This window comes from Poecile atricapillus, chromosome Z (genome assembly GCF_030490865.1).
Source record: "Poecile atricapillus isolate bPoeAtr1 chromosome Z, bPoeAtr1.hap1, whole genome shotgun sequence".
Classification (NCBI taxonomy): Eukaryota; Metazoa; Chordata; class Aves; order Passeriformes; family Paridae; genus Poecile; species Poecile atricapillus.
The window spans coordinates 14,178,578-14,249,930 of NC_081289.1; the positions used below are offsets into that span (position 1 = coordinate 14,178,578).

At 45.4% G+C, this 71,353-nt stretch overlaps 1 protein-coding gene and 1 long non-coding RNA gene across 3 annotated transcripts; both read left to right on the plus strand.

Annotated features, from left to right (window-relative positions):
- Nucleotides 1-12,872: 12,872 nt before the first annotated feature.
- Nucleotides 12,873-21,811, plus strand: LOC131573710 (potassium voltage-gated channel subfamily A member 6-like). Of its 2 annotated transcripts, XM_058827913.1 has the most exons (2): nt 12,873-14,310; nt 21,792-21,811. In XM_058827913.1, the coding sequence occupies exons 1-2, from the start codon at nt 12,924-12,926 to the stop codon at nt 21,809-21,811; spliced, it is 1,407 nt and encodes a 468-aa protein (XP_058683896.1). In that variant the 5' UTR covers nt 12,873-12,923. The 2 variants fall into 2 exon arrangements, with proteins under 2 accessions (XP_058683896.1, XP_058683895.1); XM_058827912.1 differs by lacking the exon at nt 21,792-21,811 and having other exon boundaries at nt 12,873-14,797.
- Nucleotides 21,812-29,165: 7,354 nt separating this feature from the next.
- Nucleotides 29,166-39,452, plus strand: LOC131573711 (uncharacterized). Its single transcript, XR_009276230.1, has 2 exons — nt 29,166-29,303; nt 37,017-39,452. It is a non-coding gene; the product is annotated as an uncharacterized LOC131573711 (long non-coding RNA).
- The last annotated feature ends 31,901 nt before the right edge of the window (nt 39,453-71,353 follow it).

Here is a 71,353-nt window from a genome sequence, read left to right on the forward strand (position 1 = left end):
GTTCAGCACTTGCTCTGCTCACTGCTGGTGAGTTGCTTCTGCCTGATGCTGAGCAGGAGTCCTCTGTGATATGGGAAAAGCCTTGCATCTTCCCCTGAAGGCAGGACCTTGTGTCTAATATCTCATTTCTCCACTCGCCCTGTTTTCATTAACCGATGACAGTGATTTTTTGTAGGTTTGTAATTGTTTGTCATTCTCCCTTCCTGACAACCAGATGCAGGTTGGGGATCTTCAGGAAGAGAATGGGACACTTGGCGTGGGGAAAGAGTAGAGTTGACCAGTGATATGCATTTTTGGGATAAGTTTTCCTCTGAAACAAGTCTACTTTGAAGATACAAACCTCTTTCTGTATCTGTAATAACCAGCTGAGATGTGCTCTGTGTGACACGAGAGGGATGCCACACTGCCACACCTCGATATGGGCCTATTAAAGCACTGGACTGAGCAGAGATAATTCCAAAATAACCTCAGCCCTGCCACTAAGGGGTTTTGTGTCCTTGGGCACTCAGCTTGTGCCTCTTCCCCATCTACAAAACAGGGCCCATCACTAAGGTTGGCCTGTTCCAAAGCCATACCCTTTTTAGAGAAAGATTTAGGGTTTTGTAGTTTGTCTGGAGAAAACCCCTAATTAATGGAGGGTGCTGAGCATCCCTGCACCAAAAATAAAGCTGCTCATCTTCTAAAGCCTTGATTTAAATCTCACTGAAATGTTCTCTGTGAGTAAATTATAGAACAAATTTACCTTGGTCTCTGGAGCGAACCAGTCCTAATTTCTCTTGAAATAAATATTTGAAACTTCACAGCGAAAAGCAGATGTTAAATTCATGTTATTCTGCGGTGCCTCTGAACTGTTTGCTTGAAGGCAAGCCCCTTTCCTTTCTTCCTGTGCATTGGCCATTTTTTCTCTAGTATCTGAAACCACTAAAGCAGGAAAGATATCCATGAGGGGGAAAAAAAAAGTAATACAACAGTTTTTAAAGGTGCATTTTCAGATGCATCATGCAAAAACTCCCCTAAAAGATTCAATAACATTGTCATGTATGAATTTACAAGGACATTCAATGTCTGTATTTCTTCAGACAGGGGAAAATTCTGTAAATAAGCATAGCCCTGCAGCCAAACATGCATGCAAACATGCCCAAATAAACCTAAAGATTTGTACAAAGTCTACACTTACTTGGCTTTAATAACTACCCACATATCTGGGCAGAGTAAACTTGAATTTGCCAAAAATTCTAAAGGTGAGTCAAGAAGTTTGGGTGGAAGGCACTACTGAAACTTGTAATCATTCTGTTCAAGGAGACCCTTAAAAAGTTGGGACTTGCAGACACCAAACTTTCCGCACTGAATGTGACAGAGAAAGAAAAGGATTCTGTTCTGAGAAAGAACCTACCCACTTAATTTGTGCCCAAACTACCCTGGAATGAAAGGATTCTTTCATCTGAACCGTTCAGGCTCAATGCACCTTTTGTTTTACATGAAGTCTGAGGCATTCACCTCCTGTCACTTTGCTGGTGAAGTGTTTTACCTCCTTTGTGATGCAATTAGAAGATCTTTGTATTGGGCAGAATGTTTCCTTCTCATGTCAGTTAGTTGCGAAAGATTTGTGCACCTTGTTCCTTTGAAAAGTGGATTAATGATTCAGAAGTGCATTAACTTCCATGTCCATATGTCCATAGTCAGGCACCTCAGGGAGTGTGATCTTTACTAGTTTGGAAAATTAACTTCCTCTTTCCAAGCTGTACCAAAACCACACAAACATAGCAGTTTCTTCTGGAAATAGAAAAACGAGCTCACACATAAATTCAAGTTTCTCTGGAAGCAGCATTCTTTGAGTCTGAGGTAAGATTTTAAACTTGAGATCAAGTGTAGTGCCTCTGTAATATGCACAGAAGGAAAAAAAGGAGGTGGAGATATTGGTTTGCTTCCTAAGAAATTAATATGAGATGATTTGGCATTGTGTAGTGCTTAGAACTCATTATGGAATTCCTTCATGCAAGTAATGGCAATCACTTGGGAATAGCAGAGAGAAATCCATTTTGTGATGATAATTTTTCATTCCTCACCCAATTATCTGAATTGCAATGTCAGTCTATGCCTCTGACTTTATGCGCAGTCCACCCACTGAGAAGATTATGGAGCACACAAATTCTGTCCCTCAGAAGTATTTAGGGTTTTTTTTTCTCTTGACACAAATTCTGCCTGTTTTAATACCCTTCAAAGGAGCAGCTCTGTAGCTCAAATAACTATCAAGTTTATATTTTAAATTTAAACCTGTGTCTGTTAGAAGGTCCTTGTCCATTCATTTTCTCTTCTGATCCAGGACAAAATTCTGCATACATTTGCCATACTGGAAGCGAGAAGTCATCCACAGTGTCCTGTGGGTCCCTTGGACCTCAATTACCCTGATGAGATCCTGATGACTGCCAGCAAATGTCTGCATGGTTACCCAGGGATAATCAATAACACTTTGGGCTCAGAAACAGTGATTGTTTACTGGATGCTCTTTCACTTGTCTATCTGCGAATTAGAAATTGGGTATCACACAAACCTCCTTTTGAACAATGAGGATGGTAGTCCTTTTTTACTTGCAAAGATTTGGGAATTACACTTTAACCAAGGCTGTCTGAGAATCTTCTGTCAGGACAATTCTCTGATGGAAAATGCATATTATTAGGCATTATCATCAGCTGAGATTTAATGTGAAGAAAGCCTTTTATTTCTCGTTCTCTAGGATGAATAGAGGGAGTGATCCTTGCCTCTCTGCTCAGAGAAAACTTCAGGAGCAGCTGCCAGGTGGGGATGAACAGCAGCCACCTTTCTGTCTGTTCCCCTCAGCAGCATCCTTGGAAGCCAGGCACTGGGAAAGGGCAAAGCAGAAAGACACAGGAGGCTGTTGCTCAGTCTTATGGTTTTTATAAACAACCACTGTTGAATCTTCTTTCTCCTTAGAAGCAGGGAGGGAAAATGGGGGAAGAAGGAAATGCATAGATAAGGAACCAAACCCTTAATGACAAACACTTAGAATTTCCACAGGTGTATTTCTGGTACAGTGAACAGATAAAAAGTGGAAGACAGGCACATGGTGTTGGTTTAGGTTATCATTCCTTGGCAGTCAGAGGCCAGGTGAATTCATCTGACATGAGGCAGGAGTGGACATAGAATCACAGAATGGTTTGGGTTGGAAAAGGATCTTACAGATCATCCAGTTCCACCCCATGCCATGGGCAGGGACACCTTCCACTATCCCAGGTTGCTCAGAGCCCCATCCAACCTGGCCTGGAACACTTCCAGGGATGTGGCATCCACAGCTTCTCTGGGCAACCTGTGCCAGGGCTTCACCACCCTCACAGAGAAGAATTTCTTCCTAATACCCAATCCAAACCTTCTCTGTTTAAATCAATTCCGCTTTGTCCTGTACATCTCCTTGTAAAAAGTCTCTCCACATCTTTTTTGTGGGCATCCTTCAGGTGCTGGAGGGCTGAGCAACTTGATGTTGCTTTGTTGTCACAGCTGGATCCAGCTGCAATCTCCCCATAATTCAGAGATAAACAGCAGCTGTGACATGTCCTCAGAGCAGGAGAAGCATGGCCACAGAAACCTCTGAATCTGTCACTGCAAGCTGGATAGGCTTACATGTAATTGAAGGAATGCTGGAAGCAAATCCATTAAGTGGGTTTTCAGTAGCACTGATGTCCTTCCAAAAATACAGGCAGAGGAATGACTCTCAGGTCAGCGTTGCCTCTACACGGAGGCTGGAGTTCCTTTTTCAGAACGTGCTCTTGCATTACCTTTGCAGAAACATCTGCCGAAAGGGCCCACTGGCATGGAAACCAGCCTGATTCTTCCAGTGTTCCTGGGGGATGTGTTTGGGAGAGAGCACTGATTGATTGCAGAGAAAGAAATTTGTGCAAGAGCCTGGCTTGGCAAACATTTTTCTTGCGTAACTTCCCTTGTACGTTTATTGGGAGCACACAGGGAGTGTTTTATTTGGCTGCAATGTCTCCACAGTGCATCAGGTGCTGCAAAGAGCTCAGCATTTCCAGAATTATTGGAATAATCTCAGCATTTGCAGAATTATTGGTCATTTTGGGCTTACAAAAATAGATGTGATCTTTAAGGCTCCATTCCAATAGCTGGCTCTGATGACAGCTCAGAATGCCTCACAAAATGAAGTGCAGTTAATGCTATTTCTGTCCTGAGCTGATCTATGGGGATTTTTTAAATTATTATTTTCAAATATTAATAGCAATGTCTCCACAAATGATCTGAAGTTCAGAAATCCACACTTCCTGATCATTTAGTCAATCCATTCTTCAAGGTAGCTGCTAGTTATGCTTAAATTGTTGAAAGAGCACTTCTCAGTGGGGTAAAAAACTGCAGGATTGGGTTCACTGTCCTTAGGTGAAATGGCTCCCTTGGGAAAAATCCTAGAGAAGCTGCTCCTGAGAACCTACTGGGAAATAAGAGGGGTTCTGTTTGCTTTTTAAAAGTCCAGAATACTTAATTTATTTTTAGTTGTCTGGCAGTGAATCTGGCTGCTTTAGGGATGCTTAAGCACTTCCTAAATTCAGCTCAGGTTTTTCCTCCAACACCAAGATGCTCGCAATAGTTTTGATTCCACAGATCTGTCAGCTCAGTTATATTTGCTTAATTGACAGTCTGATAAAGCCTTGTTTGCAAATATCTTGGTTCCAAGGGTTTGACTGGCCTCACACATGCAGAGATATGTAACAGGAAAAGGTTAGGAGATGATATATGTTGTAAAGAAAGCTTTCCCTAAAAATCCAGGGCTACTCAAAGCAGAGTTCTAAAAAGGGTTAGTATATGATGATGTGTACAAACAGGAACTGAAATTTCTGGGTTTTCAGGGCTGTGGAACAGCTACATGATAGTAGCTTTATGGCTGACATGCAAAAACAGCTTCCATGAGAAATTTAAGGCTCCTCTTCATCTTTTAACAAATAATTTAGGTATTCTCCCACAGAGGATTATTGACTTCAGTGAGAGCAAAATCAGAACAGAATTCCAGTCTGAACTGAAGCAACTGGAGTTTGAAACCTTGCTATGGGAAAGGCATTATGCATTTTTCATAGAAAGCAATAAAATATTAATTCCTTTTAGTGAATTAGATGAGCACTATAAAAAAAAATATTAGAACCGGGGCAAAAGAATTGCATTATTCAACCACATCCTCTTCATTACATTGTTATTAAAGAGATGTTCGAGATATTTTGAGAGGAAAAAGGCTTTTATAGTACTGGTTATTAGAGTAAAAAGTTAAAATTTTGTCAGTCTTGGGAAAGAGAACTGAGGCTGAGGGAGACGTTCCCACTCCTTTCTTTCTAAAGTGAGCATCAACATCATAATTAAGGAATTTTGTTTGACCCTTGTGCTGGAACAGCATTTTACAGAAGTGTTCATCAGAAAAGCCCTCAGCAGTGTGAGAGCCTGGCTCCACTGACATCCCAAGCTCCCTCCCAGTGATCCCAAAAGAGGTCAGAGGGATTCCACCAGCTGAGGAAAACTGTTCCCATGCTTGTCCCTCCAACAGTACCTAAGTTACTATAAAAGGCTTCTCCCGAGTCCAAGATTGTGTAATATTTATTCCTTACAGTCATGGTCCATTGGGTGCTGACATCTTCACAGTAAGCCTTGACCTGGTAATGCTATAAAAAGTTAATTTTATGGATTTCTTGTTAAACTCCAAAGGGTGGTTTAGGAAGATTTGTTTTACAGGCAGACTGTGCCTGTTCAGGGTGGATTTTAAAAAAAGCAAAAACAAAAGCAAACAAAAAAACCAAAACAAACAAAACAAAACAAAAAACCAAAGTGGTGGTGCTGCTGCTGTTCCTCCTCCCAAGGGCTGAGGCCTGGTTTGGCAGCTATTAGGAAACTCTTGGATATAAGTGGATAAGACAGATCTAATAGGAGAGATGTCATGGAAAGAGTGTGATTCACTGCTTTGGGCTGTGCATAGAGCTCAGATCCTTGGTTTAATCTGGTGTTAGGTGCCAGCTACACGTCCATAGTTTGACACCGGCACTAGGACAGAGCGCTTTTTTCCTTGGCTCCTGGTGATCCTGAAACTTTCTTCCCCTTTTGAGGAGCCTTTCCTGCATGCCTCAGGTTGATCAGATCCCAGTGATAATTTTATATTGGTGCTGTAGATTATGTTCTGCAAGCAGCAGCTGGAGCTTGGAGAAAACCCTTTCCTTGGAAATCCTTGCTCTCAAAGAGGTTTTACAGCAAAGTTCTCCCAGATCTGCTTTCAAGATTAACACAGAAGGCTTTAAAATGCATCTAGTGCTTAAAACTGTGACTCTGCCAAGCTCCAAATCTCAAAAAAGCTTAAAATTAGAGGTCTCATAAAAATTTGCAGTATAGCTCTCTTCCATTGCAGTTTAACACATTGTTCAGATTCCACTAAGTTGTAGCACAGGACGTAGCCAAGGAAGTGCAGTGGCTTTTGTTTCCTAGATAATGGACATTTAAGGATGAGACCCCAGTGTATTCCTGATAAAATAAGGGAGGCAACATTGCAGGGAAAACTGAAGAAAGAAACCCCAAAAAGCAGTGAGCGCCTCAGATTTTTCTTGTCCTTTTTCTCTACCTTCCCTACCTCACTGAGCAATGGGGTCATTTATGTATTAGCTTTCATTTTTTTTGCCTGTTTATTTATGGAGCCAGTTCCTCTTGCCCTGAAATCTGATTCAGACTGAAAGAATCAGAAATTGTTGCTCTCCAGTGGTTTCCAGTAAGTCCAGGACCAGACACAGATGATTCTTGCATGGGTGATTTCTGTCAGGTATTTTTTATCCTCATCTTATCTGTGACTCTTATGGTTTTTATTCAGCTTTTCTTCAATGTCCCATTGCTTTTCATCAATTTTTGTGGAGGGGAAGAGATGACTTTTGTTACAGAGCTGATCTTACATCTGGTTTTTATTGCTGTCTATTTGAAGACTGACTTCATGTTCCAGTGGTCAAGAAGAGGGGAAGTTATTATAGCCTTTATAGCCAAGAAGGTGGGAAGTTTGTGTGAATGGATTTAGTCTGATACTGAGCTTCGTACATCAGGTTGAGCTTTAATTGGATTTGGTGTCTATTTGATTTATATTCAGTAATAATAATCCCAAAATACTAAGTTCAATATTATATTTGAGGAGTCTGGTAAAGCCTTCTCGGCCCTAGCTGGAAGGTTTCTTGTTGATCTTAAGACTGCTTGAATGAGATTTTTTTCATGTTGCTTGTCTACCTCTGAGCTAATTTTCTTGTTTGTTTTTATTTGGAAAGCCTCTGCTAAAACAAACCAGGGGGGAAAAAAAAGGATTTGGATGTCTCTGAAACAAAGTTGGTGGAAAATCTTTTGCTCTGCCTGTCAGAAGTTATTATACTCATTTTGCTACAAAGCTCTCCTACTTTTTGAGCAGAGCCAGAAAATTTGGCAGGGAGGCTATTCTGACGTTGTGGTGCTTTCTGCCACCCTTGAAGAAATTTGCTCAATGCATTTTTTTAACATGCATTTCTTCAGAGACTTGTCAGAGCTTTACTATGGAAATCTCTGAGGATTTCTTTGCTCTGGAAAGACCAGTTGTTCCCATATCAGTGGGAGGGACTGTTCTGGCTGGCCAAGACCTGCTGCTCCTGGCAGGGAGGGATGGGATAACAGGTGGCAGGCTGAGAGCTGTGTCTCCAGGGATTTCCATGCCTGCAGGCAGGATGCTGGGAAGTGGGAGGCCACAGAAGTCGAAGAATGGGATGAAGGGAGAGGCAGCCTGAGGTGAGAGAAAGAACACAGTGCTACCCAGCTGTGTCCTCACAGGTGGGGACATGACACTTTTTTAGCCAGATGACCTCTGGAAGTCTCATCACTTCCATTCCAGGGGTGAACAGAAATCCCTGTGAAGGGCAATTCGAATTTACAGGAAGGCCAAACCCTTTCCCTCCCCTTTGTGGCTGGGACTGTTGGCAGGCAGAAGGGCAGGATGTTCCCAGTGTCTTTCTGGGAAGGGGCATCTGAAAAAACACCCAACGTATTTACATGGGAAATACTTAAGGGATTTAAAAATAAAGGTTTAAAAGTTACTCATCTGTAGATAGGATTTTGGGGGAAAACCCAAGACAAACACAGTATTAAAGGCAATTTAGGTCGACGGAAGTACTTGAAAGCTAAGAAATGTTTGTGTGAAAGTTTCTGCTGCAACCTGTTTCATCTTCCTGTCCTCCATTTATCCCAGTATTGTGACAAAATCTTCAGTTATACCATTATATGTTTTTGCCAGTACAAGAGCCTGTCCTCATTCAACACACAGAAAGGACAGTGTTCCAGGAACGGTCCAGGATGATCCAGGGAATGGGACTGTCACCTTCACTTCATGGAAATGCAATTCTTCCTCCTTCAGTCAGCAATGGCACAAGCACCCTTTTCAAAGGCTGAGACAGAGAGTGCTCAAGGCCTGGCTGCGTGGGGCTCTGAGCAGCCTGGGCGAGGGGAAGATGTCCCCTCTGCCCATGGGAGGGGTTTGGAATAGGATGATCTTTAAGATCCCTTCCAACCCTGGCCATTCTATGATTCTAGGACAGGGATAGATGATTTTCCATCAGGGAATATTCAGGGTTACTTCTGTTTTGAGAAAACTGGGACTTTTTAATCCAGACACCCCAACCCTCATCACCTTGCTGTGGTCTGGTACTTTGAGATCTGCAGTTATACAAATTGAGAATTCTTTTTGCATTTTCTTCCCTCTTGGAGTGTAAAACAAATAGTATAGCCAAGGTTTCATTGCCCATATGCAGTGAAATCGCTGCTCTTTCCTATCCTAAGTGAGTCTGGCATTCTTTGAGATGCAGAGCAATGTTGCAAACCCAGGACTTCACTTGGACTAGAATAAAGAGGCTGAAGGCACTCAGGGATCTGACCATAAACATTTGATGGCACAGCAGTTGATTCTCTGATGCCTGGAAGTATGTTAATAAATATCCTTCATGTTTCTCCTGCTTTCTGGTGAGAGAACAAACCAGGAGAGCTCCTGTTTCCGAGTGGTATGCCTAACAGCTCCAGGGCTCAAGCTAATTCTGCTTCCCTCCCCTGTTCAGCACTCTCATTTATAGATTTACGGCTCTGAGTAAGAAGGGAAGTATGAAGTTGGCTGTAATTGGTACTGTGCATAAGTGTAAATTACCATTTCAAATGGGGATGCTCTGCCAGCTATTGCATTTTTTTTTCCCTGTCCATTGCTCTTTTTAGACAGTGGGGATTTGTTTGATGTGTGGAATATTTTGGCTCCTGGGAAATGAATCCTACCCCAGGGCTTCCAGCCCGTGGGAGGTTCTGTTGTGCCTCCCAGGCTGCACATTAAGGTGTTGCTGGATGATTTTAGAGGTGCACTGATCACCAAAATATACAGCAGGTATGGAAGGTATTCTTCTTGTTTCTTCATTTGATGAGGTGAGTGTTACCAATGTCACATGAGCAAAGAATGTCAAGCTGTTCTGCTGAAGTCCCAGTGGTCAGCCAGCATCCCCAGCACTTACTGGGCAGCCTTCAGCCCCAAAAGCAGTTTCAGAAAAGGGATATGAAAAATATTTTGCTACTGGGCTGCAAGCAAGTGAAGAAACTGTAGTAGGGTTATAGGCATGAGAAGCTACATAATTGGGAAAAGTACCTGAATGTGGAAAGCAGAAGATAGAGGTAGCACAGGAGCTGTGGAGGAGGGAATTGGAAAATTCAGGAGATGATAGGGTAACTGGGAAATGCAGGAAGACAAGAAAGTGGTTAAGAAGTTTTGCATGCCCTAGCCTCAAACCTGGATTGCCACTTGGGATACCTTAGTTTTGGAGCAAGGGTCTCCGAGTTTGGCTTTCCTGAGAAAATGCTACATGGACACAACTTTTTGGCAGCTGCAGCACTGATCACATCAAATCCTGCAAAAGGGAGCTAAAGGAAATCCAAAATTACACAAAATGTTACCCAAAATGCTGAGCCACGTTTGGAGGTGCATCCAAGGGAATGGTTGAAACTGAACTCCTGTGCTGCAGATTGACAGTGCCTGCACAGACCAAGCCTGGAAAGACAATGTCCCTCCAGTTTTTGCAGCAGGATGAGATCCCAGAACTGGGTGTCCTGTGCTAGTCAGAATGATTTTCCCCATGAATTCCAAAGGGATTTTTGTGCACCTTGGCATTAATGACTAATACAGCCTGCAGGAGGATGTTGTCATCATAAACTCTTGAACCACAGTGAGGTGCAAGACCTGAGCTTGGAGATGTGATCACAGCCACTGCCTCAAAGAGGAGCTTAGTGGCACCCTGAGGTGGCACTGGCCTCGTGGTGTTGGTTTCAGAGCCAGCACCCAAATCTCTCTCTAGGGAGTGTTAGGGTGCATCAGTGTGGCTTTTGGGAACACTGTTCTCGTCCCTCCTGTCATCTCTGGATCTCCCTTGCCTCCAGCTCTGCAAACTGTGTGCCATCAGGAGCTCCTGGCCCAGCAGGATCTGCACGAAGGCTGAATTGTGGCAGCTGGCATTGCCTCTTAATATAGAAGTGCGGGGTGTGGCTGCACAGGCACCGCGCTGCAGGCTGCGCGCTGAAAAGAGTTGTGCTGCGCACCGCAAGGGCTTCTGGCTTTAATACCGAGCCTGAGGGGATCCATGAGTGCATCAAAGGAAGGACAGAGGCTTCTGAAGGGCTGTCAGGAGCCAGCCCAGGCGGTGCAGAGCAGCCTGAGCGCCTGCTCGGAGCTGGGCTGTGGCAGGGGGGTGGGAAGGGATGGGATGCAGGGAGGGAGCACCTCGGCTGTCTGCAGCACTGCTCGCCCAGGTAACGGGAAGCCCAGAGCTGTGCAGTATGGAATGCCTGTGTGGGCTGGAAAATGGTCCTGCAAGCCGTGCTGGAGCTGCATGCTCTCTTTGCTCTGTTGACTGAAGCTTGCTCCTTCAAAACCAGCACAGGCTGAGCTCTGTCATGTAGACGTGCCCTGTGTGTCTTCTTAGAAACCTTGGGAGCTTTCCCATCCCTCCCAAAAGCTGTTTTGAAAGGACTTCTAAACAGTTAACTCTGCGAATGAATAAATCATAATTATGATTCGAATCATCCCGGGAATGAATAATTCATTGTAATAATTGAAAAAGAAATTTCCACAAGAAGCATTTTAGTATTACAAAGGCAAACATCGCTTTTTTTTTTTTTTTTTTAATAATAGGTATATTCTCCAGCGAAGTCTTTTTCATCTGGCTGCCATACCCCAATTATGTATAATATGAAACAAAAATATGCTTCCTCGTGTGACAGCCGTCTCCCCATAAATGAAAAAAAAATATGCTTTCTTTTGCAACAGCCGTCTTCAATGCTAATGAGTAGAAGGGAAAGGGGATTAAGTGACATTTAAATCATATTCACCTCCTTCCTGAGAACAGAGCCAAAGAAAGCAGGCACAGTCAGCTGGTCAAAATGTCCAGAGCCTGAACCAGGAATTGCCAGCTAGTTAGGAGGGACGGGTAATAAGGGGAATGTTTTCCTCTAGATCCATGCTGCTAAGAAATGGTGTAGGCTAAGCACATGGCTTGCAGCCAGCAAAGGCATCAGATGCTGCGATGATAAAAGCTTGGTTAATAACATTTAGAACCGACAAAGGGTTTTCAAGGGAGAGACAGACTTTTGCCTGGGAAGGATGGAAGCAGAGTCACCTGTTAGCCCCATTTTCGGGTTGTTTCAGGAGAAAGTACAGTGCCGTGAGTTTCTCTGAGCTTTCAAATGCCGAGCTTGACAGGGACGGAGCAAGCCACAGGTTTCTAAAAGCCAAAAGAGGTGGTAGTCTATTTGCTTGTGAAATGCAGATTCTGATTTTGGGAAGACTTAGTGCTGACTGTGTGGTGGTGGACAAAAAAAAAAAAAAAAAAAAAAAAAAAGAGCAAGCTCACGTGTTTGGTATGTGGGAAAAGAGGCAAACTCAATCCGCCCCAAATGAGGAGAGAAAGGAGAGAAACTGCATTTACCTGTGTCTTTCCCCTTCAAACAGGTTGTACTGTTTACCGCGACAGGTTGTCTCCATCTGCGGATGGTCCAATGCCACCGTCGTGCTTGCATCATGGCAGTGACATTTATAAATGGAGATCCGCGAGCCACAGGCATGGACTGACTGGCTCAAGGTCAACTCCAGCCTGCGGCGGGGACGGGAACAACACCGGGGTCAGCCCGATCCCACGGCTGAGCTCTGAGCCCTGCCCGGAGCCGGCGGTGTTGGACAGCCCCCAGCAGGGGTTTGCCTGAAGGGACAGGGCAGGATTCCAGGGCGGAGAGGTGGGCTAAAGAAGGGCGGCGGCGGTGCCGCCCTTCAGACCAGCTGTTGCGAAGCTCCTGACCGGAGAGCTGATCCGCCAGCGCCTTCCCCTCGGGGGTCTTCCCCCAAAAGTCGGCGCCCTTGGGCTGGGGCTGCTGCGTCCTGCGCGCCTGGGGGAGAGGTGGGGCGAGCATCCCCCGTCGGCGGGTGCGCGCATCCGTCTGGAGCTGAGCGTGTCAGCGCTGCCGCGGCGTGCGTGTCTGTGTCTCTCTGTCTCCGTGCGGGTGCTTGCGTGTGTCCCTCTCCCCGTGTGTGACACTGTGCTTGTGTGCTCGTACAGCTCCCTCTCCCGCTCTCTCTGTCGCGTGTCTCTGTGTCTGTGTGCCTCTGTGTGTGCGCGGGGAGCGCAGCGCGGAGCCGGGCGCGGCAGCAGCGGCAGCAGCAGGAGCAGCGCGGAGCCCCGAGCCCCGCGGCCGGAGGAGGAGCCGCTCCGGGAGCCCCGCGGAGCCGCCGGGCGAGCGCGGCCGCACCGAGGCGCAACAGGCGGATGGCGGCGGGCGGCGGGCGCTGAAGGCGAGCGGGGCGAGGCCGAGGGGCAGGGAAGGGCAGGCGAGGAAGGGCAGCGCAGGGCAGAGCGGGCGGGATGCGGGCGGAGGAGCCGCTGGCGCTGGCGGCCCCGCGGGCGGGCGGCGAGGCGGAGGCGGAGGCGCCGGGCGAGGAGCGGACCGGCGGCAGCTGCTGCAGCAGCGAGCGCCTGGTGATCAACATCTCGGGGCTGCGCTTCGAGACGCAGCTGCGGACCCTCTCCATCTTCCCCGACACGCTGCTGGGCGACCCCAGCCGCCGGGTGCGCTACTTCGACCCGCTCCGCAATGAGTACTTCTTCGACCGCAACCGGCCCAGCTTCGACGCCATCCTCTACTATTACCAGTCCGGGGGGCGGCTGCGACGGCCGGTCCATGTGCCCCTCGACATCTTCCTAGAGGAGATCCGCTTCTACCAGCTGGGCCAGGAGGCTATCGAGACCTTCCGGGAGGACGAGGGCTTCATCCAAGAGGAGGAGAAGCCCCTGCCCCAGCACCACTTTCAGCGCCAGGTCTGGCTGCTCTTTGAGTACCCCGAGAGCTCCGGGCCAGCCCGGGCCATCGCCATCGTCTCCGTGCTGGTCATCCTCATCTCCATCGTCATCTTCTGCCTAGAGACCCTGCCCGAGTTCCGCCAGGAGCCCAAGGCCCCCCAGCCTGGCTTTGGGGAGGCTGCGCCGCTCGGGGATGAGGCGCTGCTCCTGCCGCCGCTGCCACCGCCGAGCGGGACCCCCCCACCCCTGCGTCCCGCCGCCGGCTCCGGCCCGTTTTTCACAGACCCCTTCTTCCTCATCGAGACCCTGTGCATCATCTGGTTCTCCTTCGAGCTCCTTGTGCGCTTCTTTGCCTGCCCTAGCAAACCCGAATTCTCCCGCAACATCATGAACATCATCGACATCGTGGCCATCATCCCCTACTTCATCACCCTGGGCACCGAGCTGGCCCAGCAGCAGCAGCAAAAGCAGCAGCCTGGGAGCAGCAGCAACAATGGGGGCCAGCAGCAAGCCATGTCCCTGGCCATCCTCAGAGTCATCCGCCTGGTCAGAGTCTTCAGGATCTTCAAGCTATCCAGGCACTCCAAGGGGCTGCAGATCTTAGGGAAGACTCTCCAGGCCAGCATGAGGGAGCTGGGCCTCCTCATCTTCTTCCTCTTCATTGGGGTGATCCTCTTCTCCAGTGCTGTCTACTTTGCAGAGACTGATGACCCTGACTCACTGTTCACAAGTATCCCTGATGCGTTCTGGTGGGCGGTGGTGTCCATGACCACCGTAGGCTATGGGGACATGTATCCCATGACCATTGGTGGCAAGATTGTGGGCTCCTTGTGTGCCATTGCTGGTGTGCTGACAATTGCCCTGCCTGTACCTGTCATTGTGTCCAACTTCAACTACTTCTACCACCGAGAGACTGACCATGAAGAGCAGTGCCAGTACACCCATGTCACCTGTGGCCAGCAACAGTCACCCTTCTCTGAGCCCAAGAAGGGGGACAGTAATCAGACCCTCAGCAAATCTGAATTCCTGGAAGCAGAAGACCTGGAGTCCGTGAAATATTCCAACTTCATTCCTCCCAATAACCAGGGATATAAAGAGAAGAAAATGCTGACAGAGGTGTGATGGGTTTTGTTGTCCTGGGTCCAGACACGGAGCTGCAAGCTGCTTTTACAGTTTGTCTTCCTACAAGCAGCTGGATCTATTCAGCATTTACATGCCAGACTGTGAATTGTGATACCGTAAACAGAATGATTGCGATAATGGGCTCTTCTGGCCTGATTTGCTGTTTCTCATTACTGTGTGCAGCCAGAAATGTTTTTGCTTTATTCTGTGGAGTGCTAGCTGTCATCCCCACTCCCTTGTGCATTTCTCTCTCTGCTTTTGATGACTGCTTTAGTCCATCGTTTGCTCCGAAACCAAGTCTTGTTGCTCCACTAGCAGAGAAGCCCTTGCCACTACTTCAGCAGAAGCATTCAGCAGCCTAAACAGTTAAAGGGGCTACAAACGTCTGGCTCGAGCTGTGCTTTCAGTCCTTGTGCCAGCGCAGTGCCCTTGGCTGTGGGATCAGTCCTGCCTGCCATGCCATTGCCTTTGAATAATGGAAACGCTGCAGCCAGGATCACAGGGAGCTCTGCAGCTGTAGGGGAAAGCCAGCAAGAAGATGCCTGCCTTCTTTTCAACCCTTGGCATGCTAAAAGATCCTCCTGGTTTGTGTTTAAAAAAAAAAAAAGGGTGCATAAATCGAAAAGCTCTTTGCTACTTGTGACCATACATCATGCATCAAAAACAAGCTTAAAGCAGTCAACAGGCTGGGTGAAGATTCTCTGGGTGTTTTGAGCTTATCTCAGCCTTATTTATGCCAGTGCCCTGATGTTAATTGGCTTTTATAGTACCAACTCAATCTTCATAGTGGTAAGTGCCTTCTGATGCAAGGCGTGTTCGAGTAAATTCATTTGTTATCTGCAGAGTTCATCTTCACACAATAGCGTTTAATGAGATGTGCTTTGTGCTTCAGACACCCAGCTCTGTATTCAGGCATGTGAGAGCAGTTGACTCCGCTGCTTTTTTTAATTGAGCATTTGTGTAGCTGAGGGAAGTTTGCATGTTGGCTTTTTGTTGATGTGGCAGGAAAATCCTGACCACAGACAGCTCTGCACCTGTGCTGTGTGAGGATCGCGCTGGTTTAGCAAGTCACAGGCATAAAATGCCCCAGGGTGAGCATGCCAACATTTGAAACTGAGACTGGCAGGGATACAAACTTCCCTAAGCTGTCTGCACAAAGCCAGCAGCATCCTCCAGACCCTTTGAATGAGGGGAGAAACGGCAAGCCCTGAAGAGATGCTTTTGCTGTATTGCTGGCCTAGCCAGTTCCTGGTATTTCATGGATAGGAGGGACAGCAGTGTTTTTGCACTTGGTTTTATGAGAGCAATTTGTGCCAGCCATGCAAAATATGCATAGTTGGGCCCTCACTGCCAGGTTTGCCAAGGGACCAGAGATTTCTGTCTTCAAATACATGTATTGCTTCCCAGATAATTTCATTAGTTTCAGTCAGCTCTTCCTTACACCTAACTTTAAAAATGTTTCAAGCTCTGCCAGCAGGTGAGAAAGGGAAATGGATGCTTTCAGATTCCACTGGCAGATTTTCCTGCAAGGAAAAGTCCTTCTTATTTTAATTCTGAGTGTTTATTCTGCATTCATACATCTGCATGTGTATGAAAGCAAAGGCAGCCATTAATGCCTTGCATCACACTGTATGAAATGCATATTGGAATGTACTACATATTGCATGGGATATGTGTGATACATAAACCAGACATAAAGCCAAGGTGCAAAAATACAGAGAATAGATTTTGTACATATATTGTGCTTTTCAGCCATAAGACTAAGAATGCTAAATGCATATCATAGAATCAGAAAATGACCTGGGTTGGAAGGGATCTTAAAGGTCATCCCTTCCCAAAGAGGGACACCTTCCACTAGACCAGGTTGCTCAGAGCCTCATCCTTTAATGTAGTCAAAACTGGCTATAGAACTGTTTGTGAGGTGGGATCTGTTTGCATCTTCATTACCCTGCCTATTTTCAGTTGTCTTGAGATATGGCTCCATGCCTAGAGTGCTTTTATTGTGCCCTCTCTCCCTCCTGACCCTGCTCATATTGTAGAAGTTGTTTGTGCAAATCCTGACTACTCCATTTCTCCACGTTGCCTTCTCAATTATGTTTAGTGTGCAGGGATCTCTCTTTGGGTCAGCACACAATTACTATATTAAAACCTCTGCTCTCTCTTTCTGAACTCAGCAGGGAAATGCCACTTGTCTCAGTCTGGGAGAAACAAGTTTGTTACAGTGAGGGCTCATAGCTCAGAGGGGTTTTCCTGAATAAAGCCTAATTTCTCTTTGCTTCATGGGACTGAGGCAAAGGTTTGTGAAGGTCTGAGACTTGGGGACTAATTCTGCATCCCTTGATGTGTGTAATCAGCTGGTGGGTAAATTGTCTGGGTGAATAAGTGGGACTGAGGGGCATGGTGGCATGTCTCTTGATTTTGTGTAAAACTTGTCCAGTTCTTGGTGTGTCTTAGTTGTGTTTCGAGGTCACCTTAATGAAATCTTTTCTGTGAGGCCAAGAGAGGGACTCTTCTTCAAATTTTGTTTTGCTAGAAACTAGCTAGAAACTAGTAAAAGAAGCTGCTATTTAACAGGGATGTTTTGAGGCTGCTGCCCTCTCCCAGCAGAATGCCCATGTTTGGGGATATTTTATGCCTGAGTCTATCAGCTGATAAAAGTTCCCCCAAAGTAAGATATAAAAAATTCAGGTTGAACACAAGTTCAGGAGGAGTTATGAGACATGCTGAGCCTACGTCAGAAAATTCCTGTGCTCATTTCTCCCCCTGGGCCTGGCCCTGTTGGCCCTGCCAGGCAGGAGCCCTCCCTGCCCTGAACAGGTTTTCTGTGCCCAGAACCAGCACAACAGACAGCTGGGCACCGAGACTCCAGCAAGAAAAAAAGATGTGAGGCAGATCACTGATGAAACAATCCCAGCGTGTCTGCCGTAGATTCTCTTGGAAAGAGGTGTCCTGCCCTTGGGTGCGAACCAGAAGTGAGTTTCCAGGTGGAATCCAGCAGTGAGTTTCTAGTGGGTTTTGGAATCTCCTGCCCGCAGATTGCACGGGAGGTGCAAAGGAATTCTGTGGTGAACAAGGCAGCTCTGTGCAGTTTTGTGAGCCACATTTGTCAGTTCCGTAAAGAAAGTGCACATGAAAATGTGTAAAGCAAGGGTGGTGTTTTCTCCCTGTGCTTTCTGTGTTGGCTCTAAGAGAAATACAGAACACCAGCAGAAGCATGGAACTGTAACCTCGGGAATCATTTGGGAATGATACTGAAGAAATCCTTCTCTAAGCATCTTCTGAAAAGCAGTGAAATCCCAGAGTCATCAGTAATGCCACATGTTACAGAACTTGTGGAATTTGACGTTTTTTAAGGAGGCTTCTGTTTGGTTTTTCACATGACTGAAATGACACAGTGGCACCCGTGCCATTGACTCTACCAGAGGTCTCATGCCACGGAATCACAGAGATGTTTTCAAAAACCTTATTTCAAATTCTCAGCCCTTAGCACTGCCCCCAGCTGCTCAAAATGCAAATCTGTTTCCTTCTGAAGGTAGAGCACATCCCCGTGAAGCCAAGTAGGCACCTCCAGGGACTTGTTTCCATAACAACCTCCCGGACTGTTTCTCTCTGTGCTGTGACTGTGGCTACAAGCCAAAGCACTCGATGGATATTTTGTGTTCAGATATCAGCACCTTATCTTTACAGATGTTTCTTTGCCTATCGGAGCTGATCCCATCACCTTGTATCGTGTACAACTGCCCTGTCCAACTTCAGGTGGGCAGTCTCCAGCCTTTGAAAGAAGGGAGTGCAAACCTGGAGATGGGAAGAGATTTTATTTGTGTGTCCTTGCAGACACAGAGCTGGAGAGTGTGTGAAGGACAATCTGAGCACTCAGCCAGGAAACCAAGGGGCAACCAGCCTGTGAATGTAGAGTCATCTGGGTGCCTGGTGACAAGGAATACAAGAATACAAGCTAAAGCATTACATTAAAGACCCAGAAATTCCTCTTGCAGTAATCTCACTAGAAAATAGTTTCACAGTGGAAGAGACTATTGCTCCTTCCAGATCCTGTGGCTGGTTTGTGATTGTTGGTTCTCCTGATAATTTTCCCATGGCATTTGCACCAAAGCAGGACAGGGCAAAAATCATCTCCTTGGAGGTGGGGAAGGAAGGAAAGAAAGAATTTTACTGAGGACACAATTTTTTTTATCTGCACAAATGACTGGAAGCATGAAAAGCGTGAAGACCCGTTCTGTGATGTTTTGCTGGTGGATTCCTGCTCTTACCTCCAAGATTAAATTCCTGTTCCGTTCCTTCTAGGAAAATGTTGGAATTTTGGATTTTTGAGTAATTTTTGATTTGGGCCTTTTGATCCAGCTTTCGTGGATAAAAATTTACTGCTACAGCAGCTGTGTGGGTGAAGGTGACTGCACTTGGTCTTCTCCCCTGGGTCCTCTCACTCAAAGGTTCCCTATGAGATAAAGAAGAACGAGTGTAAAGAAGATTCAGAGCAGCAAGAAACAGGGTAAGAACTGAAGTGTCTTCCATATGGTGATGGAAAGATCAGCATCAACCCTAAAAGCAAAGGAACAAACAGCTCCAGCATCTGCTGCTATAGCAGAAATAGGTAAGGTTTCTTTTTGTTCTGGGAAATTAATGACCAAGAGTTTCATGAAATTAATGAGGAAGGATTTCCTAATTAAGATTTGCAGCCTAAAGGGAGAATTTGGTTCTAGGTGAAGAAAGAAAGATAATTATAAACTACAGAAATGTAGTATGAGCCAGATCCTCACCATCTGCTAATTCAAGCTGGCAAAACTCCTTTAAGTACAACTACCTTGGATTATATCAGGCTCCAACTTCAATCTTCTTCATCAAATCCAAGCATATGTACTGTTTGTTCAACTGCTTCTTTTTCTTTGCTCTTTTTTTGAGGTCCTGCTTACATCAGGGAAACATCTGCAGATTGCAGCAGGAGTCAACCACAGCTTTCCCAAAAGCTCTCATCTGACTCAAGTCCAAGTAAGTCCTACCAAACTCGGCAGAGCTAAGCTTAACTTGACATTTATATTGACAGAAATTAAGAGCAGCAGCATTTTATGCATTTATTTCTCAGTGGTGGAAAGATGTGGACAGATTCATGGGGAATTGGAAGATACTGCCCTCCATGGCAGCCCTGTGAGCACAAGATAGTTGTTTGTGCTGCTGTAACCAAAAGCACAGCCTTGAGCCCTTCGTTCCTGCTCTTTGAAGCTTACACTGGAGACAGATCCCCCTCTGAAGACATTTGCAGCCGTGTTATCAGCAGGTTCACAGGAGAAAGCCTGAATTGCAGGCACCTGCTTTAGGCATAAGGAGGGGAGCAGGTGTTGGCAGGATGAAAAGACTTAATCCCCTGATGAAAGGAACCAGGGGATGCTGGGTGTCCTTAGCTGCCACCAAGGACGGTGGCTGAGGAAACTGCCTGCCAGTTTCAAGGCGCTCTTCTTGTCCAGCCTGGAGTCCTGCATAATACAAGACCCTACCCAGGGAGATAAATCCAGAAAAACCTTTTTGGGGAAAGCAGACAAGGACTGTGCTAATTAACAGTGCAGCATATGCTATCAGTTCATGTTAATTCCATGTCCTTTTGCCTCTTTGGGTGAGTTTTCCCTTGCTCCAGGGAAGTCTGGGGCTTGTTGGCTGGCACAAGGCATTTGAATATCATAACATGGCATTACATTTTGGAAAACTCATAGCTGAGTTCAGTGTGGGTTTTATGGTCCTACAACACTGACTGATCAACCCTCACTACTGGAAATATCCAGATTGTCAGTAGTGCCAATTAATAAGAGGGGCCCCAAGAAAACAATTGAGCTTTGCTGTGTAAGACTTCTTAGTGAAAGGAAAGATAGGATTTGCAGGAGGGAAAGTGCTCATCAATTTCTGTGGTAACCATAAATACTGAAGCTGTGTTGACTATTCATTGGAGACAAGAATTAGGGGAAACTTTTGTCTTCACACAAAATATAATTGAAAATTCAGCAAGTCCTTCTTTGGCTTAGTTTTCACTAAATTAATATAAAGATGTTTATTCAGAGGTGTAAAATTTTGGAATACCCTTTGTCCAAAAGTGGCATAAGTGACAAGTTTATTGATTTAATTACAAAATCTAGCCATTGCTTGTTTGACAAAATGTGGGGCCTCTATTCTGCTCCTTAGGATTGTGGATGGTATGACTCTTGATTTAAATGAGGTGAGAGAAGAATCAGGCCCAAAGAAGAGGGCTGTAAGTGCACATGACTAGGCTCTCTTCAGGGTGTTGTAGGTGCACATTGGTCCATTCACCTAAAAGGTTGCGTACAACTTTACACCAACAAAAGGTTTAGCTTTTAGAGTACATATCAGTTTGTTCTCCTACATTCTCTGGAGGGAAATTAAATGGTATTTTACAAGAAAACTGGAACATTACTTCTTGCTGCTTCTTGATGCATCTGTTGTTTTCAATTAGCTTGATGGCATCCATTTTCAGAAAGCAGATGCTGCCCTCTTTTACACTGGTGCAATTCAGGAATAACTCCACTGACGTCAGTGAAGTGACTCCAAATTTATCCCCGGCGAAAGCAGAATTGGACCACAGTCTCTTTGTCTGCTCTGGAGCTCTGGGGAAGATATGCCACTGCCACACCATAAGGTGAGGGCAAGTGCCTGTCTGCTGTGCTGTGCTTGGCATTTTTGTGTCCTTGACACCCCCAATCACCTGCCTCGCTGGAGCAGGAGCCAGGCTGGCCTGGGGCTTTCATGGACACCAAATTCCTCATGCTGAATGGAGAACTTGCTGGCTCTGGATTCCTGACCACACTCCATCTTAGCTTCCCCTTGCCCTGGATATGTTTCTCCCAAGGAGAGAGAGTTTTTTAAGTTGAAGAAATGTAGTTGCAATTCTTAAGTAATAGAAGAACAGAAGGGTGGCAGAGTAGATGTGGAGACAACCTCTGTGCCTCCTACATTTTATTTGCTGTTAGGGCAATGTGAAAACCATCACAGTCCTGGTAGGTTGGCTTTACATCTGCTGGTTACAAAGTCTCCATTTACAGAGAGTACTAGGTTCCGGAAAAATGGGGTTTTCCTGCTAACTTCTGATCTCAGTCCTGCCTTCCCTGAAACTGGACAGAAAACTTTGTGTAAAATCATCAGTTTGCTGTAATGGAAAATACCACTGGAGATGGGACAGATGAGGGTGAATTGAAGGAATGGTGGAATCATGGAATGGCCAGGGTTAGAAGAGACCTTAAAGACCATCTCATTCCACCCCCCTGCCATGGACAGGGACACCTTGATTGCTCAGAGCCCCATCCATCTCATCTTGAATATCTCCAGGGATGGGCAGCCACAGCTTCTCTGGGAAACCTATTCCAAGGCCTCAGTAGCCTCACAGGGAACAATTTCTTCCCAGTATCCAATCTAACCCTGCTCTCTGTCACTGTGAAGCCATTCCCCCTTGTCCTGTCACTCCAGGCCCCTGTCAAGAGTCTCTCTCCATCTTTCCTGTGCGTTCCCTTCAGGCACTGCAAGGCCACAATGAGGTCACCCCAAAGCCTTCTCTTCCCCAGGCTGAACAATCCCAATTGTTCCCTCAGCCTTTCCTCCCAGCAGAGCTGCTCCATCCCTCTGATTGCCTTGGTGTCCCTGCTCTGGCCTGGCTGCAGCAGCTCCCTGTCCTTCATTCAGCCAGAGTGCCAGTGTCAGTAACTGAGCCACCAGAATATCGCAGTCATAAAAAATCGACGTGCAAGTCTTGGAGAATCTCAGGACAAGCACATTCAGTAACACCTGGGAAATGTTAACTCTGCAAGGCCTCATCTGGAATGCTGTGTTCACTGTTGGTGACCTAAATTTGGTCAGGCAGGATGCACAGGAGAACAGCAAGAATGATCAGGTGGATGCAAAGTGCTTTGCCAGTGGAAGATAGAAGAGCCTGACTTTTCTAGGCCAGCAAAAGACTGACAAGACCTGTAGTTAGGAAAGTACTGGGGGCAAAATAACCAAAAGAAAAGAAAAATATGAAAAATTGTAAAATCTTCCCACTTTCCTTGTGTCTCCAGATTGTTTGCCGTACCACATGTTTAACTACAAAACATGAAATCCTGGTGATTTTGTTATCAAATACTTGAAGTTTGTGGGTAGAAGGGAGAGCTAGGAGAGGAACTGTGCGTCTTGGGAGGTTTTTTTCTCAGTGGGACTGTGGAGAAGGAAGTCCTAGACGTGGGGTAGAATGGTGAGGAGAATTCCATATCCCTCAAGGAGCTGGTCTGGAGGCAGAGAGCAAATTCACACCCTTTAAAAAACCCACCAAACTCTGTTCACTGCTATTCCCCTCAACCTGAAATGGCTGCTCACCTTGTCGACTCCTTTCTCCCAATCCAGAACTCTCCAGCTCTTTGCTGACCTTCCTCCTTCCTGGAATCTGTGGTCATTCCTCACTCCCATGAGCTCCCTGGAATCACTGGAATGGTGCATTGCATCTAATGTTGGGGAAAGCCTTGAACCAGCTCTGCTGCAGCTCAGTTGGATTATCTGATTTGAGCAACCAGCTCTGGTGGAAGGTGTTCCTGCCCCTCTGGCAGGAGGGTTGGAATGAGGTGATTTTTAAGATCCTTTTCAACCCAAACTAGTCTGTGATTCTATGCTTTGTTGCAGAAATAAGCAGTGATGCATGGTCTTCAAGAACTACTGCTCACAGAATCATGAAAGACAGAAAATACCTCCAAGATCATCAAGTCCAGCCCTCAGTGGAATATCACAATGCCCAATAAACCATATAATGAAGTGCTATATCCACTCATTCTTTGAATAGTTCCAGGTCTGGTGACTCCAGCACTTCCTTGGGCAGTCTATGCTAATGCTTAACTGCTCTTTCAGTAATTTTTTTTCCTAATATCCAACATGAACCTTCCCTGATGTGATTTCAGGCCCTTTCCTGTTGTCCTGTGCCTTGTTCCCTTGGAGAAGAGGCTGACCCCGACCTGGCCACACCCTCCTGTCAGGGAGTTGTGGGGAGCAGCATTGTTGGGTAGGAGGTCAGAGCAGTTGATCCCAGTGGCCACTCTGGACTGAAGATATGAGCAGAATAATTTCCTGTTGCATGCACTGTTCTGACATACACAGAATGAAACTTCACATTTCCTCTCTTACCTCTTTCAAATTATTTCCTCTTACAGAGGTGAAGATCCTCTTAAGCTCAGGAGGCAGAAAACATATTGACTGAGGTGGGAGCTTAATCCATTCAGCCAGCTCTGTGTCACAGAAGTGCCAGGAAGCAGCTGTCCTTAGACTTTGTCCCTGAGCTTTCCTGCTTGTTGATGCTCTTTGTTCACTTCAGTGAGGAAACCACTGTCTTGCTATTTCCATCTCTATGTTGGCCAACCAGTTCTGCTCTTTAGCTTTTCTCCTGTGAGTAGAAAGATGGTGAAGGGCCTGGAGGTGAAGCCACATGAGAAATGGCTGATGTCACTTGGTCTGTTCAGCTGGAGAAGAGCAGACAGAGGCCAGAGTTCACAGCAGCTCTGCAGCTTCCTCACATGGAGGAGGGGCAGGCCCTGGTCTCTGCTCTATGTGACCAGGGACAGGACATAGGGAGCATCTGGAGCTGTCAGGGGAGGGTTAGTGTGGATATCAGGAAAAGGTTCTTCCCCCAGAGGGTGCTGGGGCACTGAACAGGCTCCCCAGGAATGGTCACAGCCCCAAGGCTGCCAGAGCTCCAGGGGTGTTTGGACAACGCTCTCAGGCACAGTGTGGGATTGTTGGGGTGTTTGTGCAGGGCCAGGAGCTGGACTCAATGATCCTTGTAGGCCCCTTCCAATTGATTCTGTGATTCAAAGAAGAAAAAAAGCAAAGCTAAGCAATGGAAATGTTATAAATATCCTTGTACATTACAAAAGCCTGTGATTGTGGACACCAGTTGTGCTCTATCAGTGGTATTGGCAGGATGGTGCACACAAATCTGATGGCCCTAAGATGTCTTAAGAACCTGTTTCAAGCACTTGGCATCATTTGAGTTATGGCAACAAGCCACATTCGAAAGGAGTTGTAAGAAATACAGAGTAAGCCAAAGAGTTTGATTTGAACCATGAACATAGTGTTGCATTTTTTTCTGATCTCAGTTTTCTCACAGAATTCTAGAATAGCCCAAGCTGGAAGGGACCATTAGCAGTATGTAGTTCTCAGGCTCTGTATTATTCTCATATTTTAGCATGTCAGAAATAGCACTGTCTGGCACATTCCTTTGAGAGCTGTAGACTAAGGCCTTTCATGCTTATGACAAAGCAATTGATCTTTGTAGTCTGTCCTTGGAAATTTGAAGTTTTGGAGAGTATTCACTGCTGCATTAGTCTGGTATTTGACAATCTGCTACAGTTTTCAGCAGTGAACTAAATAAATCTTGGATATATTTCCCTTAAGAGGTGCCTCTTCCTCAAAATCAGCAATATTTGTGAGAGAAGTTTCATTTCAGTTCATTTTGGTGCTCTTTACAAAAGGCATGTTTGGAAAATTTTGTAATGTGTAAGATGCCTTCCTTAATATTCTAAATATTTTTTGCCTTTTTTTTTTTTTTAAGAAAATGCACGTAAACAAGGTAAAATACAAAATTTTACCCTGTTTTTCTTGGTTTTGTTTTTTGTTTGGAGTATTTTGTTTATGTTTTCTAACTTTGATCTGGAATGAAATAGGGGGTTGTGGGGTTTTTTTTTTTGTTTTGTAAGGGAGGGGATTATCCTTGGTTTAGGGGAGTTTATTTTTAATAAACTTTTTTTTTAAGCAATGTAGTGGTAGGCATTGATTATTCCTGTTCATTACCAGTGTCAGCTCCAATACTTCCTTGAATTCAGTTAGGTGATACTCAAATGCTCCAGAAGAGATGCAATGACAGCCCAAACCTCATGGATATTACAGCATATATTCCCAGTGACAGAAGTGATGTTCCAGTGCTTTGGCTATTGCTGAGCCAAGCCAGTTGTTCTTTTCTGCAGCTGCAACACCTGCCCAGGTGAGAAAGTGGGTTTTTTTTATGAGACCAAGTTGCTTTTCCAGTGCTGTCTGACTTGTTAGAACATGTCATTCTGAATTATGAACTCCTCCTGTTCCCACTCAGCTGATCAGCTTTTAGGATCTTTTTACTCTGAGATTATGTAATAACAAAACCAACAACAAAAAAAACCCCACAAAAACAAAAACCCAAAAAACCACCAAAAAAACTCACCCCCAAAAAACTACAAAAAACTTGTTACTGAAATCTTCTGGGTGAATTGAGAATGGAAGGAAAAGGTGCTATCTGCAGAGGACTGTAGTTCCCCCCTTACTTTTTTTTTTCTTGGCTCTTTAAAAACCAAACCTGTGCAGATCAGTGAGCTGCCACTAACACTTAGCTAAGGGTATTTCAGAGAAGATGAGTTGGGAGGTCCTTGCATAGTAACCACTAATCAGCATCCCCATAGAAGATGTCTGAATACATATTGATCAAGCCAGCTGCAGCTGGGAGGGGTTCTGGAGGCTGATGCAGCTTTCCTTTCCATCCTCCATCCCCAATCATGAAAACTGTGTAGAAAAACCACCCACTGGTACTTCTGGCCCTGGCATTTCTGCTTGTTGTAATTGCATCTGTCGTGGTTTTAAACCAGTAACTAAAAAAAATTACTTATTTCTTGCTGTGAGATATGGATTAGAACAAGAGCAAAACAGGCTTAAAAGGAATAAAGACAGTTTATTAACAACTTACAAGAACACCAGAATAAACTTCTAGAAAACCCCTTTATCTCTCACTACTTGTCCATTTCTTTGTACACATGATAACATAGAGACAAAAAAACTTTAGAACTTTGGTGGTCAAAACCAGTCCCAATTCTTGCTAGAGTCTTTTCACCAGTCTTTGTAGAGAAACAGAAGTCTCTTTCTGCTAATTTATGGAGTTTCTCACAAGAAAACTATTTTTGTTATAGTTTTCTATTTCTCTAATGCCAGCTGCCCAGAAATTTGTCATTAGAGTTCACTCCTCCCATTTCACATCACTCCGAGGTGTGTATGGGCCATGAGTCTAGGGATGCCATTTCAAGGATGAGTTATTCAAAGGCAGAAGTCCTCTTCATCTGTCTCTGTGAGCCTTCCTGGAAAACAGCTTTCCCCTTGCCCCCGCAAGGCTTCAAAATCTTCACTCTACTCATTTCCAGCAACCCACAGTATCACAACCACTCTCTCTTTTTCTCAAAAGTCCACACTTTGAACACTCTATTCCTCCCATACTCTAGTCATGAATTAAAGGAGTCTTTTTAAACTACTATTGTCCATCTCCATAGCTTTAACAGAAAGATATTTCAGCTGTAAGCATCTCCCTATTCTCTCTCTCTTATTTAAAACTTAACTCTTTTCTTCACTGTTTCTGGTAGTTCTATCCTATCTTCTTTATGTTGATTGTCTCTCTCGTTCTCTGTCTTTTCTGAGAAAAATGAGTAATCTGGTCGTTTATCCAGGTAGTAAAAGAATTAAAAGCTTTAGAAAAGCTGCAAAAGTTCATGGTGTCAGGTTTCAGTCCAGCAGCAGAAACTGAAAACCAAACCAGGCTGCCAGTTCTGCTTTCCTTTCCTCCCCCCCCGCCCCTCCCTCTCGTCCTCTGCGGCCTTCTTCGGCCGAAAGGGGGGGGGGAATGGAGGAGGCTACCACAGAGCCTTGTTACCTTCTCAGAAGCCGGAAACCAAAGAGCGTAAGAGACCTCTGACTGTACATCTTAGGGGGTGTTTACAAGTTGAATTCACTTTTTAATGGTCAGAACTGCTGTCAATTCTTAGAAATGACTGATAATTGGTCAGAAGGAAAAACTCCCATCAGCCACCAGCAGCTTCAACTTCTTTAACTCTCAAAGCTGTCTTAAAGGTAAAGCTACCCCATGGCATTATCAAAAGGCTGTGTGGGGTTTTTTGATAGTTAAGAGACTACTTAGGAAGGAAGGTGATTAAATGCTGGGCTTGGAGTGAAGGGGGTAGTTACCCGAACTGTCACATAACCTTTGGATGTCCCTCATATCTCAGCTCCTCAGCAATAAGATAGGACAGTATAAAGCCATTGGTTTCCATTCTTTTCCCCAAACCTTTTAGACAGGGAGATCTTTCTGAGTATTCTTCATCTCCTCCCTGACACCTGGATAATGTCATGCAGAGCTGGGGACCTCTCCTCCCTCAGGACATGGTGCTGTGCCACTGTCACAGCAGCAGTAACAAACAAATGGGCAGTGAGGATGAAAAAAAAAAAAAACACAGGAAAATGCTTGTCCCTGTGCACAGGACTTACAGAATACCCAAATGCTGACAAGTCTTGCTGTTACTTGGCTCTGTGCTGGGCGTGGCTGATCTGATCCATGTTTTCCAGACTCAGGCACAAAACACTCAGAACAGGCCTCTCGTTTGTGACTCTTCCTTCCCTTGCAGGCTGCCTGATAATTAAAAGTGTTAAATAATTAGATAATTAAAATATTTCTATCTGACCAAGCCAAGAGCTGACTCTACTGCAAAGTAAATTGAAAGCTCCTGGAATGCTGGCTCCATGGAGATAAGAGGCTGACATAACTTTCTACAGCTAGTCCAGAAGAAGGGAATTGAAGCAAGTTCTCCTCTTCGGTCCCCGAGTTCCCCTCAGGGATCAAGGTGTTAAAACAGCAGAAGAAAAATAAGCTGGAGGTGGAAGGAGTTCGCCATCTTTTTCAGAGATTTGTGTCAACTCTCCAAGCATGAAGGACTGGTACGGAGCAGTCAAATCTGCACTTTGAATCTGGCAAGATTGGGGTTCTTTTGGTGCAGATTTTCACTGGCATTGTTAGGAACTAATCCTCCTAAGCGATTTGGTAGTTTTTCTTCCTTTATGGTATTTCAGAGGGATATGAGGATACATAGAACAGCAATTACAGATCTTCATGTTTTATATTTAGTCATATATTGATGATTCAGAACAAGCATATGTAAAAAGGCCCAGATGAATCCTCTTGCAAATTCCTTCCTGCCCTTCAGCGCATTTAGGTACATGGGTCTTACAAAAACCTTATCTTTTTGGAGAGGGAATCTTGCCATTTCTTTGTGTCTACCATGATGCATGAAGTATTTTTTTTTTGATGGCTGAAATGTTTTAACAGCTCTGCTGATACATAGACTTGGATGCAGGAAAATGGAGTCAAATTCTCAGCTGGTGTTCATACATCAGCACATTTTTCTTCTGATGCCAACTAGGCAGTGTGGTACAGGGTGCTTTAGAAGCCTTCTTTTTTATCGTTTAGGGGTTTTTTTGGGTCTATTTACCATATCACTGGGAAGGAATACTTGTTTATCTTGAAAATTCAATGTTTTGAAGTGTAACTAAATTTTCCATTTGAATGTATTTTGTGTTCTGACTGTTGGATGTGCCACAGCACCACGCCAGTCTGTGGACAGACTGATGCTCACAGACACATTCTAGGTTGGGATCTGGGATGGATCTGAAATTTCATTTTTTCTGTACCTCAATTCCTCTGACTCTGAAAGAGAAATAACATTTTTATTTCCTCAGCATCCAGTTGGGCGTTTATCAGTGGTAAAGTTCTAGGTACACACATTTGTCTTCAGATAATGCAAATGGCCATTTTTTTCCTGCAGGGAATCACAAGCAGATGGTGTGAGGCAGGCCATGGGCAGGGACACTTTCCACTAGACCAGGATTTTCAGAGCCCCATCCAGCCTGGCCTTGGACACTTCCAGGGATGAGGATTGAACCTAGATGTGAAGCTGGGGCAGCTGCTTACTCTGAGATCTTCAAGGAACTTCACTGATCTGTTCCTGTTTTCACATGGTTGTAACTTTTGTAAAGGGTATTGTTATTTTCACAGCTGGGAACAGGATAAATGGGATGTTGACTCTCTTTACTTGCTTCAGTTATGTTGCTGCTGTCAATAATTTTTTTTTTTTTTTTTTTTAAATCAAGAAATTCCTCCCTCTGAGGGTGGTGAGGCCCTGGCACAGGTTGCCGAGAGAATCTGTGGCTGCCCCATCCCTGGAAGTGTTCCAGGCCAGGTTGGATGGGGCTCTGAGCAAGCTGGGATAGTGGAAGGTGTCCCTGCCCATGGCAGGGTTTCATACCAAATGATCTTTAGGATCCCTTCCAATCCAGGCCATTCTGTGATTTTCTGAATATTTCCATGTGCCCCTACATCCCTTCCCATGCTTTCTGTCCATAATTGGAAACCTCCTTCCTGTGTCTTCAGGTGACTATAGTGGGAGTATAAATACTTAACTAAGCAGCCAGGCCCTCAGGAGATACCATAAATTCACACTTCCAGAACTTTGATAGAAGGTGGCATTTAAAAAAATGCTTAAATGCACCATGGCCATTTGGAACTTTTCCTAGTGACTTTAGTGGAACAGAGTTGGAGCAATAGCAAGTCTATTTGAAAATCTTACATTTTGCTCCAAGCAGCAGCTCAGGGAGTGATGCTGCCCCTCTGCCCAGCCCTGTGAGGCACATCTGGAGAGCTGTGTCCAGCCCTGGGCTCCTCAGCACAGGAGGGACAGGGAGCTCCTGGAGCGGGGCCAGCAGAGGCTGTGGAGATGATTTAGGGCCTGGAGCATCTCTGACAAGGAAAGGCTGAGGGAGCTGGGGCTGTCCAGCCTTGAGAGGAGCCCCAGCTGAGAGGGGCCCTCAGCCCTGGGTGTCCCTGTGAGCAGGGAGGGCTCAGAGCAGGGCCCAGGCTCTGCTCCAGGGGGCCCAGCAATGGCACCAGAGGAACGGGCAGGGACTGATCCCAGGAAGTTCCACCTGGACATGAGGCAGAACTTCTGTCCTGGGCAGTGACTGGGTCTGCTTCACAGGAGACATGAACTTGCTGCTTGAATTCCTATTGTATTCCCATTTTGATCACAGAGGATACCTAGAGACCCTTGGGATGAGGGGAGAGGTAAGGATGACTATGGCCACTGCCACAGTCATGGCAGGAATTTCCTTGTCCCTAAGTCCCTTTCCCATATTTCTCAGCAGCAGCTGCCATCCTGGCTTGCCAGGTGGAAGCAGAGCAGGCAGCAGGACCATGGCTCTTTTGCTGTCCCCAGCAGGCTGTTGTCCTTAGCAACTGCTGTCTTTGCCTCTGCTGCAGAGAGATATTCAGAACTTGTGGCTCAGTGTAAAAAGTGGGGGAAGAAGAAAGAGAAAGATATGTTCAGGGTTTGTTTTGGTGGGATTTTGTGTGCTGGTTCCCTTGGGATATTTCAAAAAGGCATTTAAAACAACAGTGAAGAGAAGAGAGATGGGGCTTTAATGAGGGCTAGCAATGAGGCTAAAGCTGATAAGGAAGGTTGAATTCAAATTGAGTAAAACTCTGGTTGCTTCATCTTCTCAGCCACTTTAAACTGAAATCATTGACCTTTGTGGTCCTTTCCAAAAATTTTAATAAGGACAAGCGGATCTTGTTGAATTTTAATTTAAAGTCATTGACTCTGCAGTTCTCCCAGAATAGTGCTCTTGAAGGGATACTTTGTGAGCCAAGGGAAAAATCTAAACCCTGTGTCATAGGCTCCTCCAGCACTGATGAGAAAGCTTTGAAATCTGCACAGCCCAAATTTTAACATCTGTGGTTTGGCTGCATCTTTGACCCATAAATGGGAAAGGGCTGGGAAACTGTGTGGGTGCTGTACCAGTTGAACAAGAGCTTATGTGCCAGGTGTGTCTGTGCATGTGAAGGTGTGGTGGACGTCAGTGCTGGAAAGCTGTAGGCTCTCCAGACTGCAAGGTTTTTGCAGCAGTCTTAAGAAAAATGCAAATGGTGGTGTGGTAAATAGCAAGATTGCAAAGTGAATTTGGTTTTGTACAGCACTTTGAAATTTGTTGGAAGAAATAACTGGTCATAGAATCAGAGAGTAATTAAGGTTGGGAAAGACCCCCAAGATCATCATGTCCAGCTATCTGATCCCCACCTTGTCATGGCACTGAGTGCCACATCCAGTCATTCCCTGGACACCTCCACCCCCTCCCTGGACAGCCTTTTCCAATGCTTGACCACTCTTTCCATGAAGAAATTCCTCCTGATGTCCAACCTGAGCCTCCCCTAGCACAGCTTGAGGCCATTTCCCCTTATCCTCTCCCTCGTTCCCTGGGAGCAGAGCCCCAGCTGTCCCCTCCTGTCAGGGAGTTGTGCAGAGCCAGAAGGTTCCCCCTGAGCCTTCTTTTCTCCAGGCTGAGCACCCCCAGCTCCCTCAGCTGTTCCTCACAAGACTGGCTCTTCAGACCCTTCCTTGTTATTAATTAATCTCAGGGTTTACTGAATACAATTCCACAGCAGCATAAAAAAGTAGTTTTTCTGGAGCTACCAGTGGACCCTTTTCTGGGGGGAAGCTCACTATGTTTATTCCAGCAAAATGCCCACAGAAAGAAAAGAGATCTTTCTGGGAAAAGATGTACACCGGCATGAGAGATTCAATGGAATTCTACTGAATTCCGACAAGCCTGAAAATTCAAAGGAAATTTGAATTGCAGTGGGAATAAGCCTGAGTTTGGTGAAAATACTGACTGTTGCTGTCAGGAAGTGGTCCCGAGAGCCCGGGAGGTGTTTGAGGGGTGTCGCAGTGCCATCCTGTGGGCCAGAGAGGTATGAGACTAGGGACACCTGCACGGGTGCCAGGTGGCTGCTCCCTCACTCCCCACCAGCAAGATAGGGGAGAGAATGGGAAGGGTAAAACCTGGAAAATCCCTGGCTTGGGCTAAAGGCGGTTTTATAGGGAAAGGAAGAGCAGTGCACACAAGCAAAGCAAAACAAGGAATTAATTCCCTGCTTGCCATGGACAGGCAGGTGCTCAGCCATCCCCAGGAGAGCCGGGCTCCATCACACTGAAGGGTGACATGGGAAGACAGATGCCATCACCCTGAACGTCCTTCTCTTTCCATCCTCTTCCTCCCACATTATAAACTGATGGTGATGCCGTAAGGTCTGGAATGTCCCTTTGGTCACTTGGTCACCTGTCCCAGCTGTGTCTCCTGCCATGCACCCCCAGCCTCCTTGCCAGCATGGCAGTAGGAAAACTAATTGGGTCTGTGTCAGCACAACCAAACCCATCCCTGTATTATCAACCCCATGTTCACTACAGACCCGAAATACAGCCCTGTCAAGGAAATTAACTCTACCCCAGGCAAAACCAGCCCATGAAGGTTCCGCTCACATAGGCATCACTGTCCGCCTCAGCATTTATTAATCCATTTCCTTTTATGTAGAGAAATTCAAGATTTTCTGTGTTTTTTTGTCTGAAAGAGCTGCTTTGGTGGCAGCTGAGGTCAAGCACTTAACCTTGGGTTGGATTTAGGGAATGGATGCATTTTCTGCAGCAAGTCAGTGTAGTCTTTGCACAATGTCATGAAACCAAATAATGTCTTTTTAATGTCAGAATTAAACACAACATGTGCTGGAAAGTCAGGATTCCTCAAGGGAGTCCCAGATGACTTCCAGGGAGAGAAGTGTGAGCTGCATATGGCCAGTGCTGTGTGGGGTTAAACTGGGGGTTTAATTTGAGGAAGGAGGGTGCAGTCTTGGGAATTTCCTTGAATATTTTGATTCACTCAGCCATGCTAAAACAACCGATCTCATGTGAGGCTGTGCTGGATCTTTCCACTTTCCATGCCAGATGATTTGTGTCCTTTGCTACAGAAAAACACTGGAAGGAGTTCATCCTCTCATTAGGAACAGACCTGCTCACTTCACAATCCCACTGCTCTTTTCTGCTTCTCTGCTTTAAGATGGGCACTATAAATACATTGGATCTGATCTGTTAAATCACCTCTCCCTTATCTCTGCACAGTGTGATAGCCTGGCTGCCACAGGGCTCTGTCCTAATGAAAGCGAGTAAAATTTGCTTCAGCAGAGTTACATCCGCTTGAAGTAACTTTCCCTACATTTTTGCCATACCTAGGGAGATTCAAAGCCTGGAATTATTCTCAGTTAACTCATTAGAAGTGGCTTCTGTCTGTAGATCTTCTTACTTGCATGTATAGTCTGAATGGGATGGCATCTCTCACCACTGAGGGGAATTCCAAGACCTTGCAGCAGGACTAGGTAACAGGAGGCAGCAGTTTTTAAACTGATTTTAAATGTGAATGTTATTCCATATTTTCAATCCATAAATGTAGAAGGTGTCTGAAATGGGGTTGAAAAGTTACCCAGGTGAGTTTAGATCCCATTCCAGAGCATAGTCCAATTTTTCATGTCTCTGGTCTCAGAAGAAGTGAAGAAAACTTCACTGAGTAGTGTTGAGCTGTTTATTATGAATTGAGGCATCAGTATCAGGCTCTCAAAATTAAGGACAATAAAGGATAGAGAAATGGGTGCCCAAAACTAACTCCCTGCAACCCTCTACACATAAATGAGATCCACCTTGTAAAAAAAATGACAGCAGTGTAGTAGGTTTTGTTTCTGTGCAAGACCTGCATTCTGCTTTCTGGAACTTTAGACTTCAAGCTGAGCATCCAATGTCATTCACCATGTGAGAAGTTCTTGGTTTATTTTTGTACTTTAAATAGTATTTAAAACTAACTAAGCAATAATTGAGTAATGAGTAAGTCATAGGCAAGGAGTACTTTTGTGTTTTGTTTCTGTTACACTTCACATTTGCCTTCATGCCCATTCCTTTTAGGTGCTTTATTGCTTTTTTATTTATAGAGGTAGAAAAATCTTTTTTGGTCCATCTGCCACTCTTCTGTCCAAACCTTTCTTGTTGCTTTCTCTGTGTGAGAGAAAGTAAACATTATTTTAATGGTGCTTTCCAGCACTGTAATAAATTTGGATCTAGGATGGTTTCAGGCCAGTCTCCCTCTGCTGTGCTGAACTGGCTAAATCCTGGCTTAGTGGACAGATTTAGAATGTGAGGTTTGCTGGCCACAACTGGTTGGGTTTTTTCTCCAATATTTGCAGAATTGAATGATTGATTGTTCTGCTGTAGCTGAATAAAACAGCTCAGTTATACTTTCTAAGCTGTTTGCAGAGATCTGCTTAAGGCTGCAGTGTTTGATCCCTGCTTTGTTTCTAGAACACCCAATTAAAGGTTATCCAGAAAAATTTAGACTTGAGCTTTTCAATTTACAGATAATTCAAGAATTTTTTTCATGACAAACTCAAAAATCTGTTTATAAAATTCATTACCTTTTTATGTATTTGGACTATTTATTTTGCACAACCCTTGCTTTGAAGAGGGAGGTAACATTACACACCTTAAACATGCAGCATTTCCAGCTCAAGAGGAGTCACATTTACTGCCAGAGAGTTTTCCTAAATGAATTTACAAACCACAAAGAAGCAGGAATCTTCTCCTTGCAGGTCAGAAACAAGCTCTAAAAGAGTGTATTTTACAATTTCTAACAATTTTTTTTATTTTTAATATACATGGTGAATAAAAGGACATCCTAGACTTCAAATATTGACTATTTAGAGTCTCATCCTCTCCTCTTTCCCAGTGGAACATCTCTACTACCTTTGGGGAAGATCCATGTCATATACATAAGTGTAAAACTTAAACTAGAATCAGACCAAACCACCACTGTGAATGCTCACTCTGCTGGGAAATCCAGGGATTTGTCATAGGTTCAATTAATGCAGCTGCTGCAGACATATCTTTCTGCCTCTGAATTGTCTGATGGGGTCTCTGCCTTATCAAACTCCAAACAATCACTGTGATTCAATTATTGATGCCCTGAATCTCTTGAAAACTGTGAGCTGGCCTCAGCATCTCAATTTGTTCATCCTCTGTAATCCCTGGAGTGAAAACTCTCTTCTCAAACATATAAATCCACAGGAAAAAAAATTGACATGAAAGACAAGTCGCTGAGGGAATTTTGCTTTGAAGATCAGCACATATTTAGCCTGAAAAGCAGAGATTGCTCACAATTGTGGTGAACTTAAAACAAGCAAGTTGTGCATTTTGTTGCTAGACCTGGCTTTTCTTTCTCTTAGAAAAATTTTTGAAGAGCAAATGCAAATGTGTTGGTGTATATTTATATTTATGTAAGAGGTGCATATTTATATATTTTTGTGCTGCTGACATTTTCTCCTTTCAGAACCTAGGCAGAGCTCCTGATAAACCTTGTTCACTTTGTAGGCTTCTCCCATCTCTGATGTTTCTCCCACTTCTTTCTCCTCCTTTGGGCTTTGGCAACGTGACAAACAACCTTCTGGCCCAAGGCTGTCTCACTGCCACACTTTTTGCAGCCTGTTCTTTTTCTTTTTCTGGCTACTTGAGTCATTGCCAAGCAGTAGTGGGAGCTGTGGGACCTCAGGGACTGGAAAGTGTATGGTTTTCTTGGTGGAGTAAGCTGTTTCCAAACCCCAGCACTGAGTGGGAAAGGGAATTGTGGTAGAGAATGCTGTCTAAAAACATAAATGGTGCAAACTCTTTGCAGTTTGCAAGTTTAAAGGCTTGAGATGCTCAGCATTTTGGCAGGCACAAGCTGAACTTCTTTAAGCTCATTACTTGCCCTGCTCACACAATTAAGTCTGGACCTCAGAGTTTTGTTTAGCACTCAGGAGTCCTGAAATGATGAATTTAAGATCATATCCTATCCATGTACCTGTGGCTGGATTCCAGGTTCCCCCTGAAGCCACTCTGTCACTCTCCATCCTCAGCTCCACAGGGGAGAGAAAATATCATTAAAGATCCTCACTCTCTTCCTCTGGTCCAGTGTGAGGTCCCTCCCAAGGGAGTCAGTCCTCCAGGAACTTCTCCAGGGTAAGCCTTTCCCATGGGCTGCAGTTCATCATGATCTGCTCCAATGTGGATCCTTTCCACAGGGTGCAGTACTTCATTTATTCCAGTAATTTTTTCTTTCTCCTTCTTTTGTTGTGGGAGTCTGCTGATACTTTTAATAACTTATTAATAGCCCTTAAGGTTTCATGAGTCACCAGCACAGATGCATCTGGAATGGACTGCACAAAAGCGTGACAATGGAGAAGGCCCTAAAGAAAGAAAAGTTCTTGCAGATCCAACTTTTTTTCTTCTAATGTCTCATAAATTGTTTCAGATCTAATTTTTAAAAAATAAAATAAAAAATTTTAATTCCCTTATTTGCTTTGATAGACTTTCCTGCCCCTGGAACAGAGGGAGAATTCCAAATTCCAAATAAGCCAAATTGTCATTACAGATCTAAAATTAGATGCCACGAAAATGGCTCTGGGAAGTTCAGAAGTCCCAGTTACAGTAAGAATCAGACCTTGTGTCTCTGTCCTTGAAGAGTACTGCACTGCAATGCATCCTAACAAACTTTGCAACCTTCTAATCAGCATATTTCATCTCATGCAACAAAACAGTTGTATAATTCCCAGGAGCTGCAAGGAAAAATTGGCTCCAAAGCCAATCCTAGTAGACATCAAGGTAGGCAAAGAAATGTAGCCCTTTCCATTTTAGCCAGCTGCAGCTGACAACTGCAGATTTCTAATTCAGCCCCTTCAAACATTCTCATGAAGAAATGAACCCTTAGGTTGTTGTGGCTTTACTGTGATCCATGTAAAATAACACTTTTTTTTCTTTTTTCCCTTGCTAGGCTGGATTCTGGATGCTGCAAGGTTGTCATGTCAGGATGCTGCAAAAGAGATTGTTGCGTCTTCTTCCTGTAAAGTTGTGGAGTTTCTCTCTGTGCAGGGGGTACAGCCTTCATGGTCAGGAAATTGTTTTCCTTGCTCTGTGGTTTTCTTGTTGATGTTGCTCTTAAAGGGGTCAACACTCTTAGTTCCAGGAAACTGAAACTAAATATGAACAGGGACTGGAGGAAGGAAGCAGGGAGAATCCCCTATAAGATTCCAATGCATCTTATTTCTGGGAAAACTAAATAAAACAGGATTCAACTGCTAGTGGCTAAATAGCAGCAATTTATGAGCTGTTCCTCAAAAGCCCCAGACAAGCACCAAGTCCTGTGGGAAGCTGGAGATTGACACAGGACACCTCCAGAAGAGTCTGCTGTTGAAACTTCCTTTAAGCATTTTTCTCAAGTGGAGCATGCAGACCTGGCAAATGCATAAGGTCAGCCCTTAAAAGAGCAAAGAGCTCTCTCTAAGAAAATCAAATGAGTGGCCGAAGTCTGTCTATTTGTCTGCCTGTCTTTTTGGCCTTGGACTACTGTGCTTTTCAAAGCTGTGCTTTCATAACTCAGATAAAAAGGTAGATGTTTCATATAGCTCTACAAATAATAATCATCCTGTTCATGCAAAATATCTGCTACCTGAGGGATGGGCCTAAACCAGAGGTGTTTCTCAATTGCTTACAAAGTGTCTGGCTTTAGCATCTATACAGTCAGTTTTTGTGAACACGAGTCCATTGCCTGCTCTAACGAAGTTAGTGACTTATTTTCAGTGGTTGTAGAGAGTTTCACTGAAATAGCACTGTTTGTAGTCTGCTGTGTGACTTAGGAGGCACAATCGCCAGACAATTCTGCAATTGTAATATAACTGTACATGGTGTTCCCAGAAAATTCTCTAAAGTCTTATCCCATTGCACCGTTGTGATAAAAACCTCTGCTGCTTTTCAAGCTCCACGAGTCCATGCTGTGCCATGCTGAAAGTGAGAGAAAACCCAATTAGCTCTGGAAAGTGAAGGGCAGAGAGGGGTGCTCTGGCCTGGAATTCCCTCCCTTTGGCAGCAACAAAGGTCAGCCGTGCAGCCAAATTTCCATGGATCCAGCTTGTGTGTGTTGCCAGCTCTCTGCACAGGAGAGTGGGAGGATGGGTAGGAAGAATTGATTCTGGGAGGGCAGAGCCTGAAAGGGAGAGTGGAGTTAAATGTGATAGCTGAATATTCAAGAGGTAGTTTGATGGATGCTGGGCATACAACTTCCCTGGAACTCTTTATAAGTAACACCCTCTATATATTCCTGAGTGACTTTTAGCCAGTCTGGCAGTTTTCAGTATCTGTGTGTGAGGGAAAAGAGGTAGGAGGCAGCTGATCCCTATGATTTGGCAGCTCTGGGAGTGAAGTACCTCCTTGTGGCTGCTGGCTGAGGGTCTGGATCTCTGAGGAGCTTCCTGACTACCTGTGGCTCCCACAGGCTTGTAGGACTGGGCTTAGAGAAACCCTGAGCTGCCAGATGGAGGCTGCTTCTGGTGCAGCTCTTCTGAGTAGTCACAGCCATGGATGTGAGCCTGCAGTCCTTGGGAGGCAAAATGCACTCCACAATCCCAAGGGACCTGCTTTGTCCCTCAGTGCAGGCCAGCTGTGGGAATCCTCCAAGTTCCTTTATGCCGATCTGTGTGTCAAGGCCATGTGGCTGACCATGAGTGACCAGAGCTGCTATGGACCCTTCCTGCAAGGGCAGTTGTCTTCAGAGTCAGCGTAGGTGCAGGCTACCTTTGGAAAAGAGTGATTATCCTGGGGAAATCCATGGGGCAGAAACCTTGGGCCATACTGTGTGCTCACACTATCAATAGGGATGATATTGACAGGGGTCTTTTGTGGGAAAACTTGCTCTGATGCATCATTCCAAGGAGAACAGCAGGAGTTTGCAGGTCAGGCCATGTGGTGAGATACGTAATTCCAGCTCCCTTACTGGATCTGATTTATACAGGTCAGGTCCAACGTTTCTGAGAAATTGTTGATGGTGGGGGCTTTTTTTGTTTGTTTGTTTGATTGAAAACTTGAAGCCTTTCAAATAAAGAACGTGAGGTATAGGGAATTTTTAGCTGGAGTATGTGCTTCAGGATGCTTCCTGCATTCAGGCTTTGAGAACACAAATTCTCTGCAGAGAATCCCACACACAGTGGGAGACAAGGTTATTGGGCTTGGAAGTGCACCAGGGAGATGGGACTTGAGTGAGCTTGGAACAGCAATCATTATCATTAGTGGCAGTGCCATAGTATGTGCTTGACTCAAATCCAGCACTGCACAGGTGAGAACCTGATGAAACATTGTAATTTGATTTTTTGTGGTTGTTCCTGCCAGTGTGATCCACTGTTGAATAGGCTAGACATGAATAAAATCAGTATTTTTTAAAGTGTTGTGTGTGGGTTTTTTATGTCAAAAGGGCTGGTTGTCCTCTTGGACTTTACTGTGTTCATATGGAAAGTTTGATGTGGAGTTAATATGGCTCTGCAGCTTTTTTAGGGCAGTCCCCATCCCCTTGCAGAATTTCACCTTCTTCAGAGGTGGATGCTGCAGTGCTGCACTGAACTCCTGCCACAGGGAAAGATGTGAAGATAATTTGACATGTCCCCCTGCTGGTCCTGCAGGGGGTGGTCCCTCTGTGCTGTGACAGCTCTGCCTGCCATCAGGTTGAAGTGATCTCCTGGCTGGAGATCAGTGTAGTGCCGGTGAGGGATGTGTCTGACTCCATTCCAGCCCCTGCTCAAGGAAAAGTATTTTGGAAGGTGCTTTTCCATCTCCCAGATTATGTGTCTGGTTGGATACCAAGACAAAACAAAGCCAGCTTGGGTGTTCCCCAGAGTGCTAGCACCTTCCACAAGACCTGTCCTGCTCCATTGTGGGCACTGCATGAGGCAACACTCAGTGGCAATCTCCAAATTACTCCTCACTCAGGTTTTGCTTGCTTCTGGACTCAGAAGCCACAAAGGTAGGCCCATGTATATGGCATTTATCCATGTATCTGCCTCACAGTCATGCTGAAAGAAGACAAGGAGACAACAGTCAAGGAAAAACCTAATTTCCGCACTGGATGCAGGAGTCTGTGTCTTGCTGAAGGTCAATGGTTCCCACACAGATTTGTTTTCTTTTCTCCCCTGCCACTGTGGCAGCGTTGTCACTGGTGAGTACGTGTGCTCGTCTGCTCCCTGTCACTCACCCAAAACCCTCACTGCCTCAGTCCTTGAGCCCTGGACACATTTGCACGTTTGTGTTAATCCACATATTTTGTTTGTTTTACAAGTCTTTTGTTTTCTCAGTTGCCACTTTTCAAACCCCATTTTCTTACTTCACTTTGTCTCTTTCCCTTCTTCATCCAGCCCAGATGGTTCTTCACTCCCCTTCTGGAGGGCAGTTGCTGTCCCAAACCACACATCATTAAAGTGAGTGGCACAAGTGCCACAGAGGAGCTGTGTTTTGGATCCCATCATTACAGACCCCATCACTGCAAACCTGCATCAGCAGTGCTCCAAACCTGCAGCAACATGTGTAGAATTGAGATTGCTCACATCTGCCAAAACATTTGACAGGTGGATGCATAATGTCTGGGCAATATCACATAAATCATCTTTCCACCCCCCAAAAATTAATCAGATTTCAGTTACAATGATGCAAACCCCTTTATCTCCCTATCACCACCACCTCTCACCCTTTTGTATTTATTAAGTTAAACTCAAAATGAAAAAAAACCTCTCAAAATTAAAAAAAAAAATCCTATGTAAATGTCTTTTTTTTTATCTAGCAGATAGCAACAATCTGAAGGGAGGAGTGGTCATCTGAAAACTGATCAGAACTGTAAATGGGTGATGGAGATAAATGCATTTCTGGTCAGGCTGCAAGCACAGCCCTGACCTCCACTCTTGTAAATACACATTTCATGGCTTTCTTCTGAAATCTGGGATTTAGAGAGCCCCAGCAAAAGGTGAGGCCATTCCAGGGCTGTGTCTGTGAGCCCCAGGAATCTGTCCTTCTACATTTTCTCAGTCCCTTGTGTGTGTTAAATTCTGTGACCCTCTCCAGTCTGACTTACTGCAGATAAGATAAAGAGGATTTTTTTTAACCAATCAGTCTTAGGGAAGGTTTGGGAGAAGGTTTTTAGAGGGTGAATTTTGAAGGCATAAACTGCAATGCTGACCAATTGAGCTGCATCTGCCATAAGGGCCCACTGAGTATTGAACTGCATTTATGGCAATACAGGTATAAAATGTCAGGAAGAAGTAGCAGTAGGGAGGAGTATAAATGTACTAATTTTGAGTACAGCATTTGTATTTGTTGTCATAATTGGTCTGTTAAAATGATTTTCCCGGAAATGAGTTAGTGATCCCAGTAGAGAATACAATTTGGAGAGTCATTGAATTAGAAGAAATGAAATCAAATCAAAGACAGAGTAGCATATCTTCTATTAAATAACTGTGGCAGAAACTGTGTTGCAGACAGATTGAATGCTGACAGATCATCAAAACTGAGGGATATTCACTCATGACTTTCAAGGGAAATAGTGGAATTACTTATGGCACTTCCTTCACTAATCCTGTTGTTGCCTGAAGTCTGCAGAGTAACAAAGGTGGTGACTTTCTTTAAAACAGTTTCTACAAGTGTATCTAAGGTACTGCAGTCTGGTAAATTTAACTTCTGTAGGAGGACAATTAATTGCATAACAAGGAATTGAATCAATGAATGCCTGATAAATACAAAAAATGGCCTTCATAAAAGTCACCATAATTTCTATTATGGAAGGTTTTGCTTTAGAACACTGATTTCTTTGGAGGGATAAACAAGGACAGTGGTAATGGTGAGTCTCTTTGGTTAGGTCAGAAGGTTTTTGAGGGAAATGTCCAGTCATGGGATCAAAAGAGAAGATCCTGGCATGGTTAAAACTGGGGAACAGTGAGCTTCTAGGTTTAGGTGGTCTTCTTGTCATCATTCTTCAGACTTTAATATTCATGCAGAAGAGTGGCAGAAACAGGAAACTTATGTCTAGACCCAAATCAGTTCAGCTTCTACAGTAAATGGTATTAACTGGTATTATATAGCTTTGACCCTTTGGAGAGATCTCACTCTGACCTTTCCCAAACTCTGATGGAGTAAAATAACTGTTTCCCAGTCTTTTATTTGCAGATACTCTAAATATTGTTGCTGGGGATGAGAATAGCAGTACAGTAAACACCATTTGCTGACAACCAATTATTTTTTCTTAGGAACCTTTATGGACTCCTTAAAACTTTTCCACAGACCCTTAAAGAGTCTTGAAACATAGCTTGATGGACATTGGCTGCACTGTGTAGAGTTCACCCCTAATTTTCAAATTTATTGCAGGCAGCAGATATCTACTCCTGGAAAAGGAGCAATTAGTCACCAGAGTGAGAATCTGAAGCTCATGAATAAGGAAGAGGCAAAGTTCTCACCAGAGAAATGTGACAAGCTTGTGTCTATTTCTCTTTGTGACCAGGCCAAATTTGTGTGAAGTGTTGAGATTCTTGGTCACACCATCAGGTCTGCCCTGCATACTCTTTTTCCAAAGGGGGAAATTAAATTCCATACCCCAGACCAATTCAAGCCAGTGTGGCTGCTGTGTTTGCCTTTGAGTGGAGCAGACAAACTGCCTGGGTATTGATTTTGTGCACATTAACAGCTCCCCATAGCCCAGGCCATTTCCTAAGTAGCAATCTGCATAGTCATAAGGGAATAATTTCCTTGTTTATTATTAGAAAAAATCACCCTTTCCAGTATGTTTTGATACTGTGTTTCAGGAAGTTACTTCCTATCCTAAACTTGTTATATAGGGGTGTGTAGCTGTAGTTTCTTCCAAATCAACCAGATGCTGTTTGCCTCCTGCATCACTTTGTGTCTTCTGATTGCTCTGCACACCCAATACACCCCTGCCATTCCTTTATATTTCCATGTAGGAATCAAACCTGAGCATCACAGAAGGAAGGAAGAAAGCTCCCAGGGCTTTACATCCATACCATGCACCCCTGACCAAGCTGCAGTTCCAGACTGGAGGCAGCACCAGGTATCAGAGGTACAAATACACTGTGCTGGAGAGGACTGAGTCTCTGATACCTTTGCCCTGTGCAGTGGAGATGGCCATTCCAGTATCTGGTGATCTGCTCCTCCTCCAAGTATTCCCGAAGCCAGATGCCTGGAGAAGTTTGCAAGGACAGCTTGCCTTACGTCTGCTGCACAATGTTGTTGTTGGGACATCAGAGGAGACCATGGGACTTCGTGGTAAAGTGGTTGCAGTGAGTTGAGCAGCACAGGAGGTGGAACCCTCTCCCTGCTGTGCAGGCAGTGCCCTTTATCCATAGCACTGATTTGACCTGTGCTTGGAGAAAAGATTTGACACCATTCTCAGGCATACCAGAGATTTCTGATGAAGTTTTTAGTAAACCTGTCATTCCAAATTCCCCTCTGCTGCAGTGTCCAAATTTTGGGGTCTGGTCTTTGCTGTGAAATGACCTGAGAGAACCCAAATCCCTTTGTCCATCCATCCCCCTCTGGGCATCCTCATCACCTATTGTGTAGTGCTTCCTTTTCCTCTCATGAGTAGCTTTCATATTGCTTTATATCCCTTGAGCTTTCTCCCTCCCAACCGGTCTCTGCCTGTTCCCAGCTCTGACCTTCCCATGGCACACCTGTATTCTGGTCTCTCCATCCTGGTTGGGCTGGGATGAGCACAGCGCTCCAGCAGAGGGCGCGGGATCCATTCAGGAATAAGTTGTTCCAGTGCCTGATTATCTATTTTTTTCTTTCCCTCTGCAGTGCTGTTTCAGGTGTGTGAATACTTGCCCCTACAAACTCTGCCTCTAGGACAATCTCTAGATATTTCTCTCTTTCTTTGCTGATGGAAGTGTGGGGTGTTTGCCTGCCAAGGTTGCTTCACTATGGGACCTTGGAATCATAGAATCATTGAATAACAGAATCATTCAGGTTGGAAAAGACCTTTAGGATCATCGAGTCCAACCTGTAACCAAACACCACCGTGTCATCCAGCCCGGAGCAGTGAGTGCCACATCGAGTCATTTAGTGAAAACCTCCAGGTATGGAGACTCCAAACCTCCCTGGGCTGCCCCTTCCAGAGCCTGACAGCCCTTTCAGTGGAGAAATTCCTCCTGATGTCCAACCTGAATGTCCCCTGGCACAGCTTGAGGCCATTTCCTCTTGTCCTGTCCCTTGTTCCCTGGGAGCAGAGCCCCAGCTGTCCCCTCCTGTCAGGGAGTTGTGCAGAGCCAGAAGGTTCCCCCTGAGCCTCCTCTTCTCCAGGCTGAGCCCCCCCCCCCATCTACCTCAGCCCCTCCTTGTGCTCCAAACCCTTCCCCAGCTCCATTCCCTTCTCTGGACACACTCCAGTCCCTCAATGTCCATCTTGTCCTGAGGTTCCCAAGCTGCCCCAGGATCTGAGGTGTGGCCCCAGCAGTGCCCAGCACAGGGACAGTCACTGCCCTGGCCCTGCTGCCACACCACGGCTGGCACAGCCCAGGTGCCTTTGGCCTCTTGCCCCCCTGGGCTCCTGTCCAGCCGCTGTCCCCAGCACCCCCAGGGCCTTTCCCAGCTTTCCAGCCCCTCTGCCCCAGCCTGGAGCTGCAGGGGTTGGTGTGAGCCAAGGGCAGCACCCAGGACCTGGCCTTGTTGACCCTCAGACCACTGACCTGGGCCCATGGATCAAGCCTGTCCAGATCCCTCTGCAGAGCCTTCCTGTCCCCAGCAGATCCACACTCCCACCTAGCTGGGTGTCATCTGAGAAATGGCTGAGGGTACACTCAATCCCCTTGTCCAGGTTGTCATTTAAAAAGAACTGGACCCAACACTGAGCCCTGGGAAAGACCTCTGGATGTACTGGCTACCACATGGATGCAACTCCATTCACCACCATTCCCTGGGCCTGGCCATCCAGCCAGTTTTAACAGTGAAGAGTGGATTTTAACTTGTGGATTTTAACTTGCACATTTAGAGGACAGGGAAAGTACAAGACTGATAGCGGGAGAAGTGCAAGCTGCATTCCAGATCTGCTCTGCCAGTAGGTTGAGATTCCACTGTTCCTTTTTCTAAGTACAATACATGATCATAGCAATCTTTCCTGGTGTTAAAATTGATGGCAGATGTACCCCTCGATAATGAGTCTCATAAAAAAACTATATGAAATCTCCTGTTGAATTCAATAGCAGAGGTGCTGTTCCAATTTAAAGGTTACAGGATGATGCAAAAAGAGAGCTAAAGAAAGATTATCCTTTTCCACTCAGCCTCTGGAACTTGGGTTATTATAGAGCTGACTTTGCCAACACTGAAGTAGATGCTTTTGGATGACTGAAAGCTCTCTGTGGACAAGGAAATGCAAGAATGTTCCCCATGTGTTAAGTGCACAGAACTGCAGAGGGCCAAGAGCTGTGCCACCATGATTTGTCACCAAGCTTCTTGTGGCAGAGCAGTGCCACTTTAAGTTTCTCTGAAAGAAAACTAAAAAATCCTTTTTTTTTTTTTTTTAAATTGGAAGTATTCTATCCCATGGCATCATAGAATTTTTAAATTACTCTTACCCTTGGTGGTATGTATTAAAATAAAATAAAATAAAATAATGACAGTACTGTTATACTGTCAACTCTTTTTCATTATTAGATATGATGCCATCTTATAGACAGGCCTGTAGCTTAGAGATCTGGCAGCAGGTGTTCTTCTGCTTCTTTTACACCAAAGCCTTTACTCCTCTTATCAGTAAAGGATGGGATAACTCCATGGACCAGGTGTTTAAGAAAAAGGCTGGATGTGGCACTTGGGCCATGGTTTAGTTGATAAGGTGATGTTGGGTCATAGGTTGGAGTTGATGGTCTCCAAGGTCTTTCCCAACATAGCTGATTCTGTGATTCTCTAAATCTGTGACCAAAGCCTTGCTCTGACATTGGTGCCAAGGTGGAGCTGCCTCTTTTCCCTGGGGCAGTGGCAGCAGCAGCAGATGCCTTTGTTATGGTGTGTGACAAGTCTTTGGTCCCGTGCTCACACAGCTGTTTGAACACAAACATTCCTGTGAAAAGTCTCAAACAGCAAGAGAGCACAGAGCCTTAGTGTCTTAACATACCTGGTGTCAAAAGGCTCTTTTTTTTTTTTCTTGTGGCTACCACAGCTGAAGTTATCCCGAATTTGGGATTATGGGGGTGCTAAGGAGCACAGCAAAGCAGATTCAGGGGAGGGAGGTTATTTGCTGGCATGGGACGGATGGGAGATCTTACATCCAGGTTTTAGTGACTGAAATCCCATTTCGTGCCACTAGAGGATACTCAAACTGTTGCCAGCTTGTAAGAAACAGCTCCTTAGTCTCTGCTTCTCTGGAAATCAATTGATAGGAAAAGGAAATGTCTTTGAGAGGAATAAAGGGAGTAGATGTTTAGGCACATCTAAAATCTTTCTTTTAAGTTTCAGTGGGAGTTCAGTGAATAGAATCACATGCACAAAAATTGAAGCAGTGAGTGACAGCAAATGGAGCTGATGAGCTGCCTGTATGTAAAAGCTGCATCTTTAACTGCATCAGCAAGTGTCTGGTTCCTGGGAGGTGGAACTGATGTAGCAGCCACATCCTGTTGTGACAGAGGCTGGGAAAGCTGGTATGGGAGAGAGAAGGACATATAGAGAGGCTTAGAGAAGGTGCTGTGGGATATGTCTAGATTTCGTTCTGGTTGGATTGCTGGGATCTGGTGCAAACCAGAGATGTGGTCTTGGTTCCAGTTAACATTGTAGAGCCAGAGGGAGCAGAGCAAATGTACAGCATTCACTGCAGGACTCACTTCTGAGGTGAATTGCAATGGGGGCCTTACATGAGGATCCAGGTGCTGTTTAACTCCTCCAGAAAAATCAAACCATTTCAGACAGGGCAGAGTCCAATGTTGTGATGAGCTTCTCAAGGAGCTAAAAAGAAACCACTACTATCTGACTCCAAAAGTTAGGCCAAGCAGGGCTTAAAACATTTTCTTACCTTGGCCGAGCTTGGCTGCATCAAGCACACCAGCAGTGCTGCTGCTGAGTCTGACAGCATCACCACAAATCCTCCTATTGGGGCGGATGCAGGGAAAAAAACTCCTCTCTGACCTCTAGTAACATTCCCTGTTCAGTGGGGTCTCAGTTCTAGAGGACTGTGATGGGGATGGTTATCCTGTTACAGTCTGATTTGCATCTTCTGGGAAGGGTTAAGCTATGAAGATGCTTAATCTGGCAATTAGAGCAACACAGAGTTCTTTGCTGCTAATCAAAGAATTTGTACTCCTCTTAAGACCCATGGCAGAGGTCTGTCTTGGTAAAGTCACTCTCCAGCATTCCCATCCAACACATGCAGGACTAATGTCCAGGATTCATTCTGGGCCTGTCTTTCCAGTCTGTGTCTTCCCTTTAAAGACTGCAGTAGTGAGAATGGGATACATGCCAGGAAAAATGTCTCCAAACAATTTCCTCCAAGGACTGGAGATAACCTTTTTCACATGGGGTGGTCAGGAATGCAGCAAAAGGATCCCAGGCCAAACAGCTGTGCTCTTGAATGGACCCACTGCAGCCAGGCCAGAGCAGGGACACCAAGGGCATCAGAGGGATGGAGCAGCTCTGCTGGGAGGAAAGGCTGAGGGAACAATTGGGATTGTGCAGCCTGGGGAAGAGAAGGCTTTGGGGTGACCTCACTGTGGCCTTGCAGTGCCTGAAGGGAACCCACAGGAAAGATGAAGAGAGACTCTTGACAAGGGCCTGGAGTGACAGGACAAGGGGCAGTGGCTTCACAGTGACAGAGAGCAGGGTTAGATTGGATATTGGGAAGAAATTGTTCCCTGTGAGGGTGGTGAGGCCCTGGAACAGGTTTCCCAGAGCAGCTGTGGCTGCCCCATCCCTGGGAGTGTTCAGGCCAGGCTGGATGAGGCTCTGAGCAACCTGGGCTAGTGGAAAGTGTCCCTGCCCATGGCAGGGGGGTGGAACTGGATAATCTTTAAGATCCCTTCCAACGAAAACCATTCCATGATACTGTGATTATAAATCAAAGTGACCTTCCTTGCTAACCAAGGTCAGACAGATGCTCTTTTCTCCCTTGGTCCTGGTGACAAGGATTTCCTATCTGTTTTTCAGTGTTGTACCTGCTCACCTGGATATCATCTGTATGCTGCTGGCATGAGGACCTGTTTCTGCTCTTCTGAGGGCTGTATATCAGTGTTGAATAATGCAGCCAGAAGTCTCTAGAGCTTGTGTCCTGCAAGTCATTAAACTGGATTGACTGGCTCCATGCATGGCAAACAAACTGTTCTTTTTAAAACTCTGATTTATTGTCTCGGATTGCAATAAATTCTGCTGTATAAAACCAGAGTATCTCCAGTTTGCATGGAGACAGTTTGTTTTAAGGTATCTAAAGACACTTGAATTGCTCTCTTGTTGAAATTGTGGTTATTTCTCCTCCCTGTCATCTTGATCTCAACAGAGTATATAACATACACAAACATTTTTTTTCTAGGTCATTGGGGTGCTTTTTCCCCCATAGGAAGTTTCTCCAGCTGGACCTTTGTAATCTTTCAAAATTTCTTCCATGGTTCCTTTTTCTTTCTCACCTGTTTGATCTCCTTTTGTCTTATGAACTGTGCCAAATGCTCCCTTGAGTTCTTCCAAATGCAGATACTCCTTTCATTCTGCTGATGGATTGTGGCAGAATGAAAGATTTTTTTTCCCCCTTTTGTGGTAGCCCTCCCAGGATAGAAGTGATGATTTTAATGCCATTTGTGGATAGGGATGTTGGGAGAAAAAAATCCTTACTTTATCTCACTGATGTCTGAGGATTGAGATACCTGTGGTGGGAAAGAAGAATGGACAAGTGAATTTTCTTACTAACCTTCTTCTGGCTCTTGAGTTTTCATCTGTAAAAAAGGCTCATAAATCAGCAAAATTTCATTTCTAGAGGTTTTCCCATTATATTCCTTTGTTTCCCCTATTTAAGTATACTGAGATTTCTGGGGGAAAATGCAGCTCATACTTCTTATGTCCTGCTTTTTTTTTGGTTTTTTTTGGTTTTTTTTTTGTTTTTTTTTTTTTTTTTTTGTTTTTGTTTTTGTTGTTTTTGTTTTTGTTTTTGTTTTTTTTTGTTTTTTGTTTGTTTGTTTGTTTTTGGGGTTTTTTTTTTTGTGGTATCTCTACATTCAGCTTTATTTTGAAGGTCCATGAGAGAATATCTAACATGGTATGAAAGGTTAATCTCCCTGGCATCAAAAAGTGCCAGCCCACTGTTGCAGCTGGGAATATCATCCAGGTGTCTGGAAGCTCTGTGGAATGGCGCACTCCTTCACTGTCAGCATCTATGAGTAGGCAGGGAAATGGGGCTGGAGCCTTGTGAGGAAAAACTGCTTCATGCTTGGTGAAGTTTCCTGATCCTCTGGAGGGCTCTCCCAGGACCAAAGAGAGATGGGGCAGGGTTTATGCAGCCTGGGAGGGAGGACTCTGCCATGTCAGTCCTCAGCTGGAGAAACCCAGAGCAGCCTGGATCTGCTGCTCTGACAATCAAGAGACTGCATGGCACTTCTATGACTCCAGAGGTAACTCCATTTCCTTGTGGTTTTGCAGGAAAAAAACAAACAAACAAAAAAAAACAAACTGGGGTGGTCAAAGTTAAGAGAAGGAAACCCTAGATAAGAAAACCTACTTTCTTTTGCAACAGAGAGCACCTGGAAAGGAGGGTCACAGGAACAGGATAGCTGGAAAAAGGAAGTTCTGTCACACCTTCAGGATCCACCATTAGGAGACCCTGAGACTCTGGAAATGACACACACACACACACACACACACACACACAAGGCTTAGCTGAATCCACTCCTTGGTAAATAACACAGAGCTGGAGAAAAAAGAAGTGCATTGAGGCAACTGGTCAAGCAAACAAAACATCTACACTGAGCAGCTGCTTGTCAAGCAGCTACTTATAGCACAGGCACAACTTCATTTGGCTGAATTTGTTGCCTACCTTAGAGGAAGAGAATTCCTTGGAGGTTCACAGCTATCCTCTAAGGTGACAGAGTGGCATTTCTGGCGTGCCTGACCTGTGGCTGTGCCAGTAGCTTGCCTTTCCATTGCACTCCTGTCAAAAACTCAGGTTAGCCCCTTCCTCCCCTGCCACTCTCTAAGGGAAATCAGGTTATTCCCAACACATGACCATGCCTATTTTAAGTGGCTCCCCATTTTCATTGGTGTCTTCTCCACTAGTGATGCCAGGATTTTCAACCAAGGGATGCCACAGTCCTCATGTGTATCTGTCCCAGTACATCCCACTGACTGCAGCTGTCTAGCCCTTGCCAAATTGGTTGTTGGCTGGCACCAAGTTAAAATAGGGCAGCTAACTTGGAGTCCATCTCTGGTTAGCTTCCAGCAAGGTTACTGGTGTGCTTTTGGCCACTGGAGGGCTCTGGTTTTATTTCATAACTATGAGAGAATAATACTAAAAATTACCAGTGTTGTGGGCCAAAAGGAGGGTCTAAACTCCTGCAGAAGCCTCATGTCTTATCCTGATATTTGAGCATGAAAATTGAAAATGGGATGTCCAGATTGCTGTATCACGAATAACCAAGAATCTGGGACGCTTGCTTGCAATTATTTGGGTTATTACAATTATTTTCTCAGCCTCCTGAGGTCTGTCTCTGTGCCAGTGCAGCAAAGATGTGCTCACAAAATCTGGTTTTGTGACAAGGAACACTGGCACTGGAGAACAGAAACAGGGGTGTGTGTGGAGGAAGAAGCAAACTTCTGGGAGATGTTTTTGTCAAGGGCTTGTCAGGGGTAGGAAGGAGGGGAAACCCTAGATTGTACTTACTTGAACTTGCTAAAATTCTGCCTTTTCCCTCTTCCCCCCTCATTGAGAGTCCTGCAGTACAGGAAAAACTCAGAGGGGGAGCTTTCATTCATTGCAGAGCACTGCAATGCATTCATTGTGTGTCCTTGAAGGAACCCCACATTTTGCAGCTGACCCTGAGCTTTAGCATGAGGAAAGCTGCTCTTTTTTTTTCTTTCTTTCCTCAGCTCTAGTCCTATTTTTAGAGCCTGTCGTTTTCTCAGGGGCTTCACAGCCTATTTTTAAAAAGACTTTGCAGGCTGCCAAACCATTGTTATTTTCTCTAGGGTGATGTCAACACAGTGCCTATAGTAAACATGCCTGGCATTTACCATAGGTGATGCTTTAGAACAGATAAACATTAATGTTGAGGGCAAAAATGCTTTTGCAAGCATAGCCCCACTGTGAAGTGTTTCATTTCCACAGAGCATCCTTTTTGCTTGCCTCATGGCTTTCCCCTTTTCTGAAACACTGTTGGTCTGACCATCAAATTGCTCACTGCTGCATGAACCTGACCTGTACATTATCAGATCATCTACAGTGACTGTGAATCAGGTTTGGCCCAAGTCTTGCATCATGTTTAATGTTTTTTAAAAGCTCTTTTTTTTTCCTTGCCTTTTATATTGGGATTGAATTTAACAGCCCATCTCTGAAAGAAACATGGGGAAGACTTTAAAGGGCTTAAAATATGAACATGAGCAAATATTCGTTATAATCACCATGGTATCATCAATTTTGGTGGTGTTTCTAGAATGAATCCAGCATAATCACAGCTTCTTTTTACCTGTGTGGAGGGGAAAAAAAAAAGAAAAAGGAAAAAAAATCAGGAACAGTTATGTAAAGATGTGGGAGCAGATGTACTGCTGGTGTAAGCTGGCAGTGCTCCATTCATGTCAGTTAAAGTAGTTGATGTGGGGGAACATTTGTCTGCAAGGGAAGCAAGATTTATCACTGAGCTCTGGTGGCTCCATAGAAATCACATAATGGTCTGGCTTGGAAGGGACATCAAGGATCATGTAGATCCACCCCCCTGCCTTGGGCCCATCTACTGTCCCAGGTTGCTCAGAGCCCCATCCAGCCTGTCCTGGAACACTTCCGGGGATGGGACAGCCACAACTTCTCTGGGCAACCTGTGCCAGGGCCTCTTCACAGAGGACAATCACACATCAGTTCAATGTAGTATTTGCCCAAGTCATGCTCTGACCCCCTCACAAATGTGAGGGATGATGTCTGAATTTAATCTTTCATGGACGCTTAAGCCATGCTGTAGACAACACTGTCCAAGAGAACAATTCCTGCCCTTCAACCACATGGATTTGCTCCTTGGGCTGTACTAGCTCAGCTGTGCCTATGAACATTGATTTTACAGACAACAGACACATGTGGAGCACCTCCTCCATCAGGCACTTGTGTGAATGTCATGGGAAGACTGAGCAAAAGTCTCTGTGGGAGGTGGTGAGCCACCTTCTGCAGAATCACAAAGGCATAGAAACTCAAACTCCCTTGTTTTAGTAAAACTTGAGACTGTAAGTACTTGTGCACCTTTGAACCCTGAGTGCTGGTCAAGAAAATATTGCAGTACACAGGAATAACTCTTTGTGCTGTTCTTGCTCTGAGTCCACTCCCTGAACCCAGTAAACATCCAGAAGCTTCACAAGTTGGTGGAATTTGTTTCGAATATAAATCTTCAAGGGATTTCTCTTCCATGTGTTTTACCAGCTGAATCCTTGTAAACAGCTACCATCCACAGCATCCTGCAGCAAGGAGTCCAAGGCCAAGTTGGACGGGGCACTGGGTAACCTGAATAGTGGAAGGTGTCCCTGCCCATGGCAGGGGATTTGGAAATGGATGATCTTTTAGGTCAAAAACCCTTCCAACCCAATCAATCTATGATTTATGATTCCTATCCCTCCTGTCCCAGACTTTCAACTCCCATCAGATTTTCAGATTCCTACAAGCTACTCCTTTGGGATAGCAGTGCTCCGAAGTGCTGATACCCAGTTTGCAGTGGAAGTACAGCAGCAACCTGGGGCTGCTGACTGGGCACTCAGCCCTCCAAAACAGAGAGTCACTGCCTCTTACACAAGCCTGTCCCTTTGTTTGTTGCCTCCTCACTCATATCTTGATCTCAAAGGGTTGCTCAGGGCTCTAAATTTTACAGCATCTAGTTCTGGTTCTCAAAAGGCCCATCTCATGTTCACAGGAGACCTTTGAATTTTGTGAACCTAACCTGAGAATCACATTTGTAATCAAACCAGGTGGGCTTTGCCTAGGTTTGCATTTCATCGCAGGTGCCTCATACTCTTCTTACATTTCATGCCACTGGACAAAGAACAATCATTTGGAAGCCCCCAGGAAAACTGCCTGGCTTCAAGTTCTGTTGGCAGCAGCCCCCATACTCTGAGAAGGCACCAGTTCTGCTTCATGCTGCTGGCAGCTAAGCTGGTTGGCTGTCTCTGAAGGTACAACTGCCACAGCAGATGGCTGGGAGGTTAGCAGGGAACTTATTCAGAGCTCCTCACAAATGAGGCTGCCTTTCCTCAGAGGGAATGGCAGCCTAGAGCACGCTCACATCCCCACCCACATCTGCACGGTGACATCCAGGATCTCTGTGGTGACCCAGGAGGGAGGAACCAGCCTGTCTGTCACACACCAACTCCTCTGCACTACTCTAGCCCACAGTCTGTGCCAGCTCAGTGGGGCTGTGGGCTCCGTCTGCACCGCTGAGCAGCGGAGGTGTTCCAGCAAGAGCCGAACCCACTCTGTTCATGGGGGAGTGGAGCAGAGCCTAATCTCAGAGACATCCTTTCAAACACCCTTCACGACCCATGCCCAGTCAGCAGCCCCAGGTCGCTGCTGTACTTCCACTGCAAACTGGGTATCAGCACTTTGGAGCACTGCTATCCCAAAGGAGTGGCTTGTAGGAACCTGAAAATCTGATGGGAGTTGAAAGGTTGGGACAGGAGTGATAAGAATCATAACATCATAGAATGACTGGGTTGGAAGGGACCTAAAAGATCATCCATTTCCAAATCCCCTGCCTTGCGCAGGGACACCTTCTACCAGACCAGGGCCCCATTCAGCCTGTCCTTGGACACTTCCAGGAATGGGCCAGCCACAGCTGCTCTGGGAAACCTAAGCCTCATCATCCTCTCAGGGAAGAATTTCTTCCTGATATCCAATCTAAACCCACTCTCTGTCACAGTGAAGCCATTCCCCCTTATCCTGTCACTCCAGGCCCCTGTCAAGAGTCTCTCTCCATCTTTCCTGTGGATTCCCTCCAGGTACTGCAAGGCCACAATGAGGTTACCCCAAAGCCTTCTCTGCTCCAGGCTGAACAATCCCAATTGTTCCCTCAGCCTTTCCTCTCAGCAGAGCTGCTCCATCCCTCTGATGCCTTTGCTGTCCCTGCTCTGGCCTGGCTGCAGCAGCTCCCTGTCCTTCCTGGGATCCCAGGGATGGAAACAGCTCTGTAGGGTGGGGGGGGTGGGGGTGGGGTGTCATCTCACCTGAGCAGGGCAGAGGGGAAGAAACTCCTCCTCCTCTCGCCTGCTGCCTACACTGAGGGCTCAGCCCAGCACAGGGGGGTTCTGAGTCCCAGCACACACAGTTGGGGCAGGGTCAGCTCTCACCCAGCAGCACCCCCAGGTCTTACCTGGCAGAAATTCCCTATATTTTCCTAGGGAATAATGCGGTGTTAGACACTGGTGTTGCAGTGAAGATGGCTGAAGAGAAGGAAAGCTGCAGACCCTCAAGAAGTTGCCCCTTCAGTGCCTGTTTTTAAGGGTTAGGCATCTCCACCATGAGCTGAAGCAGATGTGAAAGTCCCTTGCTCAGAGGCTGTGATTGCTTGCAAAGATACCCACAGGTAATGGGATTTGAACTGCCTGTTCCTTGACTTCTCTCTCTGCCCCTAGAGTAGCTGCATTAATTTTTATCTTTAAACATTCTTGCTATGCAAAAAAATCCCCACGGATGTTACCACCTCTGAGTCATGCCAGCATATTTGTGTGCCGGTATATTTTAGGAGCAAAGCTGCTGGAGTTCAATAAGTATAAAGCAGGACTTGATAAGCAAGGTAATGGTAGTAGCAGGCAATTCAGAGAAGGGAAAGGAAGTGTGATGTGCTGTCAGTAAATACTTGGGACCTTGCTGTATTGATCTCAAATCAGTTTGGCCCAGGCTATCTCTCAGTCCCTGGATTTTCTGCAGGTTAAATTCCTTTCCTCAGGCTTGGAGGATATATCAGTGTTGTCAGCCTGATAGATCACAGAATATACAATTGTGAAACCTCCTGAGCTGGAAGGAACCTACAAGGATCACCGAGGCCAGCCCTTAGTGCTGCACAGCATAGCTCCAAGAAAGTAAGCTGTCCTTTGCTTCAGATCTGTTCTTACTCCTACAGGCACTTGGAGACCTTATCTGCTAAAGTGACAAGACTCATGTATCACATCTGTCTTCTCCTCTCAGGCTGTTGCACAACTAATGACCACTGATATGGGATTAAAGCAGTGTTGGATCATCCAGCAGGACCACTGGAAACAAGGTATGGATGCTCCTCATGTTTCTGCTGCACTAGATAGGAGCTGCTCACCACAGCTGCAGGAAGAACAGTGCCTGCTCTGACATTAAGGCCTGATGGGACAGACTTATTCTTGTACATTTTGGGCTGCATTTGAATGGACACTGTATGTGCTTTTTCTCTGTGTCTGTGCCACATTTGCTTTAGCAACAGAAGTCCTCAAAGGAATTTGCAGTGTCCCTTCATGGGGTGTATACTCTTGCTGGGTCCTATTCACGTGCCTGTACCACAGTGGGTGTGTAACCAAGATCTGAAGTGTGGGTGGAAATCTGTGAGGCATCCCATAGTGCCCTGGAGTTGTGCTGGACCATGAAAACATGGCCCCCCAACTCTCTAACTGCTTTATTCCAAATAAATGGTCATCACAGAATCATAGAATGGTCTGTGCTGGAAAGGCATTGAAGTTCATCTCATTCCACCCCCCTCCATGGACAGGGACACCTCCTACTAGCTTAGGTTGCTCAGAGCCCCATCCACCCTGGCCTTGATCCCAATGATCAGATCAGTGCCCTGCCTTTTCAGTCCTATCCTAGAAACTCACCTGCTCCCCTGAAATACAAGAGATAAGCCTTTCATTCAGTCTCTATCCCCGAAATACAGGAGAGAAGCCTTTCATTCAGTCTCCATCGCTGAAATACGAGAGAAGCCTTTTATTCAGTCTCTAACTAAGCTTCTTGCTCAGATCTGTGTGCAGACAAGCCCTGCTTGTCAGGCTGTTGTTTCTGGGTTGCTGCTCTGCAGAGCCCTCGCTGCTGTTCCAGGGGAATTGGCTGGCTTCAAGGTGATGGATTACCTCCTTGCTTCCAGCTGCTAGAGAGCAAAGTAAGAAGCTAAAAATACCTCTGAGCCAACACCTAGTGTCACTTCTCCTCATGAGCAGCTTCTGCAGTTGCCACGGGGATCTTAAGCAATTGCACAGGGGAGGGGATAAATCTCTTTATTTTTGTGAATAGAGGGGGAGGCACCCAGGAGAAAAATCCCTCTATGAAAAAGCTGTACAGCCACGTGCTGTGATGCCTGGGTTGAAAAAGCTAAATGTCCACAGATTTAGACCAGCCAATGGTGTGTGAGTGCTATTTTTGGAAAGCACAGTGCAGAATTATGGCACATGCATCACATGTGAATTGGGAAAGTGCAAGCTATTTTTGGAGCTGTTTGCATATGTGCTGAGTCAAGGTTTGCACACAGAGCAAGGCTGCACCTAGCATCTCTTAAATCTGCTTTAGCAAGGTTATTAGCTTTCAAGCAAGCTCTGTGTCCCAAAAAAATTCCTTTCTCCCTCTGATTTTATTAGCATCTCAGCATTGCAGGGAGATTAATTAGAAAAGACAAAAAATTAAGTGCAAAAGGAAAGGGGAAAGCAATTTAGAGTTGAAGGGGGATGGGTTCTGAACAGGTATTACCTAGGTAAGTAGAGAAAGACCAGAACAACCTAAAACAAAAAACAAATTGAAAGACTGGAGGGACTTGTAAAGAAAGTGGGAAATGTACACCATGTGCTGAAGAAAGCCTATTTACAGGGAGCAACCCCTGGGAAAAACAGGAATTAGGGAAAGAAATTGGAGCAGCATTGCATGAATTATAGCAAGCCCTTGTTCTAGTCTGAACACAAACCAATGGGAGATCCCAAGTCAGAGCTGTCACCCTGTTGGTCAGGGTGGTGGTAGCAGCCCGATTAAATGGTGACTGCAGCCCTGTTGAAGTGATAGATGTGGTTCTGTTGAAGCAGTGGTCCTGTAGAAGGGTCGGGTCTTCCTCTGAAGGTCCCATGGTGGTTTTGTAGCTCCTGTCCTCTGGGAATGCAGTGGATAAGGCTGCCCGTGGTGTTCCAAGTCTCAGATTATATCCAGGTAGGAATGCTTGGTTCCTCCCCCTGGGCAGAGCATCTCCCAATGGGATGATGTAATTTTTGAGTCATGCAGTGAGGCTTGATGGCCCATTAACGGAAGACATCCCCTGGAGTTATCAGGGATGAATCATGAAGGAGATAAGGAACACTGCCCCACCTGGTTTTATCAGCTTATGAAGTTGGTGGTAAAACACATACTTTTGGTTACATCTTACATTGTAACCTAGGACAGCCCTGAATTTGAGGACAGGGAAGAAAAGGCCCTAGCTTGCATGGCAAAGGGATGCCAGCTGAGTATAACACACAACTGGCTGGCTGGGGATGGTCTCAGTGGGTGGACTTTGTTCCCAGAGGACACAGGCCTTTGCAGGCTGCCTTCCAGAGCAGTGCTGGCTGTCCTTACAGATTATGGACACTCAGACAGAGCTCCCTCTATGGCCAGAGGTGTTGCCTTAGCTAGGGATCTTTCTTATCAACTGTTTCCAGGAAGCAAAGGCCCCAAAGATAGGAGACAGACTGCTGTGGTCATTAGCGGGGCACTTGAGGTTCAACCAGGTCAAGTGCTGGGTCCTACACTTTGGCCCAAACAGCTTCCTGAAGTGCTCCAGTCTGGGGCAGAATGGCTGGAAAGGGAAAGGGCCTGGGGGTGCTGGTGACAGTGCCTGAATTTGACCCAACTGTGGGCAAGAATACCAATGGCATCCAGCTGGGATCAGCAATGGTGTGGCTAGCAGGATTAGAACAATGATTGTCCCCCTGTATTGGACATTGGTGAAGCCACACCTCAAATCCTGTGTCCAGTTCTGCACCTGTCACTGCAAGATGGATATTAAGTGGCTGGAGCAAGTCCAGAGAAGAGAACGGAGCTGGGGAAGGGTCTGGAGCACAAGTCCTATGAGGAGCAGCTGAGGGAGCTGGGAAAGGGGCACAGCCTGGAGACAAGGAGGATCAGGTAGATCTTCTGTCTCTCCACAACTCCCTGACAGGAGGGTGCAGCCAGGTGCTCCCACAGAACAAGGGACAGGATAAGAAGAAACAGCCTCAAGCTGCACTAGAGGAGGTTCAGACTGAACATTAGGAAGAATTTCTTTACTGAAAGAGTGACTAAATGTCAGAAGAGGCTGTCCAGGGTGTGATGAAGTCCCCATCTCCAGAAGTGTTTATGGACATGGTTTGGTGTTTGGTCACAGGTTGGACTTGATCTCAGAGGTCTTTTCCAACCTGAATGATTCCATGATTTTGTGATTCAGGTGTTCTCCTGTGCCACAGTTTGCCTTCTGCTGTTGGGAAGCACCAGCCCAAATCTGCAGAGTGGGTGGGAGTGGGGCAGATGGGAGATTCTGCCCAATCAGTTGTGGCACTGGTCTGGTGTGCACAGAAATAGGCTTGCAGGCATGGAGAACACAGTGCTGACACAGCAGCAGGCCCACCAAGCAGACAGGAAGGGAGCAGGAAGGTGCCTGGGAGCTCTGGGAGAACAGGAAAGTGTTTTTCAACTACACAAGATGAGAAGCAGAGCAAGAGTAGCCTGCGCACTGGCTTGTTGGTGGACGTCCAGATGAGGTCCAGAACAGAAACATTCTGTATTGTTCACACCAAGTGAAGACTTGCAGAGTTTGTAGGGATGTTTTAAAGCCCTTAAAGTCCTGCTGAGGTTGGCTGTAGAGATTGACTCCAAGTGAAAGAGAAAAAGGGAGCAGCAGTACCTGGACACAGATAAACATCCTGTTATGCTGATAATACCATGTCATGCAGCAGGACACAGGGAAGAGGTGGGAGTCATCCTGATCTCTCTAGGGAGGCACTCTTGACTCAAGTTATTATTTCCATTCCTAGAGACACAGATATCAACATCAGATCTGACACACACCTATAAACAGTGTAAGACACAGCATGAGCACCCCAGGCATGCTGCCTCCTATGTTGGCCCTCCTGGAGGTTTCAATCCTGATAGAACCAGACCTACATGGTCCTTTCTGGGCCCTTATCTGCCTAAACACGTGTGGTTCTGGAGGGTTTGATAAAATGACACCTGTTGTGTTTTTCCTCTTTCAATCAGAGAAAATAAAAAGTGAAATCACTCCAGTGAAGGGGGGAAAAAAAAAAAAAGTTTGAAATACATATGGGGTCTCAAGTCTTGTCTTGAAGGTGAGCCTGAGAAGGGGCTAAAATAAGAATAAAAATGCAAATGTTGATGTAGTTTCCCAATTTGGAAAGCAAACACAAGCCAAAAAAATGCCAACATAACAATGCTTACAAAACAAGCCAAATCAGGATTCCCCTCCAATTTCAAGCTTGAACAATGATCTAAAATCTAAGGAGAGGCAGAGGAAAATTATGCAAGATGCCACTTTTAAGCAGCTCTACTAGGAAACTTTTTTTTTTTTCCTTTGACACCATTTTATTCTTCATATAACCAGATAATAGAAAGCAGGACTTTTCCAGACCTTAGTTTGCAGTGGTTTCCAGTTAAAACCACTTAGGCTCATCATCTTCCTTTCTGCAACCGTATATCCCCAGCCTGAGAGCTGAGCTTGAGTCTAAACATGACGTGGACCTGCTGGAAATCTGAGCTCTCACTTCACTCAATACTCAGCTCCTGTCCTGGAATTTTGATGACCCAAACCTGAGATTTGTGCTTGTAATCAAACCCAAGCAGAGATCAGTTTTGCCTAGGTTTTAGTTTCAAGTAAGAAAGGTGACCACATTCCTACCCATCTACACCTTGACCAGGCAATGGGATGTCTGGCTATCTCCTTGCATATCATCATTAGCTTTTGATGATATATGATTAGCCTCCTTGTCCTGCAATTTGTAACCCACCCATTTGTGCTTCACTGTCATAAAATTAGCTTACTCTGGGTGAGTGGTCCCTGCAGTTGACATAGCGACAGAATCACAGAATATCCTGAGTTGGAAGAGAACCACAAGGATCATCCAGCCCAGCTCCTGGCCCTGCACAGACACCCCACCCTGACCTGGGAGTGTTGTCCAAAAGCTCCTGGAGCTTTGGGGCTGTGAACATTCCCTGTGGTTCCTATTCAGTGCCCCAGCACCCTCTGGGTGAATTACCTTTTCCTGATATCCACCCTAACCCTCCCCTGACAGCTCCAGCCATTCCCTCGGGTCCTGTCCGCGGTCACACAGAGCAGAGATCAGGGCCTGCCCCTCAGCTTCCCTCATGAGGAAGCTGCAGAACTGCTGTGAGCTCTGACCTCAGTCTGCTCTTCTCCAGCTGAACACACCAAGTGCCCTCAGCTGCCTCTCATGTGGCTTCCCCTCCAGTGTCTTCACCATCCTGGTAGCCCTCCTTTGGACAATCTATCAGCTTTAGATCTTTCTTATGTTGTGGCACCCAAAACTGCCCTGTCACTTGAGGGGAGGCCACCCTAGCCCAGAGCAGTGCAGGACAATCCCTCCCTAGCCTGACTAGCCATGCTGGCCCCGATGCCCTCAGTACAGGGATGTCCCTCCTGGGTCCAGGCCACTGCTGTCTCATGTCCAACTGGCCATTGACTAGGACCTCCAGGTGCCTTTCCATGGCACTACTCCCCAACATCTCTTCCCACTGTCTGTCCGTTCACCCAGGCTGTCTCTGCTCTGGGAATGACTCTCTGCCCAAATGGTAACGAGCCTGACAAGGGCTCTCTTCAGAGCTGTGTACAAATGATGCCATCATGGGTGGATCACAGTCAACAGTCAATTGCCAACCCACGCAGCCTCCTCTGGACACCAGCACTCCAGAACTGTGTGGAAAACAGAATACTTCCCTGACCCACACAAGTCTGCTGTGCCAACAACCCTCATCAGCTGTAAAGAGAATCAGAGACAATATATCAGCAGCTTAATTCACACAGCACTTCTGGTTTGTGGCAGCAGAGTGGCCATTTTCCACTGGAGAAACTGAGCTACAGCAAATCAAAAATTCTTTGCAGAGGTCAGTCACCAGGAACAGTGACTGCACTGTTGTACAAAAATGATGATCTTGTTATTTTGGTGTTTTCTATATTGCTTTGTGAAAATCACATGAAAAAATCGTTGTGTTTGCATCCTCATTGTCCTCAGATTGTCTTAACTATCTGATCTCTTGTGTCTGAAGAAATATGCCACAACCTCAGGGTATTATATAGTGTTCACAAAGAGGTAGCTATCAATAAATTATTACTTAAAGCCCCAGTTATGTTAGCCTGCACAGATCAGGTAAATAAATTGCAGTCTATTCTGTTTCTGGATATCTGAATATCTCAGATGCTTGGTGGTCTGGGAGAAATAGTCTCATCAATACCTTTAAAAGAGACTTCCTTTGGATGTTCTGAATAAATGACTTTGAATATTCTGCTTTTTTCAACAATCTGACCACTAGACTTTCTTTCTTATAAGAGATTAGTTAATTCACAAGGTTTAAAATTTTAACAACTCTCATAAGCAAAGGGGCTCTTGGTACAGGATTTTTGCTTCCCAAGCAAACACCACACTTACTTGTGTCAATGTCAGTGGTAAATGTGGCCCACTAGGCCCCCCCCTCTTGAGAGAACAGAGCAAAATCCTCTAGTCCTTGATACAACCAACTCTTCTAGAGTAACAAGGTCTGAAGTAAATAAGCAGTGAGCTTCCTAGGGTATGCCAGAGATGCTTGGGGAATTACAGCATGGAATGTGTCACTCTCCTGCTTCAGGAGCTGAAAGTCAGTGAAGGGACATCCTTGTCAGCCTAAGATGGCATCAGATGTCCATGATTAAGCAGCTGCTCTGAGCTACGGAGATCCCAGTGATGGCAAACAGAGCCAAGAGAGAGCTCCTGCTTGTCTGAAGCAGAGTTGGCTGGTGATCAGCTGTGTCACTGGGCTGCAGGAGCCAGCACTGCCTGGATTTCCTGTATCTGCAGACCCGACCCAAACAACCAGCCTGCAATATAGGCACTGCCACAGGCCTGGCTGGCATCTTGAGCTCAGCCTCTCTGCAGCTGAGATGGCAAATGAGGTTGGGTAAATATAATGGAATCCATGTGTTCACTGGTCAGAGATGGAAGAATGAATAGAAAGAATAATGAGCCATGCAGGCAGTTGGAGGAGGATGTTTTGGAACCTCACTAGTAGGCATTCCATGGAGATTGAAAATACTTATTGATACTTTAGTCAGATGTGTACCTGGAACTTCACACATATCATAATTTCACATCTATAATAAAGCTATGGCAGATCCCTTCCAAGACTAGGGCAAAAATAGACTGCACTGTGAATTTCTCTTGGCTGAATATGGAAATAATACATTAACAATAACTAAGGTTTTAGTAGGAGACACGACTCTGTGACACTGGTCTTAATATTTGCAGTGGAAGTAGCCCCACTGAAACTGATGAAAAACCAGTACTTTTTGAACCTGTCTCAAAACATGCCCTCATCTTCCTTACAGGTGACAGGAATGGTAACCACTTCCAATGTGTGGCACCTGGGCCATTAAACCCTCCATGCTTAAGGGCAGCAAAGTTGTTTTATGGGCATGGATCCAGCAAAGAGTACTTGAAACACATCAGGAGCATTGCTGACTTCATTAAGACTCTGCATGTTTAAATAGCTGCTTGAGAGCCCTGGTGGATGAAGCTTTAAATATCTAATAAATAGCCCTGAAGGTCGAGGTTTGCCTCTGAAAGTAACTTTATTTGGTTTAAGGCATCCATCACATTGAAATAATGCTGTCGTTGGGTAGGAGACGACTATTTTTATGGCTGTGTGTAATATTTTCCACTGTCACCAAAGTGCCTTTCTGAGTGATAAATGTGTAGATTTCCTGCTTCCCTAGGCCTGAAGGAGCAGAGGAGGGATGGTGTGATGTGGTGCCTTCTCCCTGTTTGTACAAGCAGTGCTGGTGGAATGGGGAAAGCACCCGGGCTGGAAACTGGCAGTGCTCAGCCTGCAGATGCCCTGTGGCAGGAGGAACATCAGCAGGCTGATGCAGGACAGGAATTTCTTGTTTACACAGCTCACCATCTGCATGGAATTGGCTCCACCTTCCCACAGGTGTGTGGCAATGGGAATGCTGCACCAGTTTAACTCATTGTTAAATGAGTTAAGACTTTGGAGAAACCAAAGTCTTTCCACTGTTTTGACATCACCTCCCTCTTGCCTGGAAGAACTGCTGTAATCTGGGCCTGCATGATAGAGTCATGCAGTCCAGCTCCTGGCCCTGCACAGGACAGCCCAAGAATTACCATGTACCTAAGAGCATTGTCCAAACGCTTCTTGAGCTCTGTCTGGCTTTGTGCTGTGACCACTGCCTGGGGGAGCTTGTTCAGTGTTCAGCCACCCGCTGGGGGAAGAACCTCTTCCTGAAATCAAACCTAACCCTCCCCTCATGCAGCTCTGTATGCAGCTTTAGGTCTTCCTACTGTTTTGGCACCCAAAGCTGCCCCAGAACTTGAGGTGAGGCTGCTCCAGCCCAGAGCAGAGCGGGAGAATCTGGTCCCTGGCCTGGCTGGCCATGCTGGACCTCATGCCCCCAAGACAGGGATGTCCCTCCTGGCTTCCAGGGCACAGCAGGTTCCAGATTAAACATGCCTTGTAACCCTGAGGTTACAAAAGTGACCATTATAATTGTTTCAGTGAGCAGTGTCTCCAGGTGAAGCCACACTTTGCCTAGCTACCAAACCAGTAGTGACAGAGGGGACTGTAAAGTGTGAATGCATGGTGCCTCCTCTGTTAGCTGAACTGGAACTTCTTCATTTTGGTCTCATATCTTTGTTTGCAGGCTGGGAGTTATGAAATTTGCCTGCCTGCTCTTAAACTAGTAGAAACAGCTCAGTTGTTTATCCCCCTCAGACAGGGCCAGTTCTAAAACACCAGCACACATCTACTCTGAGGAAACATGGTTGCACCTGAGAGTTCCCTCACCAAAACTCTTCCCACTGCCTTCATCTGTGTGACATAGGAAAGCGGGAGACACAAGTTATTCTACACCCTACATATAGATGAAACAAACTTTCCTTTTTTTCCCTTACACCTACATTTCAAAACCTGAAACACTGCCATAGCTCCAGTGTTCCCCAGTGTCCTGAAATGCAAGAAAGATGTTTTCTGAAACAGTTTCTACCCTTTCTGCTCCTCTCTGACAAATGAAGGTGTTTTCTCCTGAAAAAGAAGTGGTTCTTACTCTTTGTACTGGAGAGTGGGTTTATATCAGATTGCTCCCAGAGAAGACTGGTAAAGTCTTTGTGAAAGTGGCCTCACTTTCTGTTTCTGGAGGCTTACATCTCCTTTTAGAAGAAGTGATTTTATGTATCTTGTGCTTAGCTTGACAGTTTGTCAGAGAAAGCAAGGCCCTGGCTCCATGGAGTGCCTTTGTCAGCACCCATCTTGCCAGCCCTGCATTTGCAACCAGCCCGTCACAAAGAAATGGCTGATTCTTTCTTGTGAGACTTCTGATGCCACACAGGTCTGAGAGCTCATGTAGATGACTCCCAAGCCTTCATTTAACATGCAAAGACCATCAGTAGGAGTAATGTGCAGATAATCTGAGTGAGGGGGATTCTGCCCCTCTGCCCTGCTCTGCTGAGCCCCCCTGCAGGGCTGCATCCAGCCCTGGGCCCAGCACAGGAAGGATCTGGAGCTGCTGCAGCCAGGCCAGAGCAGGGACACCAAGGGCATCAGAGGGATGGAGCAGCTCTGCTGGGAGGAAAGGCTGAGGGAACAATTGGGATTGTGCAGCCTGGGGAAGAGAAGGCTTTGGGGTGACCTCATTGTGGCCTTGCAGTGCTTGAAGGAAACCCACAGGAAAGATGGAGAGAGACTCTTGACAAGGGCCTGGAGTGACAGGACAAGGCGCAATGGCTTCACAGTGACAGAGAGCAGGGTTAGATTGGATATTGGGAAGAAATTGTTCCCTGTGAAGGTGGTGAGGCCCTGGAACAGGTTTCCCAGAGCAGCTGTGTCTGCCCTATCCCTGGAAGTGTTCCAGGCCAGGCTGGATGGGGCTCTGAGCAACCTGGAATAGTGGAAGATGCCCCTGTCCATGGCCAGGGGTGGAACTGGATAATCTGTAAGATCCCTTCCAGCCCAGATCTTTCTGTGATTTTATGAATTTCTGCAGTGTAGAGTAGCAGTGATACAATACAGTGATACAGTCATGGGGTGCAGTTGGTATTCCTGTGCATGCCTTCACCAAACCCTTTAGTCCTCCTCAGCTCAACATCAGCCTGAGGTGTTTATGTAGCAAAGGACCTTCTTGGAGTTATGAGAAAATCTTTATCCCTTGTTTTCTTCTCCAGCTGCAAGGTAGATAAAATTACTTATGGCAATAGTTTCTCTACCAATTTTTGTAATATATGTAGACCTCTATGCACTGAGCTTTCTCTCAGGTCATTTCATATTCTAATTTCCACTGAGCACTTACACTCAGACAGAAATGGCCTGAAGAAGAGGAGGCAAACCAAAGTGCATCATGCTTGCATTGTATCCAAGGGCTCCCAGCATTTGAGTTGTTGAACACACACAGGTTTTTGTAGATTTTGGTTTTTGCTTAGTGGCAGAGGGCATGTACTGTACTTTATTGAATGTTATGTTTTAAGAAATACACAATTTTAAGCCATGGAAATTTTCAGTGGAAAACCTGGATTAAAAGCCCAAATGAGTTCACATGTTTAACTGCCTTACTCTCAGTGGTTGGAAATAAATCAAAGGAACAATGGAATTTGTTTTGTCCTATGGATATGCCTCTGTACCCACTAAATCTCAGCAGATACCCAAATGTGATCCTGAATAAGTCTCCATTCAGTTTTTCAGGGACAAGGATGAGCTCAACCCACTGCAGAGCAAATACTGCCAAAGAAAAAATATTTCCCTTTGAAGAGAGTAAAATGGATAGTTTGCAATATGCGTGTGCAAACCTATGGAAAGCCAGGGTAAGTCCTGTTAGAAGTGGGAGCAGGTCACAAAATCCTCATGCACATACAGCTTAACAAGCCAGCACAATCTTTGTGCACTTTTCCTCAGCTTAAAAAAAAACCCTGCTACCCTGATTGAGGTTTCTTACACTGGTGGAGTTTTTTTACCCATAGTGGGAGTTTGTTTACTTTTACACATTAGTAGAAGGTGTGAAGGAGCTTTTGTGGAAGAGATGCTGATAGTGAGGTAATTCCAGGCAGAGTGGGGAACGTGACAGTCCTGCCATGCCTGCTGTCAGCCCTGGATTCATGGCTGCACAGCGACTGTGCTTCCCACACCAACACAAAAGGCCTCCTGTTCCTAATCCTCCTGCTCCCCCACCCCTCAGACTCACTTCTGACTGTCTCCCAGTTTTCCAGGCAGAATAAGAAATGGGAAGCACATGTTGGGATTCCTGCACCTGCTCCCCTGTGCTCATCACTCCTTCCCTCCCAGCCTGAGAAAAAGGCCAGTCCCACATCCTTACTCCTCTCACAGCCCCCAGAGGCAGAGATTTGGGGTTCATTTTACTTTGGTGGGTGCCATCTTACTGTCTGCCACACCTTGCAGTGGAATTTGAAGGATTTGGGGGCTGATATGAGCGATAATATTCCCTGGATAAGGCTGGAGAGCAGCAAGCAATGGGCCCAACTCAGCTGAGGGCATGTTTAGCTGCAGGGGACTGGCCATACTCTGCTTTTGTGGTCTGAGAGTCTGATGCTCTCTGCTTGTAGTGGGAAGGCAGCTTGTGTATGCTATTTACTTCCCCTTCATGCTCTAGCAGACCAGAAAACCTTTGGAAGTGCACCAAGAGAGTGTGTGTGTATTAGAGGACCAACCCAACTAAATATTCCACAGGCAGTACCTTGGGTGAAAGGTAAGAGACAAGGTCCTTTGCAGCCAATTCTAAGGCTAATTGGGAGCTAGGATGGGGAGCCTAAGTAAAGCTCTTCTCCCTTCTTGTCTGAATTCTTCCCTGCTTCTGGGTAGCCATGCCTGTACCTCAGCAGTCTTGCCAGCCATTCGAGACTGAACTGATGGATGCAGGGTAAGGAAAATATTTCTTTGTGTCCCCAGGAATGAATGAATGAATGAATGAATGAATGAATGAATGAATGAATGAATGCATGTCAATTCTTGATCCATTTTATGACCACCAATTAACTTGTAACTCAGAGCTTCTGTCAGCTGAATTCAAACACTTTCTGGTACTGCAGATCCATCCCTTACCACCCTGAATAAACATCCTCCTGTTGGAATCTCAGATTTTGGCCTTTGTCAGTGAAATTCAGTAACTATAGATAATTTTCCTATTTGGTCTTCTGATTTTGCATGGAAATGGTGTTACTGTTTGCCTATTACTCCCTAGAAATTTAGTAGTACTATTATTCTATCCCCATCACATTAAATTAGCTCCTCTTCTGCTCTGTGGAGAATCATTCTGCCCGAGCCATATTCCCTATTCCATATTCTGCCAAAATACAGAAACTTCCTTTAAAAAAATGCACAGCTTTCATTTCTAGTTTGCATTAGGGGCAAGACCACGGAGAGAGGGAAGTGCCAATGGTTGAATTCATGGCTTTGTTTTGACAGGCATCATCCTGAAAGAAGGTGTACACAGGAGCTTGTGGTGGAAATGAATCCATGCAGGTGTCAGAAACCAGACACTGAGGCCAAAGCAGGCTTCTGAACAGTGTGAGGTACAAAGCTTGTTCTCCCAAAAAATGAGAAACCCTTTCTCTTTCTCACCCTACTGAGAATCCACTGCCAGAAATGTAATGAATATGCTCTTTCACCTGAGGAGGTCCCATGGATTTATTTTTCCCTAGGAAGAAGAGTCTTTGTGCTCCTCATTCCTAGTCATATGGTTAAATTAATGTGTATGTCTTTTTCTGCTTCACACTAAACTCTGCTTTCTAAACTTTGCTTTGCAAAGGAGTTGTTTTTACATCATCTTTTCACCCCATTGTCCCATGTCTGCTGCACAGCAGCCTTTCTTTGACTCTAGTGTGTTTTAAGCAAGTCTTTGATAAGCCAGAATAGCAGCTGTCAAGGGGTTCATGTTTGTCCTTCTGCAGCACAAACCAAAAGCCAGAGAAGCAGCCCAAAGGAGAATATTTGTGCTCAGCACAGAGACAAATAAAACCTCAAGAAGCAAATAGAAAAATAAGTGGCAGCACAAGAATTTCATCCAACTTTCACTGCTCTCCAGGGTGGTTACAAACCAATTGGAAAAATACAGCCATTGTCATCCCTGTTGGTGACAGATGTGTTGAGCACAAGTAATTTACAAATCTTCCGTTATTTGTACTACTTAGGGGCATTTTCTGAATTGATTTTAATTTATTCTTTTCTCTTTAAATACCTACTGGCAATAATTCACAAATAGCTTTAGATCCAGACAGCAGTAAGAGAAGGTAATTTATCACTTTTTTAAACTAACACCGTGCTTGGACTGATGGTACTGAGGAGTACATGGAGAAGTAGTGGCTTTCATTAGGCCAGATGACAAAACTGGAAAACACAGGCAAGCTCTCTGTCACACAGTCCCCTCATCACACTGAGCACTCTGTTTATTTTCATGTTCCTCCCATGTAATACCACTGTAAATCTGCAGAAATCAATAGAGTTACATTAGCACAAAATTAGGGAGCCCCAGCAGTAAATCATGCCGTGAGTTGTTGTTGATGAGCTCCAAAGCAGAGCTTTATTTCCTGCAAAGGTCAGGGTGATGGATTGCGCAACAAATTTTACCTCCTCTGCTACATGTTTATTGCTAAATGGCCTTTCGCAAAGCAGCAAAACAGGACATATCTTACCCTTCCCCACAAGCTGGAAGTTTTCTGAATTGAGTAAGATAAAAGTGAGGTCCTTCATCCTATTGGATTTGGCAACAAGACTGTGTCTGTTGCATTAAACCTGTGTGTGTCTGGGAGCATCCCTGGGAGCTGGAAGGTCACTGCCTGTGCTAGGAAAGAACTGGCATGGAACTGAACTTTCCTAACTAGTCCTAACTCCAGTCTGCAGGCAGTCATCTCCTATTTAGGAGTAGTCTATCAGATCTGGGCTCTTCTTTACCTCCTTTGAGGACAGAGCTGCCCCAGTCACTGACCAGATAAGAAGTTTGGGTGCCATTCCTCAATCATGTCCTTTCCCTGCCTCAAAGCAGAGCTATCCCTGTCTGCCAAGTGTCCCTGATGGACGGGAACACCTTCAGTTTTACATTCCTTGATAAGTTAAAGAGAATTTCAGCAAGCTGGAAGATGAGGGAGCAGGGATATGAATATTCACAACCCATTTGCTCTAAGGAGAATTTTATGGTTTTGAAGGTATTTAGCTGGTGAAACTTCGAAGAGAACCAGTGTTTGCTGAAGTCAGCAGCCAGGGACACCTGTATTTGAGGGGATGAGCAGCAAAGTTAGATCTGACAGGTTTAAAGTCCACACTGAGGACTACAATGGCCAAGCAAAAATGACCTGGGGTGACTGTATGAACATAAGGATGAAGCTTTGAGATTTCACGTCATAAATTCTCTGACCTGATGCTAACAGCAAGCATAAAAAGGGGCTGACAAACTGAAGGAGAGTAAAGGATTGGGATGAAGGCCCAGAGATACCATGAAATTCAAAAGTTCACCCCACCTGCCACATAATGTCTGCCCTTTACTCTGCATGTGGACTTTCTGTGAAACAGTGAGCCCAGGCTCCTGGACTCCATGAGGAGTGTGTGTAAGTAATAAGCCAACACCTCTGTGGTGAGGCCTGATAACATAATATTCATGTTTCTTCAGAGTGGGTGTTTTATTTTTACCTCCGAATTTCCCAATCCTTAAGGACTTTATAAGACACAGCTTGGGAGTGTTAGTCTGTGGAAATTGCCCCTGAAATCCTGACCTCAAGCCTTATGAATGTCCCAACCAAACATAAACCCCATTAATTTTTTTTGTTTTTAATTATTTTTTTCCTCAGCCACAGAAATACTCAGGAGCCCAGACCAGTAGGCCCTGGAATCCAGGCTGAAAATACAGCAAACTATTCAGACTGCTTCCTTGAAAGATCACAGGGAAGACAAAAATATTTAAATTTGCATTTTAATTATTTGTACAGCGTAAAATAACATTAACTGAAAAACAGAGGCCTGAAAAGCTGAAAAATGGCATAACTGGAGTAAGCTGTACTACACAGAGGTTTTAAAACTTTTGCAGTGGAACAGGGGCAAGCTCTGAAGGTTTCCTCTGAGGTAACAGTGCAAGTCAGCCAGCCATGGCTGGGACAGTCACCAGGAGTGAGGGAGAGTTGGGAATGAGATCTTGCTCTGACCCCTCCAACATGCCCTGTAAGTGCTCCCACTCCAGAGGTATTACTGTGTCTCATTCCTCCCTACTGCTGCTACTGCTTTCCATAAATCATTAAATATTCATTGAGGCAAGGACCTGAACCTCAGTTTCCCACATCCTGTGTGAATGCCTGAACAACAGCACTGTCAGATCAATCTCTTGCAAAATGCTCTCCTCTCTCAGCAAGTGTTTAAGTATTTATGCAGGTTAGATATGCTCTAGCAGGGAAAACTGTGAAACACCTACCCTGGGCTAGAGAGATCCCTTTGGATGTGGCTTTTCTTAAGTAAAGGAGGGACAGGAGACTCAGGATGAAGTTCCCTCCCTAATCCAGGTGTTGAGAGATAAACCCCTTATTCCACAAGGAATATTTGCAGTTAATATTAATACATTAAGTATTTGTTAAATAAAAAATACTTATTTCCACAAAGAAAATAGACTCGTTGACACCACTTTTTATCAGGGTTTTCCTCCTGGACCCAGGATTCTACATCCCCAGAGTTTTCAGTGAATGAAAACATTGCCATGAAATGTTTCTTTTTGCCATGATGATATTTTTTAGCAGACATTTTGCTGGAAACTCTTTAACAAACAACAAAACCCAGGGTTTACTGCAGTCTGGCATGCTGGTTAAATGAACAGCAAGCAGCACACACAGACAACCATCTTCTGCAGAAGCCTTCTGCAGGGAATAGAAATTCCTCTTTTATTGGGGAAGGCGCAGGGAGAGGATCCCAGTTTTTATCTGCTGGAT

Excerpts from the sequence above, each read along its gene's own strand:
- LOC131573710 (XM_058827912.1), top strand. The coding sequence starts at position 12,924 with ATGCGGGCGGAGGAGCCGCTGGCGCTGGCGGCCCCGCGGGCGGGCGGC.